At 40.1% G+C, this 72089-nt stretch overlaps 3 protein-coding genes and 2 pseudogenes across 6 annotated transcripts in view; 3 read left to right on the forward strand and 2 right to left on the reverse strand.

Annotated features, from left to right (window-relative positions):
• On the forward strand, nt 4333-5262 carry OR7E185P (olfactory receptor family 7 subfamily E member 185, pseudogene; annotated as a pseudogene).
• Nucleotides 15692-16775, forward strand: LOC514002 (olfactory receptor 7E178). Its single transcript, XM_059888561.1, is given in 2 exon segments — nt 15692-15793; nt 15795-16775. Coding segments are annotated over 2 exon segments (930 nt in total). The 5' UTR covers nt 15692-15778; the 3' UTR covers nt 16710-16775.
• On the reverse strand, nt 15996-21118 carry LOC514001 (60S ribosomal protein L7-like; annotated as a pseudogene).
• Nucleotides 21119-23921: 2803 nt separating this feature from the next.
• On the reverse strand, nt 23922-48560 carry ZNF699 (zinc finger protein 699). The gene is made up of 5 exons (XM_010806758.4): nt 48135-48560; nt 41874-41926; nt 40527-40653; nt 31686-31866; nt 23922-31331 (listed from the first exon to the last, which is right to left on the reverse strand). The coding sequence occupies exons 2-5, from the start codon at nt 41919-41921 to the stop codon at nt 29873-29875; spliced, it is 1815 nt and encodes a 604-aa protein (XP_010805060.2). The 5' UTR covers nt 41922-41926; nt 48135-48560; the 3' UTR covers nt 23922-29872.
• Nucleotides 48561-52372: 3812 nt separating this feature from the next.
• ZNF177 (zinc finger protein 177) overlaps nt 52373-72089 on the forward strand; it is a 22122-nt gene continuing 2405 nt past the window's right edge. Inside the window, exons 1-7 of one of the 4 annotated variants that reach the window (NM_001102550.2) lie at nt 52373-52787; nt 56784-56869; nt 58628-58711; nt 69193-69278; nt 70141-70267; nt 70689-70781; nt 71151-71338. In NM_001102550.2, coding sequence (NP_001096020.2) covers nt 69246-69278; nt 70141-70267; nt 70689-70781; nt 71151-71338 — 441 coding nt within the window. In that variant the 5' untranslated portion in view covers nt 52373-52787; nt 56784-56869; nt 58628-58711; nt 69193-69245. Of the gene's footprint in view, nt 52788-56783; nt 56870-58627; nt 58726-69190; nt 69279-69715; nt 70268-70688; nt 70782-71150; nt 71339-72089 lie in introns of those variants that run through there. The other 3 variants (XM_005208646.4, XM_005208645.5, XM_024993794.2) reach the window with 3 other exon arrangements.

Here is a 72089-nt window from a genome sequence, read left to right on the forward strand (position 1 = left end):
CTGGCTGATCAGCCTTTATCAAAAAAGGGTCATAAAATGTCCATAGGCCTCCAAGGCCAGAAGATATAATACACAACATTGTTTATGGGAAAGGTATGCAGAAAAAATCCTGGTTTCGATAAAGACAAAACAGATGTAATGTTTGGGCTGACTCTGTATGACTTTGCATCTTTCATTTCCCTCTATGTACAAGCCAAGGTATAAAAGTTCCTTTTGAAAATAAAGTTATGGACCTAGCTCACCAAAGCTTGGTCTCCCCGTGTCATTCTTTTTTTTTTCCCCTTTTCCCTCCTTTTCTCTCTCTGTTCTTCTTTCAGGATGACTCCTTGGAACACAGGAGCTTTATTGGCTTTCTGTGTTAATCAAGGAAGATCAAGCCTCTGATCTCTCCGCTTTGCTATCCTTATCGCCGAAGCCATCCTTAGGGTACCCCTGGATCCTGCTGGGGCTGGACCCCGGCAGTCACGAACCTCTGTTCATAGTTCATCAGGCACTCTATCAGATCTAGTCCCTTAAATCTATTTCTCACTTCTGCTGTATAATCATAAAGGGATTTGACTTAGATCATACCTGAATGGTCTAATGGTTTTCCCTACGTTCTTCTATTTTAGTCTGAATTTGGCAATAAGGAGTTCATGGTCTGAGCCACAGTCAGCTCCTGCTCTTCTTTTTGCTGACTGTATAGAGCTTCTCCATCTTTGGCTGCAAAGAATATAATCAATCTGATTTTGGTGTTGACAGTCTGGTGATGTCCTTGTGTAGCGTCTTCTCCTGTGTTGTTGGAAAAGGGTGTTTGTTATGACCAGTGTGTTCTCTTGGCAAAACTCTGTTAGCCTTTGCCCTGCTTCATTCTGTACTCCAAGGCCAATTTTGCCTGTTACACCAGGTGTTTCTTGACTTCCTACTTTAGCATTCCAGTCCCCTATAATGAAAAGGACATCTTTTTTGGGTGCTAGTTCTAAAAGGTCTTCTAGGTCTTCATGGAACAACAGATTGGTTCCAAATAGGAAAAGAAGTACATCAATGCTATATATTGTCACCCTGCTTTTTTAACTTATATGCAGAATACATCATGAGAAATGGTGGGCTGGATGAAGCACAAGCTGGAATCAAGATTGCCAGGAGAAATATCACTAACCTCAGATATGCAGATGACACCACTCTTATGGCAGAAAGTGAATAAGAACTAAAGAGCCTCTTGATGAAAGTGAAAGAGGAGAGTGAAAAAGTTGTCTTAAAGCTCAACATTCAGAAAACGAAGATCATGGCATCTGGTCCCATCACTTCATGGTAAATAGAGGGGGAAAGAGTGGAAACGGTGGCTGACTTTATTTTGGGGGGCTCCAAAATCACTGCAGATGGTGATTGCAGCCATGAAATTAAAAGACGCTTACTCCTTGGAAGGAAAGTTATGACCAACCTAGACAGCATATTAAAAGCAGAGACATTATTTCGGCAACAAAGGTCCTTCTAGTCAAGGCTATGGTTTTTTCAGTAGTCATGTATGGATGGGAGAGTTGGACCATAAAGAAGGCTGAGCACTGAAGAACTGATGATTTTGAACTGTGTTGTTGGAAAAGACTCTTGAGAGCCCCTTGGACTGCAAGGAGATCCAACCAGTCCATCCTAAAGGAGATCAGTCCTGAGTGTTCATTGGAAGGATTGATGTTGAAGCTGAAACTGCAATACTTTGGCCACCTGATGCGAAGACCTGACTCATTTGAAAAGACCCTGATGCTGGGAAAGATTGAGGGCAGGAGAAGAAGGGGACAACAGAGGATGAGATGGTTGGATGGCATCATCAACTCAATGGACATGAGTTTGGGTAAACTCCAGGGAGTTGGTGATGGACAGGGAGGCCTGGGGTGGAGGACGCATGGTGTGTGCATGGGGTCACAAAGAGTCGGACACGACTGAGCAATTGAACTGAACTGAACTGAGGTCTTCATAGAACTGTTCAACTTCTGCTTCTTCAGCATTACTGGTCATGGAATAGACTTGGATTACCCTGATGTTGAATGGTTTGCCTTGGAAATGAACAGAGATCATCTGTCATTTTTGAGAATGCATCCAAGTACTGCATTTCAGACTCTTTTGTAGACTATGATGGCTACTCCATTTCTTCTAAGGTATTCTTGCCCACAGTAGTAGATATAATGGTCATCTGAGTTAAATTCACCCATTCCAGTCCATATTTATTTCACTGATTCTTAGAATGTTGACGTTCACTCTTGCCATCTCCTGTTTGACCACATCCAATTTGCCTTGATTCATGGACCTGACATTCCAGGTTCCTGTACAATATTGCTCTTACAGCATCAGACCTTGCTTCCATCACCAGTCACATTCACAACTGTTTTTGTTTTTGCTTTGGCTCCATCTCTTCATTCTTTCGGAGTTATTTCTCCACTGATCTCCAGCAGCATGTTGGGCACCTACCGCTCTGGGGAGTTCATCTTTCAGTGTCCTATCTTTTTTCCTTTTCATACTGTTCATGGGGTTCTCAAGGCAAAAATACTGAAGTGGTTTGCCATTCCCTTCTCCAGCGGACCACATTCTGTCAGAACTCTCCACATGACCTGTCCGTCTTGGGTGGCCCTGCATGGCATGGCTCACAGTTTCATTGAGTTAGACAAGGCTATGATCCATGTGATTAGATTGGTTAGTTTTCTTTGATTGTGGTTTTCAGTCTGTCTGCCCTCTGATGGAGAAGGATAAGAGGCTTATGGAAGCTCCCTGATGGGAGAGACTGACTGAGAGGAAATCTGAGTCTTGTTCTAATGGGAGGGGCTATGCTTAGTAAATCCTTAATCCAAATTTTTGTTGATGGGTGGAGCTGTGTTCCCTCCCTGCTATTTAGCTGGGGCCAAACTATGGTAGAGGTAATGAAGATAATGATGACCTCCTTCAAAAGATCCCATGCAGGTACTGCTACACTCAGTGCCCCCAACCCTGCAGCAGGCCACCACTGACCCACACCTCTGCTGGAGACTCCTGGACACACACAGGCAAGTCTGAGTCAGTCTCTTGTAGGGTCACTGCTCCTTACTCCTGGGTCCTGGCGCACAAAGTTCTGTGGTGCCCTCTGAGAATCTATTTCCCAGTCCTGTGTAAGTTCTGGCAGCTCTATGGTGAGGTTAATGGCAACCTCCTCCAAGAGGTTTTGTGCCATACCCAAGTCTGCTGCATCCAGAGCCCTGTCCCTGTGGCAGTCCACTGATGACCCATACCTCCACAGAGATGCTCAAACACAGTTCTGTCTCAGTCTCTGTGGGGGTCTCTGGGTCCTGGTGTGCACAAGGTTTGTTTGAGCCCTCTTAGCATCTCTGGCGGAAATGGGGTTTGATTCCAAATGCAAATTCGCCCCTCCTACCATCTTGCTGGGACTTCTCCTTTGCCCTTGAACGTGGGGTATCTCCTCACAGCCATTCCAGAGCCTACCACCTTACTGGGGTTTCTCTGACCTTGGACGTGGGGTATCTCCTCTCAGGGGCTTGCTGCTCCAGCACACCACTCCAGCACCATATGCAATTAATTAAACAATATTGATTGAAATTTGAAGTCCACCAAAGATATGAAGTATATACTAAATGACTTCTAAAAGACAACTCTGATATTTGAGTAATCCCCATTTCATGAAGAGGGAAGACAGAAAATCAAAGATGATAAAACTCTGAATATCAAATAAACTGTGTTCTGATTATGAAAATTCATTTTTAATTTAGAATCCAGATGACATAGTTCTGCATTTCATAGATATTTGTAAATATTCTAAATTAAGGAAATATCTAGAATTGTATTTGAAGAAAATAAGATTTATATAAATGACATAATTTCTTTATATTTTAATAATTATATATTTTCTTAGAAGAAGAAGGGAATCTCTCGTTCTGTTATTTCTTTAAAAGTAGGCTGTATTTAACTGAGATCATGGATGTATTGTCTCTAATGTTCTTGTTTCCTTTCACTTTTCATGAAGTTTTATAATCTAAGAGTGTATAGACAACAATGAATAACATAGAAGCCAATGAGGAAACGATTCTAAGACAGAATTTCTCATACTGAGAAATATCGCTGAAGGTGCTGTCACCCAGTTGTGTCCAATTCTTAGTGGCCCCGTAAACTGTAAGCCGCCAGGCTCCCTCATCCATGGAATTCTCCAGGCAAGAACAATGGAGTGGGTTGCTCTTTCCTTTTCCAATTGCTGAAGGTACTCAGATGTATACTCTTAGAAATGAATTGCTTGAATCCAAAATATGATGCAGGACTGCATGACGATTTACATATTTCCTATTTTTCCAGCCTTTTTTTCTTTTTCCAAAGGTGTCTGAGCTACACAGAACTGGAAATCTAACCAGTGTCTCAGAATTCTTCCTCCTGGGCCTCTCAGACGATCCAGAACTGCAGCCTTTGCTCTGGGTCCTGTTCCTGGCCATGTACCTAGTCACCATGCTGGGGAACCTGCTCATCATCTTCACTGTAACCTCTGACTCCCACCTCCACAACCCCATGTATTTCTTCCTCTCCAACCTCTCCTTGGCTGACATCGGTTTTGCCTCCACCACGGTCCCCAAGATGATTGTGAACATCCTAACTCACAGCAGAGTCATCTCCTATGCAGGCTGCCTGACACAGATGTCTATTTTTATCCTTTTTGGATGTATGGATTGTCTGCTTCTTACTGTGATGGCCTATGACAGGTTTGTGGCCATCTGTCACCCACTACACTACATGGTCATCATGAACCCTCGCCTCTGCTGCTTCTTAGTTTTGGTGTCTTTTTTTCTTAGCCTTTTGGACTCCCAGGTGCACAATCTGATTGTGCTACAACTTACCTACTTTAAGAATGTTGACATTTCTAATTTCTTCTGTGAGCCTTCTCAGCTCCTCAAGCTTGCTTGTTCTGATACTTTCACCAATAACATAGTCACGTATTTTGATGGTGCCATTTTTGTTTTTCTACCTTTCTCAGGAATCTTTTTCTCTTACTACAAAATTCTTTCCTCCATTCTGAGAGTCCCATCAAGTAGGAGGTATAAAGCCTTCTCCACCTGTGCTTCTCATCTGGCAGTTGTTTGCTTATTTTATGGAACTGGCCTTGGTGTGTACCTCAGCCCAACCATCTCACAATCTCCCAGGCAGGGTGCAGTGGCCTCAGTGATGTACACTGTGGTCATCCCCATGCTGAACCCCTTCATCTACAGTCTGAGGAACAGACACATCAAAAGGACCATGTGGAGGTTTTCCAGAAAAATGTTCTAATCTCATTGCCTGTGCCACCCATTTAGAGTGTAGGTTGGAAAATGTAGCAACATTAACACCTGAAAATTCTACCTCTTTCATGATATCATTCTTGTAGCTCGTAGGACCTGTCTCTCCTTGTTTTACACCTGAATATTACTTCTTTTGGTATGTTTTTAATGGGGCTGGGAGAGTATCCTGGGATTCTGTAGACGTTAGAACTACTGCATGACTGAATCTTATTATACCTAACGAGGAGTATCTAGCTTATCATGGTGATCCACATTCTAGAAAGATGAAAAAACTCCCTTTTTACAGATTTAAATATATATTTTTCCCAAAGCTGTTGTTTGTTTTCCAGTTGATTACTATGTTTTAATTTTTTGCATGCAGTCTATGTATGAAGGTGCATGTCACTGCTTCTCAGCCTTGGCTTTTATCAAAATCATCTGGAAGGCTTAAAAATACTATTTCCCAACATTGTAAATCAACTATACTACAATAAAATAAATTTTAAAATATACTGACAACTGAGTCTCATTGCCAAAGATTCTGATTCAATTAGATTTGCATGTGTCCTGAGCTGAGGATATTTTTTTTTATTTTCCTTATTTTTATTTATTTATTTTTGGCCACGTGGTGTAAAATATGATGTCTTAATTCCTGCACTAGGGATTGTACTCATGCCCACTGCATTGGATGGCAGCCAAAAATAAATACATAAATCTTAAAAACACCCACATACAATATCACTTCACACTTGTCAGAATGGCTATTGTCTAAAGACAAGAGATATTTATTATCCACATAACATACACAGTGAAACAGCACAAATGAACTCAAATGACTGGCCAGTGTTGTATTTTTAGTATGTAGTGGAACTATGTCTTAATCCAGAACCCATGGTTTTTATGATTACACTATACTGCCTCCAGAGATCAGAGAATTCTGAAGTACCAGTTAGGAAAAGCAAGCTATGTGTGGTTGGTTAGGGAACTGCTAGGGTCAACTGGGGCTGAAACAGCATTGTGGGGTGACCTTCACTTGGCATCTACTAGGCAAGCAAAAGAAAGCTTTTCAACCATCCACAGAAATATTGAATGTGTTACAATATTACTTCTGTTTTATGTTTTGGTGAGGTATATGGGATCTTAGCTCCCCAACCAGGGATCAAACTCTCATCCCCTGCATTGGAAGGTGAGGTGTTAACCACTGGACTACCAGGGAAGTCCCTCATTAGCTATTATGGAAGAACATTTGCACATGTAAATGAGGAAACCTACAAGAATATTAATTATGCATTTTATGATAATGCAAAAAATTGGAAATGTATTTAACTCACAGATTCAAACTGAATACAATTCTGCATCTTAGTGATTAAGAATGTTGGAGCTGAGGCTAGACTGCCTAGTTTGAATCCAGATATCCAGATACTACATTCAGAAAACTAAGAACATGGCTTCCGGTCCCATCACTTCATGGCAAATAGATGGGGAAACGATGGAAATAGTGGCTGACTTTATTTTGGGGGGCTCCAAAATCACTGCAGATGGTGATTGCAGCCATGAAATTAAAAGACGCTTACTCCTTGGAAGGAAAGTTATGACCAACCTAGACAACATATTAAAAAGCAGAGACATTACTTTGTCAACAAAGGCCCATCTAGTCAAGGCTATGGCTTTTCCAGTAGTCATGTATGGATGTGAGAGTTGGGCTATAAAGAATAATTGATGCTTTTGAACTGTGGTGTTGGAGAAGACTCTTGAGAGTCCCTTGGACTGCAAGGGCATCCAACCAGTCCATCCTAAAGGAAATCAGTCCTGGGTGTTCATTGGAAGGACTGATGCTGAAGCTGAAACTCCAATACTTCGGCCATCTGATGCGAAGAGCTGACTCATTTGAAAAGATCCTGATGCTGGGAAAGATTGAGGGCAGGAGGAGACGGAGACAACAGAGGATAAGATGGTTGGATGGCATCACCGACTCAATGGACATGAATTTGGGTAAACTTCGGCAGTTGGTGATGGACAGGGAGGCCTGGTGTGCTGCAGTTCATGGGGTCACAAAGAGTCAGACACGACTGAGTGACTGGACTGAGCTGAACTGAACCCAGATACTAGTACAGTAAAGAATCTGCCTGCAATGCAGGAGACCAGGGTTTGATCCCTGGGTCGAGAAGATCCCCTGGAGAAGGGAATGGCAACCCACTTCAGTATTCTTGCCTAGAGAATCCCAGGGACAGACGAGCCTGGTGGGCTACAGCCCATGCAGTTGCAGAGTCAGACATGACTGAGTGTCTAACACTTTCACTAGACTATTAGCAATGGTGCCATGAGAGTCACTCAATCTTTTTCTCCTCAACCCAGTTTTATTGAGAGATAACTGACATACAGTATTGTATAAGTTTAAGATTTGACTTAACACATCAAAGGTTTGACTTAACACATGATTTGACTTCAACACATCATGAAACAATGACCATAATGGGTTTAGTGAATAACTTTCATCTCATATCGATAGAACATTAAAGAAACAGGGGGAAAAAAACACTTTTCTTTGTTGTGAGAACTCAGGATTTACTTTTATCAACTTTTATATATAATGTATAACAGTATTATCTTTGTACGTGTTGTACATTATACCCCTAGAACTTACTTTTTTAACTTTTTATTGTGTATTGGGTTATAGTTGATTAACAATGTTATGATAGTTTCAGGTGGACAGCAAAGGGACTGAGCCATATATATACATGTATCCATTCTCCCCCAAACTCCCAGCCCATCCAGGTTGCCACATATCATTGTGCAGAGTTTCCTGTGATGTACAGTAGAACCTTGTTGGTTATCCATTTTAAGTATAGCAGTGTGTTTAGTAGCTTTATATTATAGTAGCTAAATTTTATAACTAAGAGTTTGTACTTTTTGACTACCTTCATCCAATTCTCTCTTCTCCAACTCCCACCTCTGGTAGCCACAAATTGTATTTATTTTTCTAGAGCTTGTATGTTTGTTTTTTGATGTATAATTGACCTACAATACTATGTTAGTTCCTGGTACACAATATAATGATTTAATATTTCTATACATTTCAAAATGACCATCATGCTAAGTCTAGTTGCCATCTGTCACCATACAAAGATATAACATAGTTATCAACTACATTTCCTACATGGTACATTTTATATCAGTGACTTATTTATTTTGTAAACTAAAACTTTGTACCTCTTAATGTCTTCACCTATTTCTATTCCCCTCTCCCCCTGTCAACCACCCATTTGTTCTCTATGCCTATGAATGTTTCTATTTAATTATATTTACTTGTTTTTTATTTTTAGATTCCACATATAAGTGAAATCACACAGTACTTTCCTTTCTCTGTTGGACTTATTTTACTTAGCATAATACCCTCTAGGTCCATTCACATTGTTGCAAATTGCAAGATAGAATTCTTTTTCATGGCTGAGTAATATGCTATTGTGTGTATAAATATACCATGTCTCTTAATCCATTCATCTGTTGATGGGCAGTTAGGCTTCTTCCTTATCTTGGCTGCTGTAAATGATGCTACAATGAACATATGGGTGCAAATATCTTTTCATATTAGTGTTTTCATTTTCTTCCATATCCAGAAGTGGAATTGCTAGTGGTTCTATTTTTAATTTTTGAGGAGTCTCTATACTGTTTTCCATACTGGCTGCACCAATTTTATTCTCAAACAGAAGTGGAGGAGTGTTCCCTTTGCTCCATATCCTCATCACCATTTATCTCATCTTTTGTATAATAGCCATTCTGACAAGTCTGAAGTGATATCTCTCTGTGGTTTTGATTGGCATTTCCCTGATAATTAGTGGTGTTGAGCATTTTTCATGTGCCAGTTGATAATTTGTATATTGTATTTTGAAAATGTCTATTCACATTTTTTGCCCAGTTTTAAATTGCTTTTTTTTTCCTTTGTTTGTTTCCACTCTATCAATATTTTATTGTGTTATAAGGAGAGGTAGACTGTGAAAAGGGAAAAAACACAATGATAAATAATTTCAGATGATATACTTCCACTCTAGAAAAACGGGCTTCCCTGATGACTTAGCTGGCAAAGAATCCACCTGCAATGCGGAAGACCTGGATTTGATCCCTGGGTTGGGAAGATACCCTGGAGAAGGGAATGGCTACCCCCTCCAGTATTCTGGCCTGGAGAATTCCATGGACTGTCTAGCCCATGGGATCACAAAGAGTCAGACACAACTGAGCAACTTCGAATAGAGTGGTGGACAATGGAAATATACAATTCAATTATTTTCTACAAGGCAAGTATAAAACAATTTCAGCAATAAATAAAACAAGGTTATAACTTAAAATAGCAACAAAATATTACTAAGGACTAAACTCCACAATGAATTAGAAGGACTTAGATTAAGAAAAGTGTGAAGCTCTCCTTGGTCATATCAAAGTGTTCAAACATGGAAAGATTGTCAGATTTTAGCATGGTAAACATTAACAACAAAGATCCCAATATTCCTGATATTATTTCATCATTGAGGCAGTTTCAGTACTCAATATTGCAATTGAATTTTTAGCTGAGAAAATAACAAGTCTGAACTTTATAGCAAGGGCCTTCCTTTTGGATATGTGATGAGAGCAGGCCAAGTGAACTTCCCCCTTGGAAGGGGTAGGGCTCAGAGTAATTGAGTTGACAGACACTGATTTTCTTGTGGTTCTCCAAAGATTGTGAAGTCTTCAGGGAATGCAGTTCATGGATCAGTCTGGCTAATTAGGAGCTCTGTGTATCAAGCTTTCAAGGCCACAAAACTGTAAAGAGTCAGCCTGTGTCTCCAGCCCTTCAGGTTGTGGGTCCATGTCCAGCAGGCTCCATACCTATGTCTCCTCCCAGAGTAATCATCTCCAACAGGAGGCTCTGGCTGGAGTCTTTCTGCCAATTCTGAGGCTGGAGCTTCGGCCATCATTGCTCACCAGGCAGAGAGGAGTGGCAGACTCACTGCCCTTGGTCATGGACAAGCAGGGTCTTAGCACAGCCCAATGAGTGCGATGGAGACAGTGGATGGAGGAAAAATTTCAGGACTTTTGTTTCCTCATTGTCACAGCAAACAAAAGAATTGCAATTGACAGATGGTAATGAGAGGGTAACAGGCAGGAAAGCCAGGGGTCTCCAAATGAAGGAAATAGGCTGCAAATGTCAGACATTTTTTTTATCTCTCTCTTAAGCAGCAGGAGGAAACAAACTAGTGATATATTTTTTCCCCTTCTCCATACAAATCTAAAAAGAGGTTTCTCTTAAAATACTGTGTTGCCATAATGACACCTGTTTCCACCTGAACTTAACTATCCTCAAACCTTGAGCTAACAAATGCATTTTTCTTATGGAAATATTTGTCTGAAGCTATGTTAATGTACTACGCATTTACCCCAAACTCTGTCTTCAAGTTGGTTCTGCCTAAAGGCTCAGAACTGACTTGACAAACCAGTATGTTATACTCAGACATTGTTCTCCTAATCTATGTAAATGAAAGTATTTGTATGGTAATCTGCCTTTCTACAAGATTCAAATCAATCGTTTTATGGCCCAGGATGACTCATCTGGTGCCAAGATTATCCCAAAATACATCTTGTGGGTGAGGGGCCTGGTACCATTCTCTGAGTTTTAAGACATTCCTGTCTTTCATTAACAAACTGGTAGTAACTATATAACATCCAGCTAAAGACCAGCAGGTGGGTATTCTTTCTGCCCCCTTCTGATGTCTATGTCAGAAGCTTTCTCTATCTCCTTTATACTTTAATAAAACTTTGTTGCACAAAAGCTCTGAGCAATCAAGCCTCGTCTCTGGCCTCGGATTGAATTCTACTTCTCTGGAGGCCAAGAATCCCGGTGTCTTTCATGGTTGAGCAACAACCTTTCAGTAGTACACCAGTATGCAAAATTTCAGCTCCAGGCACTATGACATTTATGTCCTTGGTTCTGGTGGGGTTCTAAGAACTCTCATTCGGAGTTTTGCTATCTTCCCACGCTGGTTCTAGTTCCCGTAGGCATGACCCCCTTGATAGCAGGAATGGTCCCTCTAAACTGTCCCTAAGTACTCCAAAATCATAAAGTGAGGATGAGGATGAAAACAGCAAACATGGTATCATGATTCTTCATTGAGGATTTCCTAAGTGCCAGGCTCTGAGCTAAGTGTTCCACATATTTTGTTTCATTTCATCTGCATAATTATCACCAAGAAATAGGGATGAATATAATTGTCATTTTATGGGTGAACAAGGGAGCATATCATTTAAATATAACTTGTATTAGATCATGGGTAAAATAGGAGTGAATTCAGGTTTGAATCCAGGCATTTAGACTCCAGACATGGGACATTTAGCCAAAATTCTTTCCCTTTATTTTATTTACTGGTCACTTCCAGCAAAGATTTCATGTTCACCATCCTCTCTCCTTTGGAGGCTCCTGGTAGACCTCAGTGAAGGGTAAGTGGTGCTCTTGCTGCATTGGCTCTAGGAAGGATAGCTGAGATCAAGGTAGGGCTCTTAGAAGGATCACAATATTATAATTTAGCACAGATCTCTCTCTTGCTCTTGCTTCTAGATTTCGCTTCTTTCACTCCCTCCTTCATCTATATATATTTTAATAGATCTACAGGTAATTATAAGGATTACAATGCTCAATCCAGAGTGAGAGCCACTGGTCTAAGCACTTTATTATTTAATTTCTTACAACCACCCTGTAAAGTTGGTTCCATTTTAATCCCCATTTGTAGATGAAGAAAATGATACAGGTGTTTGTTATCTTTCACATTTTCTCAAATAAAATCATGTTGTTTACTGACAGGAGAAAGGAAGTCCTAAGTTGCCTGTAGGAAGCAGATTTAAGGACAATTGGAACCCCTTTAATCAGGAAGGATTGATTTGGAAAGTTCTTAAATATACTAAAGAACACTGGGTTTCAGATGTAACTTAGGGGCTTCCCTGATTGCAGAATGCTATGCTAAGTCACTTCAGTCATGTCCGACTCTGTGCGACCCCATAGACAGCAGCCCACCAGGTTCACCCATCCCTGGGATTCTCCAGGCAAGAACACTGGAGTGGGCTGCCATTTCCTTCTCCAATCCCTGGTTGTAGAAACTGAACATTAAATAAGAGGGTTGGTTTGATGAGGAAACAGTGCTCCACACATTTTAGAGTTAGAAGCATGTTTAAATGTCCAGATGAACAAGCTGGGCTTGGAAAAGGCAGAGGAACCAGAGATCAGATTACCAACATCTGTTGGATCATAGAAAAAGCAAAGGAATTCCAAAAAAAAACCAAACATGCTTCATTGACTACACAAAAGCCTTCTTGTGAATCACAACAAACTGTGGGAAAATCCTAAAGAGATAGGAATACCAAGCCAACTTACCTGTCTCCTGAAAAATCTTTATACAGGACAAGAAGCAACAGTTAGAACCAGATACGGAACAATGGACCAGTTCAAAATTGGGAAAGGATGAAACAAGGTTGTATACTGTTACTCTAACTTAAATGCAGAGTACATCATGCAGGCTGGAATGAAGATTGCCAGGAGAAATATCAACAACCTCAGATATGCAGATGATACCACTTTAATGGCAGGAAGTGAAGAGCAACTAAAGAGTCTCTTGATGAGGGTGAAAGAGAAGAGTGAAAAACCTGGCTTAAAACTCAATTCAAAGAACCAAGATCATGACATCTGGTCCCATCACTGCATGACAAATAGAAGGGGGGAAAGTGAAAGCAGTGACAGACTTTATTTTCTTGGGCTCCAAATCACTGTGGACGATGACTGCAGCCACAAAATTAAAACACGCTTGTTCCTTGAAAGGAAAGCTATGACAGGGTATCAAAAAACAAAGACATCACTTTGCCAACAAACTTGTGTATAGTCAAAGCTATGATTTTTCCAGTAGTCATGTACAGATGTGAGAGTTGGACCATAAAGAAAGCTGATCACCAAAGAATTGATGTTTTTGAATTCTGGTGTTGGAGGAGACTCTGAAGCATCCCTTGGACTGCAAGGAGATCCAACCAGTCAATCCTAAAGGAAATCAACCCTGAATATTCATTGGAAGGACTGATCCTGAAGTTGAAGTTCCAATACTTTGGCCATCTAATACGAAGAGCCAACTCATTGGAAAAGACTTTGATGCTGGGAAAGACTGAAGGCAAAGGAGAAGGGGACATCAGAGGATGAGATGGTTAGATAGCATCACTGACTCAATGGATATGAGTTTGAGTGAACTCTGAGAGATAGTGGAGGACAGGGAAGCCTGGCATGCTGCAGTCCATGGGGTGGCAAAAAGTTAGACACAGCCTAGTAACTGAACAGCAACAACAACCAGGCCACTACGTAATGGAAATAAGAAAAACAGAAAGCAATCTCAAACATAAGACTGTCCCTGGAGTTGTATAAAGTTTATACAAACAACTGCATAACAAGCTTAGTATTAGGATTAATATTTGAAAAGACTTTTAAAAGACAACTTACATACTGAAGTGAGCACTTATTTTCATGGAGGGTGGCTATTAGAAAACCAAATAATGATGAAAATCCATGGAGATGACTATGTTATCAAAATTCTGATGAAGTACATTTGACTTTAATTTAGAATATACATAAGGTTATAAGGTGTTTATATATATTCTAAATTAAGGGAATTTCTTGCACTACATTTGGATAAGCCATGTTTGACTACTTTCTAGTGTCTTTTAATTGGAGTGGGTTTTTTATTTTTTTTCTTGGCCATGTCACTCGAGGGATCTTATTTCCCCAGCCAGGGATTAATTCTGGCCCACAGCAGTGAAAATGTTGTGTCCTAACCAATGGACTATCAGAGAATTCCCAGAAGAGGTGTGTGTGTGTGAGTGAGTGTGTGTGTGTGTGTGTGTGTGTGTGTGTGGTGGGTTTTTTTAACAGAGAAAGATATTTCATTCTTTTTAACTTTTTATTTTTAATTGCAGAATAATTGCTTTACAATGTTGTGTTAGTTTCTGCTGTACAACAAAGTGAAGCAGCCATAAATATACATATATCCTCTCCTTCCGAAGCTCTCTCCCACTCCTCATCCCATCCCACCCCTTTAGGTCTTCACACAGCACCAAGCTGCACTCCCTGTGCTATACAGCAGCTTCCCACTAGCTAGCTATTTTCATAGGGTAATGTATATGTTTCAACGCTACTTTCTCAACTCGTTCCACCTTCTCCTTCCCCCTTTTCAATTTTTAAAAATTGAAGTATTATTGATTTACAGTGTTGTGTCATTCTCTGCTGTACAGCAAAGTGACTCAGTTATACACATATGCATATTTTTATATTCTTTTCCATTATGGCTTATCACAGGATATTGAATATAGTACCTGTGCTATGTATTAAACCTTGTTGTTTCAGTTCAGTTCAGTTGCTCAGTTGCGTCTGACTCTGTGACCGCATGGACTGCAGCATGCCAGGCCTCTCTGTCCATCAGCAACTCCCAGAGTTTACTCAAACTCATGTCCATTGAGTTGGTGATGCCATCCAACCAGCTCATCCTCTGTCGTCCCCTTCTCCTCCGACCTTCAATCTTTCCCAGCATCAAGGTCTTTTCAAATGAGTCAGTTCTTAGCATCAGGTGGCCAAATTATCGGAGTTTCAGCTTCAACATCAGTCCTTCCAATGAATATTCAGGACTGATTTCCTTTAGGATGGACTGGTTGGATCTCCTTGCAGTACAAGGGACTCTCAAGAGTCTCCTCCAACACCACAATTCAAAAGCATCATCCATTCTAAATGTACTAGTTTACATCTACCTACCCCAAACTCCCAGTCCATCCCTCTGCTTAGCCCCATCCCCTTTGGCCACCACGAGTCTGTTCTCTATGTCTGTGAATCTATTTTTGTTTTGTAGATAGGCTTATTTGTGCCAAATTTTATATTCCACACATAACTGATACCCTATGGTGTTTGTCTTTTTCTGACTTACTTCACTTGGTATGATAATCTCTAGTTGTACCCATGTTGCTGCAAATGGCAATATTTTAGTTTTTTATGGCTGAGTAGATTTCCACAGTATATATGTACCATATCTTCTTTATCCATACATTATTTATCTATTCATCTGTCAATAGACATTTATGTTGCTTCTATGTTTTGGCCACTGTGAATAGTGCTGCTATGGATATAGACATGCATATAAGAAACATATTTCTTATTCCATATATTTCATTCAAAGGTGGCGACTGATATTCTACTGTGTTCATGATTAATTCTAAATTGGCTCCTTCTTTATGAAAATTTGGCCTATTGTCTGTAAAATGACTGTACATAGAAACAGGTAAATAGCCAAGACATCAGTGAGAAAAGAGTTGTAAGAGAAAATAAGTTTGCCAGAACTAAGGAATGTCACTGAAGTTACTGGAATGTATGATCCTCAAGTGTGAATGCTTTGACTTGCTTGAATCTAACAAAAAGTGCTGACTCCTTGTTTGCTTGTCTCATTTATTTGAAACCTCTTTTCCTTTCTAGGAGATGTCTAAGCCACATGGGCCCAGAGAATGTTAACACTTGTCTCAGAATTCCTCCTCATGGACCTCTCAGATGATCCAGAACTGCAGCCCCTCCTCTTTAGCCTCTTCCTGTCCATGTACCTGATCACTGTGCTTGGGAACCTCATCATCATCCTGGCCTTCATCTCTGATTCTCACCTCCACACCCCCATGTACTTCTTCCTTTCCAGCCTGTCCATGACTGACATTGGCTGCACCTCTACCACTGTCCCCAAGATGATTGTGGACATTCAAACTCACAGCAGACTCATTTCTTACATGAGCTGCGTGACCCAGATGTCTATTTTTATCCTTTTTGGATGTTTGGATAATCTACTCCTGATTGCCATGGCCTATGACTGGTTTGTGTCCATCCATCACCCTCTGCACTGCACGGTCCTCATGAACCCACGCCTCTACAGCCTGCTGGTTTTGGTGTCATTTTTCATCAGCCTTTTGTCTTTCCTTCTTCATAGTTTGATGGTGTTAGAACTAACCTTCTTCCTGGATATGGAAATTCCTCGTTTCTTCTGTGACCCTTCTCAGCTCCTTAGCCTTGCCTGTTTTCAAATCCCCAGCAGTAATATATTAATCTATTTTATTGGTGCTATTTTTGGTGGTTTTCCATTCACAGGGATCCTCTTCTCTTATACTTGCATTGTTTCCTCTATTCTGAGAGTCCCTTCAACAGGTGGGAAGTATAAACCCTTCTCCACCTGTGGCTGTCACCTGGCAATCATGTGTTTATTTTATGGAAGAGGCATTGGGGTGCATCTCAGTTCTACTGTCTCATCTTCTCCCAGGGACAGTGCAGTGGCCTCAGTGATGTACACTGTGGTCACTCCCATGCTGAACCCCTTTGTTTACAGCCTGAGGAACAGGGACATCAAGAGGGTCATGTGGGGGCTCTTCAGCAAAACAACCTAATCTCAACATCTGTGCATCTTGTTTGCATAGGTTAGAAGAGCCAGTAAAAACAACCGTTGGAATTCAAAGTTGGTTCTATGATTTTGTAGCTCTTGTGCCTTTCAAAACTTAACAATGTTTCCAATCAGTTTGTTGCTTCATTTGGTATATTTTGATGGTAACTGCAGCCATGAAATTAAAAAACGCTTACTCCTTGGAAGAAAAGTTATGACCAACCTAGATAGCATATTCAAAAGCAGAGACATTACTTTGCCAACAAAGGTCCGTCTAGTCAAGACTATGGTTTTTCCAGTGGTCATGTATGGATGTGAGAGGTGGACTGTGAAGAAAGCTGAGCACCGAAGAATTGATGCTTTTGAACTGTGGTGTTGGAGAACACTCTTGAGAGTCCCTTGGACTGCAAGATCAACCAGTCCATTCTAAAGGAGATCAGCCCTGGGTGTTCTTTGGAAGGAATGATGCTGAAGCTGAAACTCCAGTACTTTGGCCACCTCATGCGAAGAGTTGACTCATTGGAAAAGACTCTGATGCTGGGAGGGATTGGGGGCAGGAGGAAAAGGGGACGACAGAGGATGAGATGGCTGGATGGCATCACTGACTCGATGGACGTGAGTCTCAGTGAACTCCAGGAGTTGGTGATGGACAGGGAGGCCTGGCGTGCTGCAATTCATGGGGTCGCAAAGAGTCGGATGTGACTGAGCGACTGAACTGAACTGAACTGAATGGGATTAAGGGATTATTGTGGGATCCTATCATTATAATCACTGCATGATTGAATCATGTTATACTATAGACTCTCTTTATTTCTTTTTTTTTAGTTAGTTTATTTTAATTGGAAGCTAATTACAATATTGCAGTGGCTTTCGCCATACATCGACATGAATCAGCCACAGGTGTACACGTGTCCCCCTTCCTGAACCCCGCTCCCAGCTTCCTCCCCATCCCATCCTTCAGGGTCATCCCAGTGCACCGGCCTTGAGTGCCCTGTCTCATGCATCAAACCTGGACTGGTGATCTATTTCATATATGGTAACATACACGTTTCAATGCTATTCTTTCAAATCATCCCACCCTCGCCTTCTCCCACAGAGGCCAAAAGCCTATTCTTTATCTCTGTGTCTGTTTTGCTATCTCGCATATAGGGTTATCGTTACCATCTTTCTAAATTCCATACATATGCGTTAGTATACTGTACTGATGTTTTTCTTTCCGGCTTACTTCTCTCTGTATAATAGGCTCCAGTTTCATCCACCTCATTAGAATTGATTCAAATGCACTCTTTTTAATAGCTGAGTAATATTCCATTGTGTATTTGTACCACAGCTTCCTTATCCATTCATCTGCTGATGGACATCTAGGTTGGTTCCATGTCCTAGCTATTTGTAAACAGTGCTGCAATGAACATTGGGGTACATGTGTCTCTTTCAATTCTGGTTTCCTCAGTGTGTATGCCCAGCAGTGGGATTGCTGGGTCATATTGCTGGACCCAGACATCCTGGAGACATGTAAAAATCCTTAACAATTAAAATCTTCAATCCTTAGGGAGGGGATATAGGTACATACATACCTGATTCACAATGTTGTACAGCAGAAACTCACACAAAATTGTAAAGCTACTATACTCCAATTAAAAAATAAATTTTAAAAATCTGCAATTCTTTCCAAAATTCATGTCTATTGTCCACAGAACTGTTTTATCTTTCATATCTGCTTATGCATGTTGTGTGTAACATCCATGTAACTGGTCCTCAACTTTGGTTTCATATTGGACTCACCTGGGAGTCTTTTAAAAATATTGGTGACAGCTTCTCAACATAGATTATGATTTAATTAGACTGAGTTGCATTCTTAGCATAGGATTTTAAAATTATCCCAGTTGATTTTCATGCTGAGTTTGGGAACTAATGATATAATCACATTTTGTTCAAAGACTGTTGTTGTCTTTGTTCAGTCACTCAATCATGTCCAACACTTTGTGACCCCATGGACTGCAGCACACCAGGCCTCCCTGTCCTTCACCATCACCCAGAGCTTGCTCAAACTCATATCCATTGAGTTGGTGATGTTATCCAATCGTCTCATCCTTTGTCATCCCCTTCTCCTCCTCCCTTCAATCTTTCCCAGAATCAGGGTCTTTTCCAATGAGTTGGCTCTTCAGAGCTTCAGCTTCAGCATCAGGCCTACCAATGGATATTCAGGGTTGATTTCTTTTAGGATTGATTGGTTTGATCTCCTTGCTGTCCAAGGGACTCTCAAGAGTCTTCTCCAACACCACAATTGAAAAGCATCAACTCCTGGGCGCTCAGCCTTCTTTATGGTCCAACTCTCACATCCATACAAGACTACTGGAAAAACCAGAGCTTGGACTATATAGACCTTTGTCAGCAAAGTAATGTCTCTGTTTTTTAATATAGCAGAGGTTTATCATAGCTTTTCTTCCAAGGAGCAAGCATTTTTCAATTTCACAGCTGCAGTCACCATCTGCAGTGATTTTGGAGCCCAAGAAAATAAAGTCTGACTGGTAGGTTTGGATCCTTTAGTGTTCATGAGCAGATGCTGAAGTTATTAAAGTCATACGAGCTCACAAGAAGGATGATCTGAGAAAGTTTACCTTAGAAACAGGCCATGTTATGTTCCCCGACATTCCTGATATTTCTTTACATATATTTGCTTTCCATACCATAAAACCTGTTGCTTGTGCTCATTAATAAGATATTGTCACCTTGCTCTGAATTCAGCCTTCTGTACTTTACTTAAGCAAAGGTTAACTCTTTTCTTTACTAGTAATAGGATCTTTGTGTTTTTATTGTTTAGTCACTAAGTCGTGTCTGACTTTTGTGACCCAAGAGTCTGCTAGGCCCCTCTGTCCATGGGATTTCCCAGGCAAGAATACTGGAGTGAGTTGCCATCTCCTCCTCCAGGGGATCTCCCCAATCCAGGGATCAAATCAACATCTCTTATGTCTCCCACAAATCCTCTTTTGAGTACAGTTGACTGTTGAATATGGGTATGAACTGTACAGGTCCAGTTATTCAGACTACAACACTACACATCTGGCTGGTTGAATCTGAGAATACAAAATCACTTATATGAAGGGTTGAATGCAATAATACATGGATTTTCTCCTGCTCAAGGTCAGTGCCCCTCCCTGCAGCATTGTTCAAGGGTCAACTGCAGTAACACACGTTAAAAGTGTGAATTCTGAATCCAGGCAGATTTTAGCTGCTAGTTGTGACTTTGGGAAAACTCAGTTTCTCTGCCTCAATCTCCCCATCTATGAAATGTGGATAATGACAGCATCTATCTCAAAGGTTTTTTTTTTTTTTTTTTAATTTGTTTCAATTGTTTATTAACTGAGGAGATTATAAAAATAATCCTGGTAGATACCTTAATTCATCCTTCTAATAAGCCTGTTGATCTGGTCTTCCCTGTCGCCAGCATCTCCACCTTCTACAAAATGACTGGTCTTATTCTTCATTCCACCTCGTGGAGAAGACAATTTAAAGGGCCACAGGAAATTGTTTGCTTCTTTGAAATGTTTTCTAATGGTATAGATCTCATGAATCAAATCCTCCATGCAGAAGATGCCATATTTCCCAAGAGATCGAGCAATCAACACGTTACCTGTCAGGGCAATTTGCTTCTTGCTGATTTTTCCATAACCATGTTTGTATTTCAATTCATTTACGGACTTCAGATTTGGGTACCCCCATGCAATGTATCAGAGAAGGCAATGGCATCCCACTCCAGGACTCTTGCCTGGAAAATCCCATGGACGGAGGTGCCTGGAAGGCTGCAGTCCATGGGTCGCTGAGGGTCGGACACGACTGAGCAACTTCACTTTCACTTTTCACTTTCATGCACTGGAGAAGGAAATGGCAACCCACTCCAGTGTTCTTGCCTGGAGAATCCCAGGGACGGGGCATCCTGGTGGGCTGCCGTCTATGGGGTCGCATAGAGTCAGACACAACTGAAGTGACTCAGCAGCAGCATGCAATGTATGACTCCACAATTCTCAGCATGTTAACTGAAGCCCTGTTGAGCTTCACAAAGGTGCCATTGAAGATCTGCCGGAGGCAAAGGAGCTGTAGCACCTTTCGAACATTTGGGCTCACGTCGTTGACACCTCTGATCCTGACGACAAATGCCAATTTGGGTTCTGCAGGTACATAGAAGTTGCCAGCTTTTTGTTCCATCCTAGCCATTCAAATTTCAGTTCTGTACATCTGTATGTATTCCTTGTGGTAATGCTTAGCTTTTTCATAGATAAGCTTCCTCCTTGCCTTTTGAAGCATCTCTTGGGCAAACTTCTGTCTCAGGTGCTTGATCTTAAGCTCTGTGAAATTCTTTTGCTTTTTCTTAAGGGTTTCAGGCACAGTAGGAACCTTCTTTTTTTTTTTTTTTTCTCTTCTGAACACTTCATGGTTCCAGCTGGAAAAGAGCTATCTCAAAACTTTTGTGTGTGAAGAGTTAAGTGCGTTAGAGCTATAAAGTGTTCAAAGAGTTCCCTGCACAGAGTAACAAACAGTTCAATAAACCATAACTATTTCAGTTGAATCAAACTATTAATATGCATATATTGCTAACAATGAGCTGTATGTATTGGTCTCATTTTTTTTTAATTGGAGTATAGTTGCTTTACAATGTTGTATTAGTTTTACTGTACAGAAAAATGAATCAGTTATACATGTACATACTTCCTTCCCATTCAGGTCATCACAGTGCATTAAGTAGAGTTCCCTGTGCCATACAGTAGATTATCTATTTTATACACAGTATAAGTAATATATATGTGTCAATATCAGTCTCCCAATTCCTCCCACTCCACCGTTTCCCCTTGGTACACATATATTTGTTCTCTATACCTGTGTCTCTATTTCTGCTTTCCAAATATCATCTGTACTATTTTTCTAGGTTTCACATATATGAATTAATATACAATATTTGCTTTTCTCTGACTTACTTCACTCTGTATGACATTCTCTAGGTCCATCAATGAATATTGGGGTGCATGTGTCTTTTTTAGTTAGGTCTTATACTTTTTTTTTAGTTGGAAAATATTTTTATTGTTTTTAATTTTTTTATTTTGTTTTTAAACTTTACAAAATTGTATTCGTTTTGCCAAATATCGAAATGAATCTGCCACAGATATACATGCGTTCCCCATCCTGAACCCTCCTCCCTCCTCCCTCCCCATACCATCCCTCTGGGTCGTCCCAGTGCACCAGCCCCAAGCATCCAGTATCGTGCATCGAACCTGGACTGGCAACTCGTTTCATACATGTATCATGTTTCAATGCCATTCTCCCAAATCTTCCCACCTTCTCCCTCTCCAACAGAGTCCATAAGACTGTTCTATATACATCAGTGTCTCTTTTGCTGTCTCGTACACAGGGTTATTGTTACCATCTTTCTAAATTCCATATATATGCGTTAGTATACTGTATTGGTATTTTTCTTTCTGGCTTACTTCACTCTGTATAATAGGCTCCAGTTTCATCTACCTCATTAGAACTGATTCAAATGTATTCTTTTTAATGGCTGAGTAATACTCCATTGTGTATATGTACCACAGCTTTCTTATCCATTCATCTGCTGATGGATATCTAGGTTGCTTCCATGTCCTGGCGGATTCTTTCCTTCCCTTGTAACCACACTCCTTCCATAAGATAAGGAATTCATATTCTGTGGAAAATTGAAAAGATATCTGGAGCTTGCCTAGAAGATGCCAAGTGAAGGTCACTCCAGAATGCTGTCTCAGCCTCAGCTGAACCTAGCAGTTCCTTGTCTAACCACAAATAAGCCTGCTTTCTCTAACTGGTTCCTCAAAATTCTTTGGTCACTGGAGGCAATATAGTGTAGATACAAAAATCATGCATTCTGAATTCAGACATAGTTTCACTATATGCATAACATTGGCCAATTATTTGAGTTCATGTGTGCTGTTTCACTATTTGTATCAAGTGGATAAGTATCTGCCTCATAACTTTTTGTGACAATCAAAAAGATTAATATATAGAAATATCTTGAGTATTAAGATAGTGAATGACAGAGTGAAATTCATGAAATATTAAGTATTATTTTTCTCTTACCTCTTACCTCTTATGATAAAACCAAATAAGCCCCTTCTCTTCAAAGCCTTCTCTGAAACAAATTTGTCTTCTAAACTTCTCCACTGGAGAAGGCAATGGCACCCTACTCCAGTACTCTTGCCTGGAAAATCCCATGGATGGCAGAGCCTGGTGGGCTGCAGTCCATGGGGTCGCGAAGAGTCGGACACGACTGAGCGACTTCACTTTCACTTTTCACTTTCATGCATTGGAGAAGGAAATGGCAACCCACTCCAGTGTTCTTGCCTGGAGAATCCTAGGGACGGGGGAGCCTGGTAAGCTGCTGTCTATGGGGTTGCACAGAGTTGGACACGACTGAAGTGACTTAGCAGCAGCAGCAGCAGCAGCAGCAAACTTCTCCACGGTATGGGACAGAGACTGTATGGCCCCATAGCATGTGACATCTTAGTTCCAATGGTCTTAGTTCCCTGACCAGGAATCAAACCTACACCCCCAGCATTGGAGGCACAATCTTAACCACTGGACCACCAGGGAAGTCCCTGAGAAGGAAGTGTTTCTGATAGCACAGAAAGGATGCAGTCCCACCCCAGCCCACTGCAGTAGCACTTCCTATGTGCCTTTCTGATACACTAAACTAAGGATCAGAAAGCTTAAATGACTTTTTTCTAAGGTCACAGAAGTAATAAGTTGAAAAGTGAAGACTAGAAATCAGGTGTCTTGGTTCCCAGACCAGTTTTCTTTCCATTCCAACAAGGAAACCCTGTGACCTTATGACAATGGGCACATAAAGGTGTTTCTCTGCATACATTTCAAATGCATCACAACTGATAATGTTAATAGTAGAATATTCTGATGGGATGGTTCTATAAGCAAACTACACAAAACAGAAGACAGGCACTGACATAAGCATCTATCACAACTAGCTAGGAAAATATGAGAAACTTAAACCCAAATCCAGTAGAAGGAATAAGACCAAAAATTAAAGAATTATAAGTAGAATAAAACTGATAGTTGGTTCTTCAAAAACAATTAAAATATCTAAATCCCTACCAAGATGAAGAAAAGGGGGACCACATAAATTACCAAGATCAGGAATGAAAAAGGAGATATTAGTATCATTACAGCTTTTAGACATTAAAAATAAATTATAGGATTTTATTAATAACTTTAGACCAACAAATTTGGAAAGTTATGGAATAGACAGATACAATATAGCAAAACAAATACAAATTTTAAATAATCTTTGTCTATTTATACATTCAATATAAATCACCACTGGAGTAGGAAATAGCAACCCACTCCAGTATTCTTCCTGGAAAATTCCATGAACAGTGGCACCTGGCAGGCTACAGTCCATGGGGTTGCAAAGAGTTGGACACAACTGAGCATTACACACACACACACAAATTCACAAGTAAAACTATTTTACAAGTTTCCTGTCAAGAAAACCCAAATATAGATTCCCTGGTGAATTTTTCCAAACATATAAGGAATAGATAACAGATAGTTCAGATTTCATATAAAGTCTTCAGAACAGTTTCCAACTTTTATGAGGCAGCATGAACCTGATACAAAGCATACTGACATAAAAGGAATTACAAGACAAACCTCATTAACACAGACACAGAAATAATTTTTTAATAGCATTTTGAATAGAGCAAAATGAATAGGTTAATAAGCTAATCTATAACATTCCCAAGTATGGTTTATTCCAGGAATACAGGTTGTCTTACCACTTGAAAAGCAAGGAATGTAGTAATTCTCCACATTAAGAGACCAAGGAATGATTTTTAAAGACCCTGACATAGACAGAAAAGGCACTAGATAAAATCCATTATCCATTAATGATTTTAAAAACTCTTCGTATATATATATATACATATATATATATATATATATATATACTTATGGCTGATTATGGATGATTTATGTTATTGTATAGCAGAAACCAGCACAATGTTGTAACGCAATTATCCTCCAGATTCATGTTGATGTATGGCAAAACCAATACAATATTGTAAAGTAACCTAACCTTCAATTAAAATAAATAAATTTATATTAAAAAAAGATTTTTTTAAGTTACAAGGTATTTTTTTCAAAAACATCTTCACAATTGAGGAATAGATAGTAGAACAGAATTCCTTTTATTTTTAAAAGTTATCTATGAAAAACTTATAACTATTATTATACTTAATGGCAAAATATGGAACATTTTCCCCTAAGATCAGGAAGAATGCAAAGATGTTCACTTTCATCATTTCTATTTATTACTATAAAGAAGAAAAAGAAAGGGTAAAATTTAGAAATCAAGTAAGACTTTCTTTTATTGGTGTTCACAAGATTGTATACAACGATAATCCAAAATAACTCATAAACCATTTGAATAAATAATTGAATTTATAAATGTCATGAATAAAAGATCAATGTACCAAAAAAAAAAAACTGCAATTCTATGTGCTAGCCTCCAAAATCAAAAATTAAATTAAAATATTTACAAAGGAAAACATACCACAAGCCTAGAAATAAAGTTATTCAAGACCTCTATAATAGAAACTACAAAAAAAAAAAAAAACTGTTAAGAGGAATTAAAGCTGACCTAGATAAATGAACAATTTTAGTAGGCTCATCAATTGGAAGACTTAGTGTTGTAAAACGTTAATTTTATTCACGTTGTTCTATAAAGTCAATGCAATTCCAAGCACAGTCCCAAAAGATTTGTGAAAATTGCTAAGGAGATCCTAAAATTAATATAGAATCAAGTGAGAAATAGAGAAGGCAAGACAATCTTGATGAATAAAAAGGTTGGAAGGTTCTTGCTACCAAGTATCTAAAAATATTGCAAAATTATGTAAAGACTGAGAAATCATATTTGGCAATCAAAAGAGATGGTAACATAATCAAACCTTTCTGAAAGATTTCTTGAACTATGGCTGGCTGAGAATCCCCAGACTTCATAGTTCCCTCCCACTGCTAAGATTAGAGTAAGCATATTGTGTTGGCTAATGTTATTATTACATCTATTACTATACCCTATCTGCCCCTGCTGCCTTCTCCCTTCACCATATACATCATGAATATTCATTGGAAGGACCATTACTGAAACTGAAGTTCCTTCTCCCTTCACCATATACATCATGAATATTCATTGGAAGGACCATTACTGAAACTGAAGTTCCAATACTTTGACCACCAGATGCAGAGAGCCAATTCATTGGAAAACACCCTGATGATGGGAAAGATTGAGGGCAGGAGAAGGGGGTGACAGAGAATGAGATGGTTAGACGACATCACCAACTTAATGGACATGAGTTTGAGCAAACTCCGGGAGATAGTAAAGGACAGGGAAGGCTGGTGTGCTTCAGTCCATTGGGTCACAAAGATTCTGACATGACTTATCAACTGAACAAGATTCAGTGAGAAGCCAGTCCTAAACCAACCAAAGAATCGTATTTCTCTGGCCACAATGAATTGATAACAGTTGGCAAGTAAGCCAATCAGATTGAACTGTAACAGGCATATTGGAATTGGTCATAATGATAATCACTCTCTTCTCCCTAACACATTAACCTGGAAAGAAAGCAGCTTGGATCTTCTGAGGGCCACTGTGGAGAGAAAGAGCCCACCAGGAAGAATAGTTAATGCAGAAAGATGCACAGTCAAGGAATGGAGACAGAATTCATCCAGATAACATCTTTTTAGCTCCAGGATCCAGCCATCTCTGCAATTAGTTATACCCAAAGATTTTTCTGTAGTCAAACTATTTAATTATCTTTATAGTTTACAAAAATGAAAAGAATGAAGACAAGCCAGAGACTGGGAAAAATTATCTGCAATACAGTTTATATATAGTATATACCTGCAAGACAGGTATATATAGTATACATAATTTACATATATATAATATACAACAGATGTTTTATGTATATGTATGTAACTAGACAGAGACATATACATACATTTAAAAAGGATAAGTAACCAGAGGAAGGGCTTCCCAGGTGGTGTAATGCAAAAGAATCCTCCTGCCAATGCAGGAGACACAGGAGACGTGGGTTCAACCCCTGGCTCAGAAGATCCCCTGGAGAAGGAAATGGCAACTCACTTCAGTATTCTTGCCTGGGAAATCCCATGGATAGAGGAGCTTGGTGGGCTACAGTCCATGGGGTCACAAAGAGCTGGACATGACTGAGTGACTGATCAGGCACAAAGGTGGCAATTTTAAGACATGGCTCCCAAATTCTTTTATAGTCTTCTCATGAAAGTGAAGTCCATATTTCCTCTTTTGAATCAACTTGTAACTCTAAGTATGAATTGTAGCTGAAACTATTAATACCTGTTTCTAAAAACTTTGCTACCCAGCCTATTGAAATGTCAGTTTCTTAGTTTTAAAATGGGGCCAATAAAAATTACGATTTTCTATAATATTTTTAGATCTCAGCTATGTATTCTCACATGCTCCTACATTCACTGCCACAGGTATAGATCTCTTTTCTTATCTCTGTGGACTCTACACAATTTAATCTTGATTTCATGCAACCAGTTTCTCCAGGGACTAGGGATGGAGAAAATGGGGAGATATTGATCAAAGTATGCAAACTGCCAGATAGAAGATGAATTCTCAAGATCTAACTATAGTCAGGGCTTACCTGACTTCCCTGGTAGCTCAGATAGAAAAGAATTCACCTGCATTGTAGGAGACCTGGGGTTTATCTCTGGTCAGTAAGATCCCCTGGAGAAGGAAACAGCTACTCACTCCAGTATTCTTGCCTGGAGAATTCCATGGACAGAGGGGACTAGAGGTTACAGTCCCTGGGGTTGCAAAGAACTGGACATGACTGATCAACTGAGCACACACACACACAACCATAGGAAACCTTTCAAACAGAAAAGGAACCAAAAATGGGTGAAGTGCTTTAACAGGTATCCCCCAGAAAGAAGATATCCAGGGAGTTGCCTGGTTGCCTAGTGGTTAGGATTCCAGGCTTTCACTATCATGGCCCAGGTTCAATCTCTGGTCAGGGAACTAAGAACCTGCAAGTCACACAGCCAAAAAAAAAACAAACAGATATCCAAATAATCAATAAGCATATAAAAAAGTATTCACCATTGTTACATATCAGATAAATGCAAATTAAAACCAGAAACAAGATAATAGTACATACTGTGTTGAACAGCTAAAATTAGAAAGTGCTAATCAGGCATGTGGAACAGTTAGGACCTTCATTCATTGCTTTTAGGATTATAAGTAGAATTGCTTTTGAAAAACTGGAATACCTACCTAAACATAAAGTCTATCCTATGATTCAGTAATTTCATTCTTATATTCAAAGCATGTAACAAGAGACATAAGTTCATAGTCTGCCAAAATAGCAATTAAGAGGCAAATTAGACATTGAAAAAAGAAGCCAAATATGTAACTGTACATAATGTATCTTAACATTTACATGAAGATCAAGAACAAGCAAACTTAATAAATTATAATCAAAGCCAAAATTGTGGAGCAACACATTTTATTTTTATTTTTTTTTTTTTTTTGGCTGCACTAAGTCTTAGTTGCAGTATGCAGGATCTTTAGTTGTGGCATGTGAGATCTAGTTCCCTGACCAGGGATCAAACCTCAGCCCCCTGCACTGGCAGGCAGATTCTTAGCCACTGGACCACCAGGAAAGTCCCCAGAGCAGTTATTGAGAAGGCAGATGAATGAACTTTCTGAAATCCTGGGAAAGTTCTGTTTGTCACAGTATGTAGTGTAAAATTTCATCAAGCTGTACACTTAAGATTAGCACACTTTGGACCATGTAGATGACAACAACCCTGATCCAAACTGGAGCCAACTCTATGCAGTCAACAGATGTGCCAGAGGAGCTGTAATATCAGCAAAATTACAATGCAAGAACTTGCCAGAAAAATCCAAGAAGCTGTGTATGGCCATGATGGAGAAATTTATGGAGGTGTCTATGGAATGGCTGCCTCTGAGATAATGAAAGTCAAGCATTTTGTGTTCTGCTTTGAGCCAGTATTGATCAGCGAGCCCAATAATTAGGGGAAAAGCTGGAAACTGAAGCTTGCCAGGCCCCCATGCATCTGTCTCCCTGTCTCATTGCCCCCACAAACTCAGAATAATGGTTTCTTCCCTCTGTCTTCCAATTTTCACACAAACTCTTATTTTAGACAACTCAAACCTGGAACTAGATAAAGAACTGACTCTGGGAAATGCAGTCCCAGCCACGTCCAAAGTACCACAACATAAGACAGCCCAACCAACTTTACTTGTAGCTTTCCTGTTGCAAGGTCTCTTTTGTAAACATTCAAAACATTGGGTCCAATTCCCAGTCATAAGCAAGGATAAAGAACAAAATACAAAAATACCATAACAGATGAGATTCTTCTATCAAGGCTTTTGCACTTATTGATTTCCACTGGATTAGTTATTAGACAGGGAAAGCTTTTAATGGTAAAAACTAATAATGTTTTTGTAAAAAAAAAAAAAAAGAGAGGTGGGGTTGGGGGGAATAGTGGGTAGGCAATTTCCAGTTTCCACCATACTAGATCAAAATGAAATTACCATTTACCAAAGAAACTACAAATACTAGAATGTCAATACCACAATGACTGCACACTTAGAGAACAAAGAGAATTAGTTAGTAACTAATAATAATAATAATAAAAGATCACTCATGCCTACATATAAAAAATATATACTTTAAATGCCTGATGGGTCAAGAAAACTCTGTAATAGAAATAACATTTACACCTGAACCAAAATAAAAGCACCTCATAATAAAACATATGGGGCTAGAGCTGAAATGTATTAGAGGAAATTTATGACCTTAAACATTCATATCAGAAAATTAAACTGGAAACCAATGAGCCAGCAGTAGCCCACTTTAAGGATGAGGCACTGATCTTTGTTTTGAGTATGAACTTTCTTACAACACAATAAGTGATGGTCATGGAGGTATTACCACATGATTTACATACACAGAGTTTCTCTCGGTTACGGGTTTTTCCAAAATAGGGTGTCTCCACAGTGTGAGATCTCACACGCTCCCTAAGCTTTGAAAAAGCATTAAAGACATTCCCTCATTCCTTACTTTATACATTTTCTCTAGTGTGAGTTTTCACATGTCTTCGAAAGTAAGCGGGACAAACAAAGGCTTTCCCACATTCCTTACATTCATAGGGCTTCTCACCAGTGTGGCTTCTTACATGTCTTCGAAAGGATGAAGGACAACTGAAAGCTTTCCCACATTCCAGACATTCAAAGGGTTTCTCTCCAGTGTGCATCCTTGTATGGACAGTCAGGTATGAAGAATGGCGAAAGGCTTTCCCACATTCCTTACATTCATAGGGTTTCTCCCCAGTGTGTGTTCTCATGTGGATCCTAAGAGCTGAGGGGTAAATGAAGGCTTTTCCACATTTCTTACATTCATAAGGTTTCTCTCCAGTGTGAGTTCTTATATGTACCGTCAGGTGGGATGAACTGATGAAGGCTTTCCCACATTCCTTACATTCATAAGGCTTTTCTCCACTATGAGTTCTTAAGTGTTCAGTGAGGGATGAGGAACGACTGAAGGCTTTCCCACATTCCTTACATTCATACTGCGCCTTTCCAGTGTGATCTCTCACGTGTGCTCGAAAGGACGAAGGGCAACTGAAGGCTTTTCCACATTCTTTACATTCATAGGGTTTCTCTCTACTCTGATTTTTCACATGTGTATTCAGGGAAGTGGGAAGATAGAAGGCTTTCCCACATTCTAGGCATTCATAGGGTTTTTCCCCTGTGTGTTTTCTCATGTGGATGCTCAAGGAGGATGGACAGTTGTAGGCTTTCCCACATTCCTTACATTTATAGGGTTTCTCACCTGTATGTGTTCTAACGTGTACAGTGAGCTTCGAGGACTCACTGAAGGCTTTCCCACACTCTTGACATTCATAAGGCTTTTCTCCAGTATGGATTCTTATATGTATGATAAGGTGAGAGGAGGAACTGAAGGCCTTCCCACACTCCTTACACTCATATGGCTTATCTCCACTGTGAATTCTTTTGTGTTTGGAGAGTGAGGAGGAACAGCTAAAGGCTTTCCCACACTCCTTACATTCATAAGGCTTATCTCCACTGTGAATTCTTTTGTGTTCTGTGAGGGATGAAGAACAGCTAAAGGTTTTCCCACATTCCCTGCATTCGCAACTTGTCTTTCCTGCATGAATCTTCATATGTGCCCGAAAGAAGGAAGAACAACTGAAGGCTTTGGTACATTCCTGACATTCGTAGGGTTTCTCTTCAGTGGGAGTTTTCATATGCTTTTTAAAACAAGCAAAAAAATGGAAAGCTTTCCCACATTCCTTACACTGATAGGGTTTGCTACCAGTGTGAGACCTAATGTGATTCTTCAGGGATAAATGATCTATGAAGGCCTTTTTACACACATGGCACTCATAGGCTCTTACTTCAGTAGTTCTCTTGGGTATATTAAGATGTGAAATTTGGCTGACGGTTTGGCCACACTGATTTTCTTCATTATGTTCATAGATGTTCTCAATCCCATGAATTCTTTCAAAAATAAAAAGCACATTATTAGTGGCAAGTAAATTTTTACCATTTTCAGTGACTATGTGTGTTTTTCTGCCCTGTCCAATGATAAGATGAAAGTACTCACATAGTGCTCTAAGACAGACAATATTATGACTGAGTTTTTGACTTATGAGATTTTTATGATGGTTGCTCAATGATTTATGTGTCAAACATGGAAGGGCTCAAGTCTCACTTGTGAAAAAAATATCTTATGAAAAGTCTTTATGAAATTACAATTTTTGACTAAGTTTTAGATTTTTCTTTTTTTAATTCTGTGATATTTTAAGATTCTTTCCTGAGACACTACTTTTCTCTTATATGAATGACACTTACCTCAAACTTCTCTTGTGGTTTTTGTTCTGATAATCAACATCATGGTATTCCCAGATTTTATGTAAAATGGACAATGAGGAATCACTCTTTTTGAATCCTGCTACATCCTGTTCATTGGATATTTTTCCATAAGCATCTTGTGGAGCAACTGATTCATTAATTTTAAGTTGAATCTCGAAACCTGAAACAAAGTAGCAAAGGTACCCTTGAGCAAAGGACTTTGGCAGTACAGCTGGTTCAGGACTTTGGTAATAAGCACAAGGTCGAAATAGTAAAGTGACCAGGAAATAATCCCATGAAGATGGAAACTGATGGTAGCATAAATGAGATATTACTAGGATAACAAAACAAAAAGAAATGGAATAAAACACACATGACCAAATAGTACATTACAAAGACAAAATGTGGTCTTTACCAAGAACAAGGAACAGGTGAGAGGACTGAAGAAAAGTCAAAATAGTAATCAAGGACTGGTGGCACAGTGGATAAGAATCCACTTGCCAATGTAGGGACACTGGTTCAATCCCTGGTCCAGGAAGATTCCACATGCCACAGAGCAACTAAGCCAGTGTGCTGTAACTACTAAGCCCACACCTTCAAGCCCACAAGCTGCAAATACTAAGCCCAAGCACTGCAACTAGAGGGCAGTTCCCCACTCTCTGCAACTAGAGAAAAGCCCATGCAAAGTAATGAAGATCCAGCACAGTAAAAAAATAAAAAATGTTTAAATAAATAAAATAGTAATCTAAGGTATCTGTGGAAGCTCAGCTTCCTCAGACAAAACAAAGCTTCATTTTGATTTTACATTATTTTTTCCAAATGTAATATCCCCCAACTACATCAAGTATTCTTGCTTTACTGATGCTCCCCTTGGAAAGAGTCTTCTCTCCACTGTCTCGAGGTCCTCCTCTTGTTTCCACTGTAAGATCAGATACGGTTTGTGTAGTGGATACCCTGTTCACATAAAAAGGTATATCATGCGGGAAAACAATGAGTTACCACAAATATTTCTATGAAACAGAACAAAAACTGCTCTTCTGATACTCTAAAGCAAGTGATAGGGATAGAATAGGATAGTCATACAGGATAGTTATGCAGAAGTCCCAGTAGTGGATTATAGATAAAGAGGGAAACCTAGGGAACTTTAAGAGACCAGTGGAAGTTCAGTTCAGTTCAGTTCAGTCGCTCAGTTGTGTCCAACTCTTTGCGACCCCTTGAATCACAAAACGCCAGGCCTCCCTGTCCATCACCAGCTCCCAGAGTTCACCCAGACTCATGTCCATCGAGTCGGTGATGCCATCCAGCCATCTCAGCCTCTGTCATCCCCTTCTCCTCCTGCCCCCAATCTCTCCCAGCATCAGGGTCTTTTCCAATGAGTCAACTCTTCGCATGAGGTGGCCAAAGTACTGGAGTTTCAGCTTTAGCATCATTCCTTCCAAAGAAATCCCAGGGCTGACCTCTTTTAGAATGGACTGGTTGGATCTCCTTGCAGTCCAAGGGACTCTCAAGAGGCTTCTCCAACACCACAGTTCAAAAGCATCAATTCTTTGGCGCTCAGCTTTCTTCACAGTCCAACACTCACATCCATACATGACCACTGGAAAAACCATAGCCTTGGCTAGACGGATCTTTGTTGGCAAAGTAATATCTCTGCTTTTCAATATACTATCTAGATTGGTCATAACTTTCCTTCCAAGGAGTAAGCGTCTTTTAATTTCATGGCTGTAATCACCATCTGCAGTGATTTTGGAGCCCAAAAAATTAAAGTCTGACACTGTTTCCCCATCTATTTCCCATGAAGTGACGGGACCAGATGCCATGATCTTAGTTTTCTGAATGTTGAGCTTTAAGCCAACTTTTTCATTCTCCTCTTTCACTTTCATCAAGAGGCTTTTTAGTTCCTCTTCACTTTCTGCCATAAGGGTGGTGTCATCTGCATATCTGAGGTTATTCATATTTCTCCCAGCAATCTTGATTTCAGCTTGTGCTTCTGCCAGCCCAGCGTTTCTCATGATGTACTCTGTGGAAGTTAATGATGCTCAAAAAGCTATTAGACCGTGGTGGAACAAAGCAGGCTTGTTTAACTATAATGCAATTTATAAACGCAAAAGATATGCCCCAGGTCATTAGGTGAAATAAGAATGTCACCACCCTTCTACTGATTTGAATAAGTGCTATGACAATGTGGCACCAGTGGTCAAAACTCTGCCTGCCAAAGCAGGATTCACAGGTTCAACACCTACATTGGGAAGATCCTCTGAAGTAGAAAATGGCAACCCACTCCACTATTCTTACTTGGAAAATTCCAGGGACAGGGGACTCTGGTGAGCTATAGTCTATGGGATCTCAAAGAGTCAGACAGGACTGAGCATGCATCCACACATGACAATTCTAGTTTGACCACACAGGGTCAGACATTCTTGTGCCTGATACAAAGGAGGAGCTAGTGATGTAAGCCTGAAATCAACTCAAAGAAGGCAGTCCTTTCCCCTCCCCCACTTTCCTTTGACAATAAAATTATAGCCCACTTAATCCTCCGTGCAGGGCTCCCTCACCTATCCACTTACATCTCTTACAAGCATCTTATACTAATAAATCTACTTTTTGCCTATCAGTTTGCTTCTTGCTGTTCCTTTCGCACTGAGATACAAAGAATCTGACCATCATTAAGTCCAGAAACCAGGTATGTGATCTCAGTTGGAAGACCATGAGTTTTGGCCAGGCTGAAGTTTCAGCCTCATGAGTTCAAGTTCCAAACTGGATTCTGGCCAAGTTCGAGTCCTGGCACATGAGTTCAAACTCTGGCACACGGGTTCAAGTCGCAATCTGAGGTGAACTGTTTCACAAGTGTGAATTTAACTGCAAAAAAATTATCTAATTTATCTTTAAGGGGACGGGGCAGTCTGATGAATAGAACTGATCTGATATTCACACATAGACCTCGATATTATTAAAAGCTGGTCCAATACTCACAGGTAGGATATGTTGTTCTCCTGTTGAAGATAAATAATCTCTGAATACCAATCTTAGACAAGGTTACTCTAATACGGTGATAAAATGAAACAAAATAAAGCTACTTCATGATTTAGCCTAGGGACAAAGTATTACTAGAATTTCCCCTGCTTTCTGTCAGCATCCAATCTAAAATGAACACCTGTGAACTGAGGTGACAGTGGCCCTCAAAAATTCATATCTAAATAGACCAACAGAACAGAATAGAGAGTCTAGAAATAGACCCACATAAATATAGTCAACTTATCTTTGACAAAGGCTCAAAGGCAATACAATAGAGAAAAAAATAAATCTTTCCAACAAACGGTGCTAAAACAACTACTAGACATTAAGGTACATTTTTTTAAAAAATCTTGACATAGGCTTGCAAAAAATTAACTCAAAATACACAGGGAGGCATACAGGGCTTTGGGATAATTGGGGTCCATCAATAGAGAGTAAAAGATTAGCTCAAAATGGATCACAAATCTAAATGTAAAACGTAAAACTATGGAATTCCTAAAAGATAACAGGGAAAAAAATGTAGATGCCCTAAGATCTAGTGATTTGTTAGATATGTGAAAATTAATCAAGGAAAACTTCACTAAAATGGAGTTGAGAGGCCAGAAGAGGAAGTTTTCATCTAATTCTTTACAACATTAATTACAGGGAGAATTGTTCATCAGAGACCCCAATAAGAATCACCAATTATAATCCTAACAGGAAAAGATGTACATCACATCTCCTATCAAAAATCACTACTCCAGCAACTCAGCCATCATCACCCTGAACTCTCATCTTTATCCAGTGGACTTTCATCCAAAACAACCTTTCCCAATTTCCTCATTTTTCTCTACAAAATTACATTCTTCTCCGTTGTTCTGTGGACTTGCCAATGGCTTTTGTTATAGCTATCTTATCTCAAATTGCAATTCCCCTACTATTCCCAAGTAAACTATTTTTTTGTTGGTAAAATAACTTTTTATTTTTAAAGCCAATAGGTAACCTGAAAAGGACAATTCATGAAAGAAAGAAGTGACAAGCTGGTCTTCATTAAAATTAAAAATTTTTGCTCTGAGTAAAACACTGTCAAGAAAATGAAAAGACATGCCACATACTTGGAGAAAATATTTGCAAAAGACATGTGTGATAAAGAACTATTATCCAAAATATACACAGAAGTCTTAAAACTCAACAATAAGAAAATAACTTGTTTTTTTTTAATAGGCCAAAGTAAGAATATACAATGGAGAAAAAGTCTCTTCAGCAAGTGATGTTGGGAACTCTAGACAGCTGCATGTGTATCAAGGAAACAACAACACACCCTCACATCATACACAAAACTATACTCAAAATGGCTTAAAAGACAAGACACCATAAAATTCCTATAAGAGAACACAGGCAAAATACTCTTTGACATAAATCATACCAATGTTTTCTTAGGTCAGTCTCCCAAGGCAAGAGAAAGAAAAGCAAAAATAAACAAATGGGACTGAGTCAAACTTACAAGCTTTTGCACAGCAAAGGAAACCATAAACAAAGCAAAAAGACAACCTACAGACTGAGAGAAAATATTTGCAAATGATGCGACTGACAAGAGCTTAATTTCCAAAATTAAGCTCCTTAACTCAAACAATTCAATAACAACAACAACAAAATTGAAAAACATGCAGAAGACCTAGACATTTCTCTCTTAAAGACATACAAATGGCCAACAGGCACATGAAAAGATGTTCATCATCACTAATTATTAGAGAAATGCAAATCAAAACAACAAGGTTCCACCTCACACCAGTCAGAATGGTGATTATTAAAAAGTCTACAAATATGTATGCCAAGAGTAACATGGAAACTTACATTACCATATGTAAAATAGACAGCCAACAGGAATTTGCTATATGGCTCAGGAAACTCAAACAGGGGCTCTGAATCAACCTACAGGGGTGGGATGGGGAGGGAGATGGGAGGGAGGTTCAAAAGGGAAGGGATACATGTATACCTATGGCTGATTCATGTTGAGGTTTGACAGAAAACAACAAAATTCTGTAAAGCAATTATCCTTCAATAAAAGATTAATTAATTTTAAAAAGTCTACAAATAACAAACATTGGAGAGGGTATGGAGAAAAGGAAACCCTCCTACACTATCCAGGAGATAGTGAAGGTAGTGAAGCCTGGTGTGCTGCTGTCCATGGGATCACAAAGAGTGAAATATGACTTAGCAACTGAATAACCACCTACATTGTTGGTGGGAATGTAAACTTCTGCAGTTACTATGGAAAACTGTATGGAGGTTCCTCAAGAAACAAAAAGTACAGTTGCCATATGATTCAGCAATCCCACTCCTGTGCATATACCCAGACAAAACTATAATTCTAAAAGATACATACACCCCAACGTTCAAACCAGCACTATTTATTACAATAACCAAGATATGGAAACAACCCAAATGTCCATCAACATATGAATGGATAAAGAAGATGCAGTATACATATACAGTGGAATATTACTCAGCCATTAAAAAGAATTAAATAATGCCATTTGCAGCAACATGGATTGACCTAGAGATTATCATACTAAGCAAAGTAAGTCAAAAAGAGAAAGACAAATACCGTATGCTCTCACTTAACATGTGGAATCTAAAATACGACACAAATGGAACATATCTACAAAACAAAAACAGACTGGCAGACACAGAGAACAGACTCGTGGTTGTCAAGGGCAAGGGATGGATTGGGAGTGTGGGATTAGCAGATGCAAACTATTATATATAGAATAAATAAACAACAAGGTCCTACTGTATAGCACAGGGAAATATAGTTAATATCCTGTGATAAATCATAATGGAAAAGAAAATGAAAAGTGTTAGTTGTTCAGTCGTGTCTGACTCTTTGCGATCCCATGGATTATATCCTGCCAGGTTCCTCTGTTCATGGAATTCTTCAGGCAAGAATACTAGAGTGGGTTCCCATTTCCTTCTCCAAAAGAATATGAAGAAGAATATATATATATATATATACACATATATATATGTGTATATGTATATATATGTATAACTGAGTCATTTTGCTATACAGCAGACATTAAATACAACAATGTAAACCAACTATACTTCAATAAAAATTTTTTTAAGTTTTTTTTTTTAATGGGCCTAATACTTTAACAGATGCCTTACCAAGAAGATACATAGATGCCAAATAAGCATATGAAAAAAAAAGATGTTCCACATTACATGTCATCAGGAAAATGCAAATCAAAACAATGAGACACCACTACATACCTAAAAGAATGGCCAAGTCCTGGTGAGGATATGGAGCTGGTGCGAATGCAAAATGGTACAGCTGCTTTGGAATACAAAGCAGTTTCTTACCAAATTAAACATACTCTTAGCCATATAAGCAAGCAATCATGCTCTCTGGAAGTTACAAAAAGGAGTTAAAAACACATCTACACAAAAACCTTCATGTGGATGTTTATAGCAGTTTTACTCATAATTGCCAAAACTTGGAAGCAATCAAGGTCTTCTTCAGTGACTGAATGGATAAACAGACTGGTATTGCATATCCAGACAACAAAATATTACTCAGCACTAAAAAGAAATCAGCCATCAAGCCATGATCTGAAAAGGCTATATACTGTGTGATCCCAACTACATGACATTCTGGAAAAGGCAAAACTATGAGAACAGTAAAAAGATCAGTGGCTGCCAGGAGTTGGGAGGGAAGGAAAGATAAATTGGGGTGGAGGGGGATAAAAGATTTTTAGGAGTAGTGAAATTACTCTCTGATACTATAATGGTGGATGCTTGTTGTTTAGTTGATCAGTTGTGTCCTACTCTTTCATGACCCCATGGACTACAGCCCACCAGACTCCTTTGTCTATGGGATTTCCCAGGCAAGAACCCTGGAGTGGATTGCCATTTCTTACTCCAGAGGATCTTCCCAACCCAGGGATCCAAACTGCACATCTGCTGCATTGTCAGGAGGGTTCTTTACTACTGAGCCACCAGGGAAGCCCATAATGGTGGAAATGTCATCACATATTTATCTAAACTGTAACAAAGTACAACAACAAAAGTGAACACTAATATAAACTTGAGATTTACCGTAATAATGATGTGTCAATATAGGTTCATCCACTGTAATAAATATACTACTCTGGCAGAAGGCAGTGCATTTATGAGAAATCTTTGTACTTGCCGGTTAATTTTGCTGTGAGCCTATAAACTGCTCTAAGAAAAAATAGAGTGTACTGGAAAAAAGAAAATCCATGTCCACCCAGAATTCAGAACATTACTTTATTTGGAAACAGATATTTGCAGATGTAATCAAGTTAACATAAAGTTATACTCGACTAGGGTAAGCCCTAAATGCAATGACTGGTGTCCTTACAAGGACAGAAAGATGTAGAGACAAAGGACAAAGGCCCTATGAAGATGGAGGCAGAGATTGGAGTGATGTGGCTACCAACCAACGACTGCCAGCAACAACCAAAAGCTAGGAAGAGACAAGGAGGGATTTTTCCTGAGCCTTCAGAAGGATCATGACACCTTGATTTCAGACTTCCAATCTCTTTAATTTAGAAGAGTAAATTTCACACTTCCCTGGTAGTACAGGTGGTACAGAAGAAGCCTGCCAAGGCAGGAGACACAGGTTCGATCCCTGGGGCAGGAAGATTCCACATGCCATGGAGCAACTAAGCCCATGCACCACAACTACTGAAGCCCTCGCACCCTACAGCTAACTACCAAAGCCCTCGCACCTAAAGCCTGGGCTCCCCGACAACAGAAGCCACCACTGTGGGAAGCCCATGCACCCCAACAAAGAGTAGCCCCACTCACTGCAACTAGAGAAAGTCCAAGTGCAGCAAAGACCTAGCACAACCTAAATAAATAAAATAGTTGCCTAGCTACAGAATAAGAGTGGGGAGTAGAGGTAGAGGAAGTTTTTTTTTTAAGTAAAAGAGTAAGTTTCTGTTGTTCCTAGCTACCCAGTTTGTGGCACTTTGTTATGAAAGGCCTAGGAAAACAGAACAGCCTGTTGTCATGGACCTACCCCCAAATCATTCGACCTAAGTATATAAATCCTATATTTACTTTCTAACACACTGCATTGTTCCCCATGACATGTGTTTCTCCCTCACTGCTCCAAGGAATAAACCCAATTTGTTAAACTGGTGGTCTTTGGGTACAGGGAATTAATAGCAGTAAAATTCTCAAAAGGTTCCAAACCACCAATTTTCTCCCTGTCCCCCAAAGTGACCCCTGAAGCCTGTGCCCACACCACATACACTTGATAATCCTCCTTGAGGATTCTGACCACAAGAAAAAGGAAAAGCAGGTTCAATATATATGTTTATTTTCTTTCTTTTCGTCGTGTTAATTTCATATTTATCTTCTCCATTACTGAAGCATTTTGAATACAATGACATCTTATTGTCTATAGTATATATTCAAAAGGGTTTGATACAAATTCACCCTCAAAAAAAACGCTTAAAGAATGAAAGAATGACTGAATGAAGAAAAATAATGCTTTCAGTACTCTGAGAGAAAATGAAAACTTTACAACCCTGCGAAAATGCAAACTCTGCATTCAGTGCCAGTGGCAAAATGGGTAAGGAAATTTTCACTAATTGTTTTGTTTGTTTTATATTGGTGAAATACTTTAACAATACACGTGTTTATTTTCATGGTGAAGCCACTAGACTATAAGCTCCTTGGGGTCAGTGACCATGTCTGTCTTATTTAATAATTTGTTCCAGTTTCTCAACCCAAATCCTAGAACAAGGGCAATTTATAAGATAAAGCTGTTTTCTAAATTACAGAACGTTGGAGGAATGTTACCATCCTTACCTAATGAGGCCAGGTTCCGGAAGTTTTCCAGCATCACATCTCTGTAGAGGTTTCTCTGAGCGAGATTCAGCAGAGCCCACTCCTCTTGGGTAAAGTCCACAGCCACATCCTCGAAGACCACTGTGTCCTAAAACATTCCACATACTTTGTTCAGAAAGGTACCAACTCCCCCAGCATGTGCAGGAGGCTGAATGAGGCTGACACTACGGGGAACTGAGAATCAACTCACAGGAAGTTCAGAAGATTCTTTTCTCCCAAATATCTACCCTAGGATTCAGTCATCAGATCTTTCTCATTCTATCTAAGCATCCTGACTGATCAAATTCTGTCTCATAAATTTAACAACATTTTTGAAACACTAAATTTATCTTTCCACTGTTTGATGGTGACCAGTTCCACTCTTACAATAATCAAGAACATCCAGAACATATTGCAGAAATGAGAGAAATGCTCTAAAAATGAAATGACAATTTCCACATTGAAAGAAGCAAAAATCCCTTGTTAGAGGGACTTCCCTGGAGGTTCAGGGCTTAAGACTGTGCCTTCCAATGCAGGGGATGTGGGTTCAATCCTTGGTTGAGGGGCTAAGATCCCACATGCCTTAGGGCCAAAAAACCAAAACAGAAAACAGAAAAAACAAGTGTAACAAAACATTCTACTGCAAAATAGAAAAACTATTGTAACAAAAAAAAACTATTAAAAAAAACATCCTTGTTACAGAAACAAGTTCACCTGTTTCCTTATTCCCCACCATAGCAATCAGCACAACACAAAACACTAGATAAAATTTGGATGAGGTTTAAATCCCCAAGGGACAAGGACCTTTTCTTTTTCTTTTTCCCCCCATACACCTGGAGCCCAGAAGTCAGCAAGAAACACAACATTCAACCCAGGCCCACAGTCAGTCATATTTTCTTACACTCTAGGCCCAGGAGCTGTAAATTATAGAACATGAACTAAAACCAGCCTATCACCTGTTTGTATAAGTAAAGTTTTACTGGAACACAATAAAACGTTTATTTATACACTGTATATAGATGCTTTCACACTAAAATAGCAGAATTGATGGGAAATCCCTGGCAGTCCAATGGTTAGGACTCCATGCTTTCACTGCTGAGGGCACAGGTTCAATCCCTGGTCAGGGAAATAAGATCCCACAAGCTGCCCAAAACAAACAAACAAAAAACAATAAAATACCAGAACTGAGTAAAATAGAAACTATGGCCTAAAATGCTTACTATGTGACCCAATGTAGGAATAGGTTCTTGATCTCTGCTCTAAATTTAGGACATAGATAAGCTGATGGAATTGAAATATTGTTTTGGAGAATTATTAGCTCTTACTTACCTGTATCACATTTTTCTGTAACTCCGCAGCTGTTCTCTCTTCCTCCATGTTCCCTTCATGAAGAAAGACAGAGTAGTGAGATGTTACAGCTGAGACAGGAGAAAGAAGACATGAGAATCTGGGTGTCCCCACAGTCTCCACAATCAAGACTGTGGATTTGGCAGCACATCTGTTATGAGTGATCATTCTCCTCAAAACACACACACACACATGCAAAGACCCTGCACACCCAAGCAGATACACATTGATCTTGTGAGAAAATGGAGCAAGAAAAAAAAATACTAATAGTAACTTACAAAACAGAACGAGACTCACAGACATAGAGAAGGAGCTTATGGTTGCCAGGGGGAAGGATAGGGGAAAGGGATAGTTAGGGAGTTTAGAATGGACATGTACACACTCCTATATTTAAAGTGGATAACAAACAAGGGCCTACTGTGTAGCACATGGAACTCTGTTCAATGTTATGTGGAGGCCTGGATGGGAGGAGAGTTTAGGGAAGAATGGATACATGTATATGTATGGCTGAGTGTCTTAGTTGCTCACCTGAAACTATCACAACATTGTTAATTAGCTACACCCCAATACAAAATAAAAAGGTGTGGTTTTTTTTTTTAAGTTGGAGCAATTTTATCTCCTCCAGAGCTAGAAACAGTCCTCTCATTCTTGTAGATCATTAAAAAAAAAAAGGTTTAAGAGTCCATTTTGTAAGTAAGTCAGCCAGAGTCTAAAAAAATTTGGCTGTCAATCTGCCCATGATAATGAAAACATTAAAAACATAAGAGAATGCCTTCAGTAGTAAGAATATACATTCCATCTCAAAGGAAAGTGTGACTTGTATGCCAGATCTCCAGGGGTTCCAGACCCAATATTTATTTCTGCACTGCCTGGCAGGCCTACATGTATTACTACTCAATCTCTGACTATGAGATCTTCTCCCTCTGAGGGCTGCAGGGTCTCCAAAACCTGGTTTTTGAGAAACAGCACAACCGACTGAATTTTACATGCAGGTGGCAGAGAAGACATCTCATGTTAAATCTTGCCTGTACAGGAGATACAGTCACAGCATAACAAGAACACCTGAAGTGAAGCTGGCATATGTGTCATCTCTGACAGTGGCATCCACAGCACTAGTGCATGAATTTCAAATAATGAAAACACAGCAGTCTCTCTCACTTCAGTGGACCAAATACGTATTGTAGAGCCAGTAGAAACTTAAGTCACTTAGACATGTGCTCAATGTTATCCAATTAGAAAGCTAAGGGAGGGTGTGTATCCAGGTGTGTTTACCTTCAAAGCTAAATGCCCAAAGAGTGTGTTTCTGAACATATACCTTACAATTTAGTTGTCAGTGAGGCCCCTATGCCCTAACATTACTGGGGTCTAGCCTAGAATGCTGTCGGGCACACCATGGAGAGTAAACAAATAAAGTATTCCCTTCAACTGTTTTATCTTTGAGCTCCTTCTCTTTTTTTATTTATTTTTAATTGGAGGGAAGACTTTTCAGAGTCCCTTGGACAGGAAGGAGATCAAACCAGTCAATCCTAAAGGAAATCAACCCTGAATACTCATTGGAAGGATTGATGCTGAACCTTCGATACTTTGGGCTTCTTGATGCAAAGAACCAACTCATTGGAAAAGACTCTGAGGCTGAGAAAGATTGAGGGCAAGAGGAGAAGGGGATGACAGAAGATGGATGTCAGCTGGATGGCATCACTGACTCAATGGACATGAGTTTGAGCAAACTCCGGGAGATGATGAGGGACAGGGAAGCCTGGCATGCTGCAGTTCATGGGGTTGCAAAGAGTTGGACACAACTTAGAGACTGAATGCTTCCCTGGTAGCTCAGCTGGTAAAGATCTGCCTGCAATGCAGGGGAGACCTGGGTTCGATCCCTGGGATGGGAAGATGCCCTGGAGAAGGAAACGGCTACCTACTCCAGTATTCCAGCCTGGAGAATTCCACGGACTGTATAGTCCATGGGGTTGCAAAGAGTTGGACACGACTGAGTGACTTTCACTTTCACTAGTGACTTAACAACAAATGCTTTACAATATTATGTTGGTTTCTTCTATACAACAATGTGAATCAGCTACAAATTACATATTTTCCCTCCCTCTTGAGTCTCCCTCTCACCCACGTCCATCCCACCCCTCTAGGTTGTAACCCAGCAGCAAGCTGAGCTCCCTGTGCTATACAGCAGCTTTCTACTATCCGTTGTACACATGGTAGCATACATATGTCAATGCTACTCTCGCAATTCATCCCACCATCTCCTTCCTCCACTGTATCCACAAGTCCATTCTCTACATTTGCATCTCTATTCCTGCCATTGAGCTCCTTCTCTTGACTAAGCCCTATGTCTTCAACAAGGATGCTCCCCTTAAGGTACCTACCTCCTGCTCCTTCCTCTCATATTTATTTAGGTAATATTTGCCCTGTCCAACTATGTGCAATCATAGGAGACACAGCACTGAACAAAATAGAAAAATCCTAAAGTGCTTGGGTCTTATAATTGTTTTAAGGAGGACCAGTACATTAACAAAATATTATCAGGTGATGGTATATGCTATATAAAAATATATCACATTATAGGGATAAGGAGATACACACACATTTACCTTTAGCAAGTCAGGACCACTTATGTGACAGGGTAGAAGCAGGAAATTAAAACAACTGTTTTAGGACTTCCCTGGTGGCCCAGTGGTTAAGAATCTCCAGGGGACAGGGGTTTGATCCCTAGTCCAGAAAGATTGTAAATGCCACAGGGCAACTAAGCTGTGCACCACAACTACTGAGCCAGCACTCTAGGGCCCTCACACTGCAACTACTAAGCTCACATGCTGCAACTACCAAAGCCTGCACACCTAGAGTCTGTGCTCTGCAATGAGAAGCCAACACCATGAGAAGCCCACGCACTGCAAAGAAGAGTAGCCCCTACTCACTACAACCAAAGAAAACCCATGCTTGGCAATGGAGACCCAGTGCAGCCAAAAATAATTTTTTAAGAATAAATAAATAGAACTGTTTCAAATAACACAAAAAATCAATGGCTGGTGTGGCACATATATTTATGCACAACTGACCCTCAAACAATTGCATGGGTTGGGGTACCAACCCTCCAGCAGTGGAAAATCTGAGTTTAACTCATAGTCAGCCCTCAGTATCCAAGGAGTCAACCAATGGCCCATCCTGTAGTATCTGCAGTATTTAATAGTGGGGAAAAAAAAAAAAAATCTGCATATAAGTGAACACATGCATTTCAAACCTATGTTGTTCAAGGGTTAATTGTATTTATAAATATCAATTCCTATAGAAGAAAAATTAGTAATGATAGGTTAACCATTGACGTATAATAGCAGAAAAAGAACCTCATAAAGGTGTAAAAATATATATATATATGACAAAATTAATGATATCTTTTGGAGAAGGAAATGGAAACCCACTCCAGTACTCTTGCCTGGAGAATCCCATGGACAGAAGAGCCTGGCAGGCTACAGTCCATGGGGTCACAAGAGTCAGACAGTACTTAGTGACTAAACCACCACAACTAACCCTAATCCTTGAACAACATAGGTTTGAAATGCATGTGTTCACTTAAATACTGCAGATACTACAGGATGGGCCATTGGTTGAATCCTTGGATACTGAGGGCTGACTATGAGTTAAACTCAGATTTTCCACTGCTGGAGGGTTGGTACCCCAACCCATGCAACTGTTTGAGGGTCAGTTGTGCATAAATTATTTGATATTTTGATATTTGATATTTTTAAAAACTTAAAACAGAATCAGAAAAGCTAAAATGGCAATACTACCCAAAACAACCTACAGATTTATTGCCATCCCTATCAAATTACCTGGAGAAGGCAATGGCAAGCCACTCCAATACTCTTGCCTGAAGAGTCCCATGGATGGAGGAGCCTGGTAGGCTGCAGTCCATGGGGTCGCTAAGAGTCGGACACGACTGAGCGACTTCATTTTCACTTTTCACTTTCATGCATTGGAGGAGGAAATGGCAACCCACTCCGGTGTTCTTGCCTGGAGAATCCCAGGGACGGGGGAGCCTGGTGGGCTGCCACCTATGGGGTCGCACAGAGTTGGACACGACTGAAGTGACTTAGCAATCAAATTACCCATGACATTTTTCACAGAACTAGAACAAATAATACTAAAATTTATATGAAATCATAAAAGACCCAGAATTGCCAACGCAATCCTGAGGAAAAAGAATGAAGCAAAAGCCATAACTGTCCCAGGCTTCAGACAACACTACAAAACTATAGTAATCAAAACAGTGTGGTATTTACACACACACACACAAAACAGGCATACAGATCAATGAAACAGAATAGAGAGCCCAGAAACAAACCCATACTCCTACGGTGAATTAATCATCAACAAAGGAGGCAAGAATATACAATGGGTAAAAGACAATCTCTTCAGCAAGTGGTGCTGGGAAAGCTGGAAAGCTGCATGTAAATCAAAGAAATTAGAACACACTCTCTCCCATGGAAAAAAGGGAACCCTACTACCTGTTGGTAGGAATGTAAACTGGTACAACCATTGTGGAGAACAGTATGTAAGGTTCCTTAAAAAACTAAACACAAAACTACCGTATGATGCAAAAACCCCATTCCCGGGCATATATCTGGAGTAAAGCAATTCAAAAAGATACATGCATCCCTATGTTCAAAGCAGCACTATTCACAACAGTGAAGTCAGGTAAACAACCTAAATATCTATCAGTGGAGGAATGAATAAAGAAGATGTGGTACATATATAAAATGGAACATTACTCAGCCATTAAAAAAAGAAAGGAATAATACTATTTGCAGCAAATGGGTACAGCCAGAAATTATCACACTAAGTGAAGTAAGTCAGAAAGTGAAAGACAAATACCATATGATATCACTTATATGCAGAATCTAAAATGTAGCACAAACAAGCCGATCTACAAAATGGAAAAAGACTCAACAGATATAGAGAACAGACTTGTGGTTACCAAAGGGGAGAGGAGATAGGACAAGGATGGACTAGAAGTCTGGAATTAGTAGATGCAAACTATAGAATGGATAAACAACAAAGTCCTATTGCATAGCAAAGGGAATTATATTCCATATCCTGGGATAGACTATAATGAAAAAGAATATACTATATAAAAAAAGAATGTGTATACATGTATAAGTCATTTTGCTGCAGAGCAGAAATTAACACAACATTGTAAATCAACCATACTTCAATTTAAAAAAAAAAATAAAGTGAAAAAAGTTAACAAAACTATAAACACAAAACCTGTTTACATACAGTCATTAAAGAAAAAAAAAAAAATAGCAGTTTAGAACATACCTACAAAGGAAACAGAAGCTATAGACTTTTACAGACAGGTTCACCAAACAAGCAAAGGATTCATAATTCCATTTTTTTGTTGTTGAGTTGGTGTTTTCCGTGTATTTACAAGACCAGAAAGGGACTCGAAACTCAAATATATGTGTGTTTATGTACATGTACACACATACACACACATATATATATGAAAGATCTCATTCGTATACACAAGGGCAAAATATTAAAATATTAAGTACAGTCCAGGAAGTAATAATGAAGATAGTAATCACAAACTAAGTTCATTTCCTCCTAGGAATGATGCGTGGTTTAAATGATTTACATAGTTAAAACGTTAAATATAATTCACATCAATAGAAAAAGATCATAGGACTTATCCCCTTCAATACAAAATAGTGACTGATCTCCATCAATACCCATTGATGATAATAATTTAACCCACTAGGACTAGAAGGAAATAGGCTTTAATTAGAAAATATATATATTATCTACAAACACCTATAGCAAACATCCTATTTAATAATGAAATGACAGAATTCCCTCTGGGATCAGGAACAAGGCAAGGATGCAATTTATATGCTTTTCTACATTGAACTGAAAGTCCTGGCAAATGCACTAAATAAACAAAAATATAAGATACAAGGAATAAAAAAGAAAACGCTAAAAGTGGCATATGATCACACTTCGGGTGTGAAATTTTTAAAAAATCTATGGATAATTGACCAACGTTCAGAGCGGCAACCGGCAAACAGGGGTTAAAAAGATACTAAGTAATCAGTTCACTAGTATGTAGCTGAATACAATGTAGCAAACTAACTCCCACAATCCGAGAAAAAGAAATCACAGGTTAAAATGTATCTCTTGCACCTGGAAGGGAGCGATGCGGACGGAGTTAAGCAAACGTCACCCCGCACTCACCGAACAAACCGAAATCCACAGACCCGCACAGAGACGAGGTTGAGGCTCAAGTCCCCGTGACCCGAATGGCAAGGATGCTTTTCCTTTCCGGAAAGAGAGCAGAGGATGCTTTTGGAGGCCGATTAAGTACGAGAATAGCTCCTCAACTCTTGCCTGCAGCTGATTCACCCCGACTGCTGGACTCTCACAGAGTTCCTGATTCAGTAAGTTTGGGACCGGCCGCGGCTGCTACAGACCCCGGGAGCGGCGGGGAGCCCAAGCGGCAGCCTTTTGACCACAGATCCCAAGGCCGAGTTCTCCACCTCCCGAGCACCAGACTTGGGGCCGGCTGGGTCGAACTGGATGGGAAAATTTCTATCAGATTTAGACAGAGATGCAAGAAGACAAGGCCGCCCGCTCGCGCACGCGCAGAAGCATGCTGCTGCTTCCGGTTTCTGAGCCACGTACAGCGTAAGGCGGGGGGGTCTCGGGAGCTGGGATATTGGGGAGGGCGGTGGCAGCTTCCCGCGGCAAGCGGAGAAGTGTTAGTTTCCTCCAGGGAGAGACCCGAGTGGGTCTTGGAGCCGGGTCAGCCGAGGACTTGGCGTTGGATGACGCTGGAGCAGGACCAGGCCCGTAGCGGGGCTTCGTTGACTAGGCCTGTGGGGCGGAGCTGGGACGCGACCAGGCCTAGGGGCGTGGCTTAGTTGAATATTCCCATGTGGGATCTTAGTTCCCCGATCAGGGATTGAACTTCTGTTGCCTGCATTGCAAGACAGAATCTTAACCACATGCTTAACCACTGGACCACTAGAGAAGTCCCGAGGTAGTAGGTTTTTGCTGAGCCCGTGCATAACTTTCATCCCTGCCACCGTGGCTACTTTGTTCTGGAGCCCACTGGGAAGACAAGAGCAACTGGAAAAGGAGGCTTACTAGTATCCACAGAACCCGTTATCCTATTGTCATAGTCACTCTGCAGATGTAGAATGGAACCCCCACCCCAAACTTTATTTGCATGTCAAGATATTATGCCACACACACATACACCAAGAGGGTATGAAAATGTTTAAAACTTAAATTACAGATGACCCTTGGGTCAGCAAGGTAAAATAACTCTACTTGTGAGTTGCCATCAAACATCCAGTTTTTTAAGACACTTGAGACATATTCTCCACCATTAATTTCTCTCAGTCTTCCATGAACCTTTCTTGGAGCAATAAAAAGTTCTCAATGGTGGGATTTACCAACGATATGTTTCCACGTTCTCTCCCACTCCCTCTTTTTCTCCCAACCTTGCCTGTCTCTCTGGGACCCTTAATACTCAACACATCTTTCTCAGTTCTTCATCCCCACTAACCTATTTAGATGGGAACTTTTGACTCAATGAAGAGCCACTATTAGGCTCACACCTGAAAGATTTTTTTTTCCCTTCTTTAATCTCTCAGGCTCTGATGTCCTAATATACTAATTTATGTTGGCTTCCCTTAAAGACCCTCCACTCATGTTTCTCCAACTCACTAATTAGTTCAGTTTTCTGATTTACTTTTCTCAATAACTGACTTCTCATCTACAGATGTGGGGGAAAGAAAGATTATAGACCCATATGAATCAATATAAACCCCACAATGCCTCTGCAATTGCACAGTTCTGGCACTGTGCACTTGCCACTCCAGAATTCTTGCCTGGGAAATCACATGGTCAGAAGGGCCTAGTGGGCTATAGTCCATGGGATCGAAAAAGAGTCAGACCTGACTTATCAACTAAACAACAACAATCTCAAAGAACTAGAGGCACTATGACCTATTGTTGCAGATTTCATAGTCAAGAGCTTACTCATTCCTTGTACTAATCTCTGAAACACTCCTATCCTCTTAAAAAAAATGATAAGGGGAATTATTTTGTAAAAAAAAAAAAAAATTAAGGGTTATAAATTGTATCATGTGCCTGCATTTCCTGTGGCCCCCCAACCCAACTGCCATTCTGGCTTCTTTACTTCTGAAATCATATTACTTCACAGTAGTAGGTCTCTGTTCAGCTTTCTCTAGTATTCCTTTATATCCTGACTCCAAATACCTTTTCACTTTAGTATGACAAAACAATACACCTGGAAGTGTGATGTCACAAGGCTTCACTAACATACTTCTTCCAGTTTCTCAACCATAATCTCTAAGCCTTTCAACCTCCCTATTCTTCTACTTTGATTCTAGGTGGTGGTGGTGGTATTCAGTCGCTCAGCCCTGTCCAACTCTTTTCGACCCCATGGACTGCAGTATGCCAGGCTTCCCTGTCCTTCACCATCTCCCAGAGCTTGCTCAACCTCATGTCCATTGAGTTGCTAATGCCATCCAACCATCTCATCCTCTGCTGAACTTTTATATTCACCTAATCTAACCTCCCCTCAAGAGAAACGTTTTTGTCTCTGGAAAACTTTGTTATCTAAAGACATACAGTTTCTGGGAATTCCCTGGTGATCCAGTGGTTAGGGATAAGTGCTTTCATTGCAGGGGGCCTGGATTCAATTCCTGGTCATGGAACTAAGATCCTGCAAGCCTCCAAACCAAAAATAAAGAAATAAGACACAAAGTTTTTGAGGATAAATTATAATTAAATCAGATTTAGTAGGTTAATTGTATAGTTCATGATGTAACACTGAGAAACAAGTCCTGACATCAAACTGAATCAGATCAGATCAGTCACTCAGTTGTGTCTGACTCTTTGTGACCCCATGAATCGCAGCACACCAGGCCTCCCTGTCCATCACCAACTCCTGGAGTTCACTGAGACTCATTGTCCATCGAGTCAGTGATGCCATCCAGCCATCTCATCCTCTGTCGTCCCCTTCTCCTCCTGCCCCCAATCCCTCCCAGCATCAGAGTCTTTTCCAATGAGTCAACTGTTCCCATGAGGAGGCCAAAGTACTGGACTTTCAGCTTTAGCATCGTTCCTTCCAAAGAACACCCAGGACTGATTTCCTTCAGAATGGACTGGTTGGATCTCCTTGCAGTAAAAGGGACTCTCAAGAGTCTTCTCCAACGCCACAGTTCAAAACCATCAATTCTTCGGCGCTCAGCCTTCTTCACAGTCCAACTCTCACATCCATACATAACCACAGGAAAAACCATAGCCTTGACTAGACGGACCTTTGTTGGCAAAGTAATGTCTCTGCTTTTGAATATGCTATCTAGGTTGGTCATAACTTTCCTTCCAAGGAGTAAGCATCTTTTAATTTCATGGCTGCAGTCACCATCTGTAGTGATTTTGGAGCCCATAAAAATAAAGTCTGACACTGTTTCCACTGTTTCCCCATCTATTTCCCATGAAGTGATGGGACCGGATGCCATGATCTTCATTTTCTGAATGTTGAGCTTTAAGCCAACTTTTTCACTCTCCACTTTCACTTTCATCAAGAGGCTTTTGAGTTCCTCTTCACTTTCTGCCATAAGGGTGGTGTCATCTGCATATCTGAGCTTATTGATATTTCTCCCAGCAATCTTGATTCCAGCTTGTGCTTCCTCCAGCCCAGCGTTTCTCATGATATACTCTGCATAGAAGTTAATATACTTCTATATTGGTGACAATATACACCCTTGACGTACTCCTGTTCCTGTTTGGAATCAGTCTGTTGTTCCATGTCCAGTTCTAACTGTTGCTTCCTGACCTGTATACAGGTCTCTCAAGAGGCAGGTCAGGTGGTCTGGTATTCCCATCTCTTTCAGAATTTTCCACAGTTTATTGTGATCCACACAGTCAAAGGCTTTGGCATAGTCAATAAAGCAGAAATAGATGTTTTTCTGGAACTCTCTTGCTTTTTCCATGATCCAGCGGATGTTGGCAATTTGATCTCTGGTTCCTCTGCCTTTTCTAAAACCAGCTTGAACATCTGGAAGTTCACGGTTCACGTATTTAGGATTCCTAAAACTTATTGTGAACTGTGCACTGTCACCTTAATTATCTGCCTCCTTCTATGAAATGACTATTCAATTGTGCACCCAAATTTGAAAGCATTTGTCATTCATGTAAGATGCATGGACTACTGAGGAAAGCAAACCACCTAGCCAATCTTGGGCCACAGCCCCACCATGCGGGTCCGGAAACTGTGCCTCAGTGCCTCTCAGCGGAAGGAAAAGGGAATAACTCCCCTAAGCTCCCAGACTTTAGAAGCAGTGGCCTCTAGGGCCCGCCCAACCTCCGAGGCCCCACCCCTTAGGCTGCACGCGGACAATGAAAGTGCGCGTGCGCGTTTGTATTTGCGCGTGCGCAGTGAAGAAGTTCTGTTACTGGTGTGCCCCGGCTCAGGTGTGAGGTGAAATTTTTGTTTCATATCGTCCGGTCTCTGTGTGGTCAAGCAGGAGGGGAACAGACCCAAGAGGAGGCTTGAAGTCAAAGGACACTAGCCTCGAGGGCTGCCGGGCGGCGGCCCCTCCTCCGAGAGCTAGGACCCACTCGGCCTGGCGGCAGTTCCGGGAGGAGGCGGGTCCGCCCGGCCTACTCTCCATCCGCTTTGCTCCCGATTTCACAAGCCACCGGAGCAGCCTTTGGGTCCTTACTCCACAAGGAAAAGAAATAGCATCTCCGTCCTTCTCGACACTCCGGCACCTATGGCCCCCTGTCCCCGTGTCCCGGTGAGCTCTCGGTGGCTTTACTCCGGCCGTGGTTGTCGGTTACTGAAGTTTGGTAAGTCCTATTCCGTTGGAAACAGAAGAAACCTTTGTAGGTTATTAGGGAGCACGTGTGTTTGATCTAAATAAGAGCAGGAGGGAAGGGATTCATATAAATAATAAATTTACCATATGAGAGCCCCGTAAAGCCCCAAACCTTCAAAATATAGAAGCCTCTGGGAAGGAAGTCGATCGAAGCTGTTTGCCGTTAGTAGCCGCCGTTGGAATTGAATTTATGTAAGATGAGTTTTGACGGGTAGATTTTTCTTCCAGGTATGCATCTAGAATTTCTCTTTTTTTTTTTTTTTTCTTTTTTCGCCCATGCTGCACGGCTGGAGGGATCTTAGTTCCCCCACCAGGAAGGAGATGAACCATGGCCCACGGGATTGACAGTGCGGAGTCCTAACCACTGGACCACCAAGAAATTCCCTCATCTTGAAATTTTTATCTTAAGAAAATTTGTGGTCAATAAAAGGAATATCCATGAATCTAAGTTCACTAAGATTTTGTCTGTCATTTTATATGTATATAAAATGATGAACCATTTAATGGTAAATTGCAGACACTGACTTCTAAGAATGAGGACAGTTTCCTACTAAGAACAAAACTCCATTGTCCATCCAAGAAAATCAAAATTTCTCCAGTTTTCCAAAAGTATATTTTATAGTTGTCGGGTTTTGGACGGAGCTGGGATTCAAATAAGCTGGATTCAAATTGCACATTGCATTTAGGTTTTACATCTGTTTTACCTAAAACATTTGCCAATATTTGTGGTTCCTGCAGTCCAGGAGATTTATATTGAAAAATGTTGGCATTCCCATATGGTAATGTTTTCCTATAATTTCATGTAATTGTGTATCTCATGGACTGTAGACCACCAGGCTCCTCTGTCCGTAGGACTTCCCAGGCAAGTGGGAGTGGGTTGCCATTCCCTCCTCCAGGGGATCTTCTTGACCCAGGGGTCAAACCCAGGTCACCTGCCTTTGCAGGCAGGTTCTTTACCACTGAGTCACCTGATACAGCCAGTAGTATCTAACAAATGTAATGTGATTTTAAAATGTTTAGTAGTCAAATTAGGAGGAAATACACATGTGAAGTTATTTTTAATAATATGTCATAGCTAACCTAATTTACCCAGTTATTAATATATAACTATTGGTGAAATTAATGACCAATGTAGCTAATACAAAGTTATTAGTGAGAAATTGTACATTTCTTTTGTACCAAGTTGTTGGACTCTGATATGTATTTTACACCTAAGCTCACCTCATTTAGTATGGATGCTAAATTTTTATTAGAAATTCTTGATCTGTATTTAGCTTTCAGAAAATTGACTGTTGAAAAAATATTTGGGGAAACCCAGATTGCTCCAAACATACTGAAAGATTTTTTTTAGTAACTGAACAGTTTTATTTCTAAAATTTAATTAAAAGTGAGTAAAATGACAAATTTCAGGCCCTCAGTCTCACTAGCCACATTTCATATTCACGATAGCCACATAGAGCAAGACAATGACTACTGCATTAGACTGCAGGTTTAGAGACTTGAAAATGTCCTAGGTCATGTGTACTTCATGTCATGTCACATCAGGAGGCACATAAATGCAAGTCGTCCACTGTGTATTAGGAGTGCAAAGTGTTTAGTTAAGGTACCCATCTCTGTCTTGCACGGTCACATTTTTCTTTGTGATAATCTGTAGGTGATAAGCTTCCCAGGTGGCTCGGTGGTAAAGAATCTGTCCACAGTGCAGGAATGCTGGTTTGATCCCTTTGTCAGGAAGATCCCCTGGAGAAGGAAATGACAACCCACTCCAGGATTCTTGTCTGGGAAATCCCATGAACAGAAGAGCCTGGTGGGCTAATCTGTGGGGTCACAAAAGAGTTGGACATGACTCAGCAACTAAACAACAACAACAACAATCTGAGGGTGATACTTGGCAACAGGGGAATAATCTGTTGCCCAGCCCTTTGACCCAGTGGTTTTAGCATCACTTGTTGATCTTCACTTCTACCTATTTTTTACATTGAGGTCTTGAAAAGTGCTTTTGGTTGTTGTTGTTTTTCCTAATTCTTTTTCTTTTTCCAAATTTTTCCATTCTCTTGCTGTCAGTCTTTTGTGAACAAGAGCTTTCTCCCCCCACTTACCCTCCCTTCTCTATTTTTTTTCCCCCTTTCAGGGTTTCACAACATATTCCCCTATTTTTCTTTCATTTATCATATTATAAACAGTTGCTGTTATTTGATGCTCAGGCTCTCCCAAACTTGGCCAAGAGTAGGCCTTTTAATTTGATTCATTTGTCCTTTCAACACATCCCTATAAATCTTTGAGCATAAATTCCCAATTCACTTTGAATTTGACTGTTGCTGCTTAGTCACTTCAGTCATATCCAACTCTGTGTGACCCTATGGACTGTAGCCTGCCAGGCTCCTCTGTCCATGGAATTCTCCAGGCAAGAGTACTGGAGTGGGTTGCCATGCCCTCTTTCAGGGTATCTTCCCAAAGCAGGGATCAAACCCAGGTCTCCTGCATTGCAGGCAGATTCTTTACTGCTGAGGCACCAGAGAAGCCCCAAATTTGACTGTTAACAGACCATAATCAATGATTTCTCCAAGAAGCCTGTTTCCTTGTAGACACCAAGGTCTGTATGATACATGGACTCAGTGCTCCTGGGGTTTAATTGTGTCTAGGCCTTTCAGTGGATATCTAAAATAGATATTTTCAGGACTTTTCTGGTGGTCCAGTGCTTAAGACTCCATGCTGCCACTGCAGGGGGCACAAGTTCGATCCCTGGTTGGGGAACTCAGATCCTACATGCCACACAAAGTGGCCAAAAATATAAATAAATAAATAAGGTTTTTTTTTAATGTATAATTTTATATCCTCCTTTCCATATAAATTATATTGTGAACATACTCTCATATTATTCTTCAAAAACCCAGTTAAAATATATCTTCTTACATCATAGGTTCATACTCATATTCCTAGTAAAAATTTTGGGCAACCCAGACCTGCTAAGTTAGTCATTTCCTGCGCACTGTTTCATGATCACTGTCCAGTCATATTGGAGAATTAACAATAATCTTAGGAGTTCAGGCTTTTGAGACACAGTAACCTGGATTCAGGCTCTGGCTCACCACTTCCTAAGTGGTGAATCTTGGACCAATTACTACTGCTGTTTGCACATGAATTGCCTCAACTATTGAATGACAGTAATAATAACTTGATAATCATATGAGCTTTGAATGTTTCCAGTACATAATGGGTACTCAGGAAATGGCAATTATTTATATTCATGCCATCTACAGTTTCTAATGACTTTCACATAATACATAACTGCCGTCTTCCACAGAACGATGGCTAATGAATGATGCTTGATGACAAATCAGTAATGCCTACTGCTTAAAGATTGATGGCATGAGGCAAGACTCCCACTACTGCTTAATCAAGAGGAATTCAACTGTCTTGAAGAGACTTCGGGAATAACATGTATAAGGCAGATTTCACTGTCAGATTCACAGATGCCAGCCTTTGATTTTTTCCCTTGTGGCAAGTACTTGCTGATGCTCCTTTCAGAGACAGTACTTTACTGGCCTGTGAACATAATGTCTTTGTGGCCTGGGTCTACACAGTCCTGCTTCTGGGCTGTCTAGGAGGGTGCTTAAGTATATAACAATATCCTTTTGTGTAAATCCTGGGACGTGGGGAGAAAGGGGTAAGTCTGCCCATTTTTGTGGGAGAAGTTCTGCTTAACTGATGAGACATCACTGTTAGCCAAAAAAATAACCCCAACAATTCTACCTGTCTAGACTTTTATCTGTAAAATGAAATTAGATTATTAAACATTTTTTCCTTTTTACCAAAATCCATTTCTAATTTCAGGTGAAGCGGACTGTAGGGCATTTTATGGCAGCAGTGTGTATGTGTTTACTTAGAATTAGTGTGGGTTGTTTCCAGGCTTGTGAGTATGGGAACTGTGGGCAGCCTGAATTCTCAGTTTTTGTTTCTTCTTAAGGCTGTCTTAGGACTTTTTCTGTCTTTATGAAGAGACATCAGAAGGGGAAAGGACTGTGACTGGATGTCTTGACAAATTATTTTCAAGTGAGTAGGAAATTTATTCTTTTATAAAAGCACATGCTTCTTCCTTCCAGGCAGATGTGTTTCTTTCTAGTGAAACAGTTTTTTATTCCAACAGAACCTGCTTAGGGACTGAGTCCAAGTTAAATTTCCTCAGATCTTAGGGCCTTTCATTTACATAAGAGAATGATACATCATCCCAGTATTTACTAATTCAGTCTGACCATCCATGCTGATTGTGTGCCCTCATTTTGCTATAATAGACAGGGAGCTGACATGTGATTCTGAGAATTTGTGCTGTCACTGGAGGAGTGATGCATTTCCAGCATTTATTGTCTGTAATGTGCTCAGAACTATTGCTAATCCTATCACAAGAGAAAATTAAGACCAGAAGAGGTCACAATCTAGTTGTGGTGAGATACATCGTTAGAGAGAGAGGTGCTCTTAAGCTACATAATTGGATGAGGTCACTATGAATATGTCCAGGTAGAGAGGAGAAGGGGCTTGAGGACCATCAAGCCCTGGGGTTGATGGTGGGAGAACATGAAACCTGTCTAGGCTTTGGGTCTCCCTTCCTCTTTTTCAAGTGCACACTGATAGAGACGGCAACTGCCTGATGCCAGGATGTTTGTGATGGTGTAGGTTCCAGTGACCTTTGAGGTCACAGACTTTACAGTACAATGGCTTCCTCTTGAAAAATGAAGATCTGTCCATTGTACTGACTTTATTTTTTCTAGGATAAAAGGCTTAGGACTTCAAAATTCTGTATATAAGCTTGAGATTGGGTTTTAGGCAAAAGATTGGGAGTCTGTTTTGTGATAAATGAGAGAGAATGTGAATATGGTTGCGTTTTAGTTTTATTTTAAAGTTTACTGGTTTGATAAAGTTGACATGAACATTTTGTTGTTTCTCAAGTTATACCTGAGAGTATTTGGTATCCCTGAAGAGCAGACTCTCGGCCCCATATTTATGGAAGTATTTGTCATCCCTTACATGTTAGTATTATATCAGGCATCTTCCTCTCAGAGCAGGGCACCAGCTATGCAGACCTCGTCTGATCTTTCAGGTAGAACTAAGAGGAAAGCTGAAGAAAATGGAAAGTTTTCCAAGAAAGAGAAAAGGCTAATTATTTATGTATTTGGCTGTGCTGGGTCTTCGTTGCAGTTCGCAGCTTTCTCTAGTTGTGACAATTGAGGACTACTCCTTGCTGTGGTGCACGGGCTTCTCATTTTGGTAGCCTCTCTTGTTGTGGAGCACAGGCGCTAGGCTTTCGGGCCCAGCAGTGTGGCACACCGGCTAAGTTGCTCCACAGCAAGTGAGATCTCGGACCAGGGACCGAACCCACGTCCCCTGCATTGGCAGGTGGATTCGAATCTACTCTACCACCAGGGAAGTCCAACTTTTCTTCTCTTTAACTTTTCCCTCACTTTTGGAAACTCTCTTTTGGCCTGATGGTAGAATCTGTCCCATTTTTTAATTTAAATTTTGCATTTGCCTTAAGCTCTTTATCCATTTCCTTTCACCTTTGTTTTCCTCCATGGTGCTTTCTGTTCATAGTCAGTTTCAACACTAGAATCATTTCTTAGTAAATCACCTACCAGTTTGACCACAGCACCTTATCACGCCAAACTCCTAATCCAGCCAAACTTAATTTATTCTTTCTTTCTGTTCTAAAATATATTTTAAGTCAATGTTTGAAAGTAAACACACATTGGCCTTCATTTTTAACACCTTCCTTCCATTTATTTTCCAATAACATAATTTTTTGTAATCTTATTTCAGATTGGGAGATTTGTCTCAATACCAGAAGGTCAGCACCTCAGTGGGATATTTTGAATGGGAAAAAAGTCCAGCGTGGTAGACATGGTAAGATTCATAAGGTATAGTTCCTTCCCTTCCACTAGTGGAAGATTAACAGTTCCATAAAATAGAAAAACAGCACAATAACCATGACAGATATTTAAAGCTTGTATCATTCACCTGTTTTTCAGTCTCTGAGCATTGTGAATTTGGCAGACACTTGAAATACCCCTCACAATATATTTTTTTACATAGAATTCACTTGGCTAAGTATTCCCATATATGTCATTCTGATGAAGTTTTATTTCATTTTGGTCAACTATCAGCTCAACTCTATAAGAATCCTTATGAAAGTAAAGAATACAACAGAGCTTTGTTGCAGAATGATCACTTCATTTTGCTTGAAAGCAGTGAGGCCTGGAACCATGCATTGCAGTGAAAATGAAAGAAAAAAACAAAAAACTTCAATCATACCAATGTGTTTCTTGTATATACTCTTATTTTTAAAGACTTTATTTTTAAAGACTACTGATGTTAAGCATAAATATGGTCAGCTGATCTTTGACAAAGGAGCGAAGGAAATGAAATATAGAAATATAATTCTTTTCAATAGATGATGCTGGAACAGCCAGACATCCACATGCAAAAGAATAAATCTAGACACTGGCCTTAACACTCTCAACATAAGTTAATTCAAAATGCATTGCAGCCCTAGGTATTAAATACAAAATTGTAAAACTCCTTGAAGATAACATAGGAGAAAACTTAGAAGCCCTTGGGGTATGGCAATACTTTTTTAAATATAACATAGAAGATATGATCCATAAAAGAAATAATTGATAAACTGACATTGTTAAAACTAAAAATTTCTGCTCTGCTGAAGGCATTGTCCAGAGAGTGAGAAGGCAAGCACAGATTTAGAGAAAATATTTGCAAAAGACAACTGATAAAAGACTCTTAAGACTCAACAATAAGAAAACAAATAGCTGGTTAAAAATGGACTGAGACCTTAATAGACACAGCAGCAAAGAAGACATACAAATAGCAAATAAGCATGTGAAAAGATGGTCCACATCATATATCACCAGAAGAAAGAGTGAGAGGGCCTTCCTGAGCTCTACTGTAAATATAAGCACACACACGCTTTGCCAGTAACTCTGCCCTGGCCATCCATACTCATGCACCTCACTAGAAACCCAGAGCCTCTTGTTCCTAGAGGAAGTGACAAGGCTGCACCCAACAGAAACACAGAGGGCAGGCTGCTTATTCATTGGGATACAGCCTAGAAAGGAGAATCCACTGAAGAGGTTTATTCCATTGTTTTAATTTGGGAGAGAGGAGGTAGAAGGAAGTTCCAGAGGGGGTCAGACAGCCCAGAAATTCAGACAAGTGGCATGTCTTTTCTCACCAAACTTTGCTCTGCTCCCTGCTATAAATTAACAACCTTTGGCCCTGACCTCAAGGTTCTTCCACTTCAGGACCACCAAACACTGCTCCTACTTCTGATGGATAAAAATATTTAGGACAGGGGTGGGGGGCACTAATTTGATATAACAGTAAGTCCTGAGGGTACCCACATAGATGGCTTCCAGGTGCCAAGCAGAACCTGAGGCCAGGAATGATGAAGCTGGCATAAAACTATTGAACCAGATGTGAATTTCTCATTTGAATGAATCTCATTTGAGAACTGCAGTTGAATGCTGAACACATGAGGTCTAAGGACCCTGACCCTCTTCAAAGTCAAAAACCCCAGTACAACTCACCAGTCAGCCTTCTGGGTTCTGCACCTGTGAATACAACCATCCATGAACTGTGTAGTACTCTAGTATGTACTCATTGAAAAAAAAAAAATCTACATGTAAGTGGACCTGTTCAGATCAATCCTTGTTGTTCAAGTGTCAACTGTAACGATATATATTCATTATAGTATCATACAGGGTATTTTCACTGCCCTAAAAATTCTCTGTGCCCTGCTTATATATTCTACCAATCACTCTCACTAATCCCTGGCAATCACTGATCTCCAATTTTGTCTTTTCCAAAGTGTCTTATAGTTGGAATCATACAGTATTTAATCTTTCCAGAATGGCTTCTTTCACTTAATATATATGCATTTAAGGTCTTTTCATGGCCTGATAGTTCATTCACTTTAGCTCTGGTAATATGTTGTTTTCTTATCTGTTCACCTTCTGAAGGACATCTTGACTGCTTCCAAGTTTTGGCAGTTATAAATAAAATTGCTATAAACATTCATGTGCAAAGAAACAACCCCCACCCCCACCCCAGTCCCCAATCCAGAGCATGCATGTGCTGGTTTTTGTGTGGACATACGTTTTCAGCTTACTTGGGTAAATATCAAAGAGTGTGACTACTGTATTACTTGGTAGGATTATGTTTAGTTTTGTAAGCGATCACCAAATTGTATCCCAAAGTGGCTGTACAGTTTTGTATTTCTACCAGCACTGAATGAGCTTTCCTGTTCTACATCTTCACCAATGTTTGTCATTATTAGTATCAGATTTTGGCTCTTCTCAGATTTGTAGTGGCCTGTCTGTCTCTGTCTCTGTCTATCTGTCTGTCTGTCTCAGCAGGTAGCTTAAAGTCTGATCTAGACTCTCTGGTTATTTGTTTTTAATACCAGGATAATCATTGTTGACATCGGAATTGGGACAGAAAGGTCTCTGACTTCTGGGGGCTTATTTTGGTTAGGAAGAAGGGAGAGGCAGTGACTACACAAGAGAATCCATAATGGCTGAGGAAGTGAAGTTTGGACTCCTTGTGACTGCTGAGTCTTCTTTTCAAAATCTTGGGACCTCTACGTTTTCCCTTGGGGAGAGCAAATGGAGTCAAAAGACTTGGGCTCATGTACCTGGGGATCATTTTATATTTTAATGTGACATCAAGAGTAAGTTACTTTACTTGATAAGCCTCTTTTGCTTAAAATAAGATGTCCTGCGTGGGTTCTCGGGCTGTCCAACTTCTGAGACCCCATGGACTTAAGGCCGCGAGGCTGCTCTGCCCATGGCATTTTCCAGGCAAGAATACTGGAGTAGGTTGCCATTTCCTACTCCAGGGGATCTTCCCGATCCAGGGATGAAACCTGCCGTCTCCTGCATTACCAGGTGGATTCTTTACCACGAGACACCTGGCAAGCCCCCAAACTTTACTGGGCTTGTCCTCAGCTTGTGGCCCAGCAGCCTCACTGGGCCTTAGCCACTCTCTGCTTTGCCGCATCCTAGCCCCGCCCACTCGTCGGAATTAAGGTCGAAACCGGAAGCAGAAGTGCGCCTCTGGGAACGGCGTGGTCTCTAGAGCCCCCCTTCCTCAGCTTACCTTATCCGTTGGCATCCGATCCGGCTAGACCCAAGCCCAGGTTCTGACTGAGAGTCTGGAGTGGCGATTGGAGAACGGGGAAGGATCATGGATATGATAGAAGGCGCAAGCAGTTCGGAACCGCAGCGCCTATTGCCAAGCTTCTCGCTCGACGCCCAGCCCTAGCTGCGCGCATAGGGCTCCAAGACCCACCGCTTTTACTCCCAGCAGCGACCGACTCCATCCCCGCCTGTTGGGGCCACGCTTTTCCCGCCTCCAGAAAGACTGCTTGATTGGTCTGTACACAGGAAGAGATGCGGACAGGGCACATGCTCAGGGTCTTTTCTCCGTCTCCTGTCCACCCTTTCTTTAAAAAGCCTCTCTCAAATCAGACTGCATTTCCGTAAGAAGATGTCCATTCTTGTATCTCATTTTCTTCCGTTAATGACGTGTCTTGAAGTACTCATTAGTTCACAGAGATCTGCCTTTTTTTTTTTTTTTTAACCTCTTTTACAGCTCTGTTGTGTGGAATCATCCTGTTGGTGGACGATTGAGTTGTTCCCATCTGAATGAGTTTGTCCATGTTTCTTCATTTTTATGGACTTAGGATTTTAAATTTTAAGGTCGATTTTTAGAACTTGAGTTGTTGGGTCATAGGTGCTGTTCCTGTATACTGCAAACTGCCCCCTTGTTCTGTTTTGAGCCCTCAGAGCTATATTCTGTATCCAGCAAGCTGCATACCTCTTAGTTTTCAATTAATCTTACCTGTAGATGCTTTTGGTTGTTTACACACTGTCATATCATCCAGGAATGGCAGGATGATATTCTTCCTTTATTATCTTCTAACCTATCATGTCTCCCTATCCTTGTCCACTCTCCCCAGTTTACTGTGCTGTCTGTAACATGCTTAGTAGAAGGAGCCACTCTTTTTCTGTGTCTCAAAGGCCTTCAGCTTTTATCTAGTAAATTGAAACACTTGCTGTATATTTTTGGCATGTTTTCAGGTTTAAAGACATTTCCCTTTATGCTTCTTTTTTTTGTTTACTAACATTTTTTGTAATAGTTTTCATTGTTGTTATTGTTCACTTGCCAAGTCATGCCTGACTCTTTGTGACCCCATGGACTGTAGCTCTCCAGGCTTCTCTGTCCTCCATTATCTCCCAGAGTTTGCTCAGATTCATGTCCACTGAGTCAGTGATGCTATCTAACCATTTCATCCTCTGCTGCCCTCTTCTCCTTTTGCCTTCAGTCTTTACCAACATCACAGTCTTTTCCAGTGAGTCAGCTCTTCCCATCAGGTAGCCAAAGTATTGGAGCTTCAGCTTTAGCATCAGTCCTTCCAGTGAATGTTCAGGGTTGATATCCATTAGGATTGACTGGTTTGATCTCCCTAGTCCAGGGAACTCTCAAGAGTCTTCTCCAGCACCACAGTTCGAAAGCATCAATTCTTCAGTGCTCAGCCTTCTTTATGGTCCAACTCTCACATCCCTGCATGACTACTGGAAAAACCATTGCTTTGACTATATAGACCTTTGTCAGCAAAGTGATGTCTCTGCTTTTTAATAGGCTATCAAGGTTTCTCATAGCTTTCCTTCCAAGGAGCATCTTTTAATTGTAATAGCTTTATTGAGATATAATCACATGTAACTAAAGTGTATAAACCAGTGTATTTTCGTGTATTCCCAGAGATGTGCCACCCTCACCGCAATCTAATTTTAGAAGATTTTCGTCATCCCAGAAAGAAATCCCATACTCATTAGCACTCACTCCCCATGCCTCACTACCCACCAGGCCCATGTTAGCACTGGCCTGTTTCTTGTCTTTATAGACTTGTCCATTCTGGACATTTCGTGTACATGTAATCATATAATATTTTGTCTTTTGTGAATGGTTTCTTTCACTTAGTATAATATTTTCAAGGTTCATCCACATTGTAGGAAGTATCAGTACTTAATTCCTGTTAGTGGCCAAGTAATTCTTTTGTATGGATACATCACATGTATCCACTCACAATTTAATGGGCATTTGGGTTATTTTCCACATTTTGGCTATTATAAGTAATGCTGCTGTGAGCTCTCCTGCTAAAGTTTTTGTGTGGACTTATTTTCATTTCTCTTGGGTTTATACCTAGGAGTGGAATGCTGATTCTTATGATAATCGTATATGTAACCTTTTGATAAACTGCAAATATTTCTAAAGGGGCTGTACCATTATTCTTTCCCATCAGCAAATAAGAGTTCTGATTTCTCCAGATCCTCACCAGTTGTTAGTCTTTTTGAGAATAATTATCAAAATGAGTGTCAAGTAGTATCTTGTGGTTTTAATTTGCATGTCCCTGGTAGTTAATAATAAGCATATTTTCATATGCTTAATGGCCATTGTATTTTTCTTTAGAAAAACATATTTTGCCCATTTTAAAAGTTGAGGGTTTTTTTTTTTTTTATGGAGTTGGCTGAAAATATTTTTAAATCATTAGGCAATGTTGAGTATTATCAGACTTTTTTAGTGTGTTATTGAGATGATCATACTATTTTCTACTTTGATCTATTGTGCTATGTTCAGTTGCTCAGTCATGTCCAACTCTTTGTGACCCTATGGACGATAGCCTGCCAGGCTCCTCTGTTCATGGAATTTTCCAGGCCAGAATACTGGAGTGGGCTGCCATTTCTTCTCCAGGGGATCTTCCCAGCCTAGAGATAAAACCTTCATCTCCTGCACTGGCAGGTGGATTCTTTACCATGGAGCCACAAAGGAAGCCCATATATGTATATGTATATATATGTATAAACGTGTGTGTGTGTGTGTATATATATACACACACATACACATAGATATATGTATACAATGGATATAAATAAATCACTTTGCTGTACACCTGAAACTAACATGACATATATATCAATATACTTCAATTAAAAATTTTTAAACAAACTTTTAACAGAAGTTTTTAGCATTATCACAACACCATTACGACACACCCCCAAGTTAATAGTTTTTCTTGATATTATCAGTGGTCTTTAGCCAAAGGTTACCAGGAACACACAGAATTAAGCAAGTTGGATTTATTACTTATTGCAGCAAGGCAGAATGCACACTATAGTGAACTGTGGGATGTCTTAATAAAGGAGTGTTAGAAAAGACATTTGGTTTTGTACACATGAAGCTTACATAGTTTTGTAAATCATTATTACCTCAATAAAAATAAACTTAAAAATTACTTTTAAAAAGGAAAGGGAGGGACTTCCCTGATAGTCCCATGGCTAAGACTCCCAGTTTCCAGTGCAGGGAATCCACGTTCAATCCCTGGTCAGAGACCTAGATGTCACGTGCCCAACAAAGACCTGGTGCAGGAAATAAATAATAAATATTTTTTAAAAAAAGAAAGGGAAACATTGCTCTTGATAAACATATTAGCAAATTTGCTCATAAGTTTAATGAAAAAATCATAGATCATTTTAACATTCAGGAAGATTGCTTTAAAGGGCATCCAGTATAAAACTACTGACTCAGAAGCATACTGCATGGAGAAGGGAATTGGAGCCCACTCCAGTATTCTTGTTTGGAGAATTCCACGGACAGAGGAGCCTGGTGGGCTACAGTCCATGGGGCCGCAAAGAGTTAGACACGACTGAGTGACTAACACTTGACTAGAATGCTTAAAAGGATGGAGCTGCATTGCTGAACTAACTCAGCATTGAGAGGGAGCAAGCTTTTTTATAATAAGTCACTTTGGGGGAAAAAAAGCACACTGCATTTTGGAATTAAAAAATGTCATTCCAAGGATCAAAAGTGTGAGTTGTAAGTCAATGTGATTTTTCAAGCTATAGTGATATTTTCCAAGGGACGTTGATATTTAAAATTGTAGTTTAATCCAACAATAATACCTTTTTTTCTCACTTTGGTAGAAATAGCTATTTTTGAAGGCAAATTCTCTAGTTTTCGAACTAATTTGTCAATGTTGAGCATTTTCTAGACTTTCTCCATGTCTGTTGACCTTTGTTAATTGAGAACCTAAAATCATGTAACTTAAAAGGAATATATCTTTGAGGTGCCAGCTGAAACCAGAAACTTTGTAAATGCCGTTACAAAGCCTTAACGTTCAAAAATTTTACCGTATTTCTCTAATCTATAAAAAAAAGAATTGGGCGCTTCCCTGGTGGCTCAGTTGGTCATAACTTTCCTTCCAAGGAGTAAGCGTCTTTTGATTTCATGGCTGCAAATCACCATCTGCAGTGATTTTGGAGCCCCAAATAATAAAGTCTGACACTGTTTCTACTGTTGCCCCATCTATTTCCCATTAAGTGATGGAACCAGATGCCATGATCTTCGTTTTCTGAATGTTGAGCTTTAAGCCAACTTTTTCACTCTCCTCTTTCACTTTCATCAAGTGGCTTTTTAGTTCCTCTTCACTTTCTGCCGTTAAGGGTGGTATCATCTGCATATCTGAGGTTATTGATATTTCTCCCAGCAATCTTGATTCCAGCTTGTGCTTCTTCCAGCCCAGCATTTCTTATGATGTACTCTGCATATAAGTTAAATAAATACCAACTTAGATAGCATATTAAAAAGCAGAGACATTACTTTGCCAACAAAGGTCCGCCTAGTCAAGGCTATGGTTTTTCCAGTGGTCATGTATGGATGTGAGAGTTGGACTATAAAGAAAGCTGAGTGCCGAAAAATGGATGCTTTTGAACTGTGGTGTTGGAGAAGACTCTTGAGAGTTCCTTGGACTGCAAGGAGATCCAACCAGTCCATTCTAAAGGAGATCAGTCCTGGGTGTTCTTTGGAAGGAATGATGCTAAAGCTGAAACTCCAGTACTTTGGCCACCTCATGCGAAGAGTTGACTCTGACTCGTTGGTAAAGACCCTGATGCTGGGAGGGATTGGGGGCAGGAGGAGAAGGGGACAACAGAGGATGAGATGGCTGGATGGCATCACCGACTCGATGGACATGAGTTTGGGTAAACTCCGGGAGCTGGTGATGGACAGGGAGGCGTGGCGTGCTGCAATTCATGGGGTCGCAAGGAGTCGGACATGACTGAGCAACTGAACTGAACTGAAGTGGTGGCTCAGTAGTAAAGAATCCACCCACCCGTGCAGGAGACACGAGTTCAATCCCTGGTCTGGGCAGGTCCCACATGCTGCAGAGCAACTAAGCCCAAGCACCACAACTACTGAACCCATGTTCCACAGCTACTGAAGCCTGTGTACCACAACTAGAGAGTAGCCCCCACTCACTGCAACTAGAGAAAAGCCCACACAACAACACAGACCCAGCACAGCCTAAAGTAAATAACATTATTTTTTTTTTAAGCTGTAAGGGCCACACATTGCAGTGAATTGTTACACCTCTTAAGTCTCTTAATCAGGAAGAGTTTTCCTTTCCTCTTTCTCCTCCAAACTGGATATTTCTGATTATGTCCCCTATATATCATTAAGCGTGTCCTCTGTCCCCTCCTCTTACCCTTCTTCTATAAACTGCTAATTATATGAAAGGATTTGTTAGGATTTTTTTTTATTAAAAAATATTTTATAATTGGTATCGTCTCTTATTGCATCATATCAGAACTCATGGTGTCCAGGTGTCTCTTAAGATGTTAAGATTTATCAGCCTGATCTTCCTTTATAAAGTTGCCCAGCACATCTATTTAGTCTTAAAATTATCCCCTTCAGGTTTCTTCTTAGTTACAAAAAAAAAAGGGCGGGGGGTCACTTAATGGGGAAACCTGCTGCATACCACCTTAACCAAGTGATTGAAATTAGCATCAGTAATCAGACACACTGTTCCCAATGCCTCCTTAAGTGATTCACTGAGGACAAGCATCAGTTATAAAATACATCATCCAAAAATAAACATTGTGACTCTAACCATGAGAAAACAGACAAACTAAAACTGAGATGTAATCTGTAAAACATTTGACCTGGGACTTTTCAAACCTGAAAAGATGAAGAAAGGCCAAGGGACTGGTCCAGATTAAAGAAGATGAAAGAAACATAGTCTGAGGGCATAATCCTGGATAGGAAATTTTAAAGTGGCTGCTGTAAAGGATATTACTGGACTAGTTGGTAAAATTCTGCATATGAATTATATGTTAGATAATAAATATTAAATCCTGGTTTTGATTTTGTTAGGGAAAGTCCCCAGTTCCTATGACACTCTGAAGTATATAGGAAAAAAGGGTCTGACACCTGCAATTTCCTCTCAAGTAGTTTCCTCTCAATATTCTTGATGAAACACACACACACCCCTACAGAGAGGAGAAGGAAAGCAAATGTGACAAAACTTTAACAATTAGTAAAGAGTATAGGGAAGCTCATCACTTTTACACTAATTCTTACAACTTTTGAGTTTGAAATTTTTTCAAAGCTAGAAGTTGAAAATAAATATTCCCATTCACTTTTCACGTAATATTTTAGTAACCATTGATTGTCATTGCCTAAGTGCATTAATTTACTAGTGGTTTCAGAATGATGACTTTCTGATTTTAGCATTTTCTTCATAATAAATGGAACTTAGAATAAAGTTTGTATGATTATTCTGGAAAGAACTTTCCTGTATCATAACTATTTAGTAATAATAAAATGTTGTTCATAAAGGAGGGGACAGGATGATACAGGCTTGATTTTTTTTTTTTTTTACGAATTTTCAGAATAACAAAATTATATCCTGGTCACCTCTGGTAGTGACCATTGACCATTTTTTAGTAACATTATGGACTCATGGCTTTGTTTTATATTTGGTGTATTTCAACTGATTGTAATTACTGTTTATTAAATTGTTCCATCATAAGCCAGTGGGAACCTTTTTAAGTTTTCTCCTGTGTGGTAGATTCCTTCCTTTCTGGTATAAGCTGTTCCAGGCTTATGCTGAACATTTCTTGTTCCACACTGAACATAGTTCCCAAAGGAGTCCTGGTTTCTTATACAGAGGAATTTTAATACTAGAGGACTCATTGCTCCTGAATTGTTAGTGACTCTAGGCAATTTTGGTGGCTCAGTCTAGGGAAAAGTTTAAAATATAAGAACATACTGTATTCCCAATTCCTAATTGTTCTTGGATAAGGAGATAAATTCTTTACTGTATTATGTGTGTGTGTATATATATATATATATATATATATGTGCATTTAGGTGCGTGTGGCTACTCTGAAGCTAGTATGAGAACTCTTACAAGGCCTCTAAGTGTTGAATATCTGTCAGGCCCAGAATCTCATGGCTTCTTTCTTCGTTTCTAGGTCTTCATGGTCAGAACCCTGCCAAGCCAGAAGGGAGACACACAAAAGAAAGAATGGCTGCAGGATTGCTGACAACCTGGTCACAGGTATGTGGGAAGTTACTCTATCCAAAAAAAATCACTGTTCCCAAAGGCTACATCTCTTGTCCGTGACCCAGAGCTTCACAGCCCAACCAGACTAGCCTCAGTTCAGTTCAGTTCAGTTCAGTCACTCAGTCGTGTCCAACTCTTTGCGAGCCCATGAATCACAGCACGCCAGGCCTCCCTCCATCACCAACTCCCAGAGTTCACTCAGACTCATGTCCATCAAGTCGGTGATGCCATCCAGCCATCTCATCCTCTGTTGTCCCCTTCTCCTCCTGCCCCCAATCCCTCCCAACATCAGAGTCTTTTCCAATGAGTCAACTCTTCACATGAGGTGGCCAAAGTACTGGAGCCTCAGGCTCCCTCAGTTCTTTGGGCTTCTTAGAATGGGAGAGAGAGAATGTTTAAGGAAAAGCTTCAACATTTGTTTTGTGTTTCAGATAATCCCTGAGGGTGAGTGTTAGTTCCATATTCTGCTGGCTGCCATGAAGGAAAACAAAGACTTTTTTTCACTAGGAAAAACATTGATTTTCCAAGTATTTTCTCATTCTATAATATGCTAAATCTGTACTAGATCTTGAATAAGATTAGAAGACTCCTTGCAACCTAGTTGTGGCAATATCAGCTCAGCTGTGTTAGAAAAGCTTCTAAAAACCATGATCCTGAAAGAGATGGTCCAGTGAGTGAGAACAGAAGTGGAAGATTCCAAGAACTTGGGTGAAATGATAAGAGGCCTCTGAAGAATGTCTGAGCTTACTGCACATTGGGTCTTCTCCCCAATTCCTCTCAGCCTCACCCATCATCTTTCTGGTTCAAAGTTAGAGATAGTTCTTGGCTGAACCTGAATGTATACATGGTGTTTTAGGAGTTGGTGACCTTCGAGGAAGTGTCAGTGGACTTCTCACAGGAGGAGTGGGCCCTGCTGGCCCCCACTCAGAAAATCCTGTACAGAGATGTGATGTTGGAGAACTTTAGGAACCTGGCCTCAGTGGGTAAAGTTGGCCTCATTCCTTCATATTCACTTGTTTGTGCATGTACTAGTTCATCACTTGTCTCTCCCAGGAACTGAAAAGAACAGCTATACACGGTAAACACAGAATGGACTGTTCCTGCCCTTGTTGGGAAGTCTTATCACTTCCCAAGAAAATTCACTGATTGTATTTTCTCAGTTCTTAAAAAATTTAGGTAATTTACAGATCTTGGGCTTAGAATTCAAGAGTCAGATCATGTGGGAAAAGGTGTGTGGGTGTTTGTCTTATGGTGCTCTGTGAAAAGGCTATGTAATCTGATTCTTTTGCTGCTCTTGCCTATCTTTAGAATCCTTGAAAACCAAAGTATTGGAATCAGTTTTGTGGAAAGACTCCTTGTCTCCTTCACAGTCTCCCCACATCATATGTCTTTTCCCATGAGCAGGGTATCATCTCTGCAAACACAGTCCAATCACTGAGGTGGCGCAGGAAGAACTGAGGCCAGAGGGGAGAGGAATTCTCCAAAGTGCTTGTACAGGTGAGCCCCGGGCAGGAAGGGGTCATTGTATGGAATAGCCACAGCCTGTGAGTGGTGGTACAGTTGTCAGTCATTGTGAGCTAAGAAGGCTGAGACCATTACATGAGCTTTATGTCCCAAGCCTCCAGAATTCTATGTAAAATACCTCTCATTTCCGTTGCTTATTCCTATCATTGGCATCTTTTCCCAGAGAAAGCCAAGTTCCTAAATTAATTTCTCTGATCACTGGTTACATCTTCTCTCTCACATTTTCCTCCTATATTTAGGGTTATTAATTGAAAACAAATCAATAGCATGCCTGCCTCCTTTTTTCTTTCACCCCTACTTTTTCTCCCAATAATTATAAAAAATTTCCCCATTCACTTTCAGATGGGGCTACTCAACTTAAATCAAAAGATGTAATTCTCATGCAGAATGTCCCTGGAGAAAAAACTGCCAATGGCATAAAAATGGTGAGATTCACTAGAAATGATTCCTGTTTTTTAAGACTGGGAGATCTCTGTGAATTTCAAGAAATTAAAACAGCAGCAGCACCCAAGCAAGAGGAGACACTTGAGGCAAGTAGAATCATTCATCAGAAAGCTGCATCAGGAAATCCTTTATTAATCCTATAAAATTGGAGAAATCTCCAAACCTACCTCAACACTTGCAGCCTTGCAGAGAATATCAAAAAGTAAACATTTACTTGAGCTTCCCCGGTAGTGCAATGGTAAAGAATCTGCCTGCCAAGGCAGGAGATGCAGGTTCAATCCCTGAGTTGGAAAGATCCCCTGGAAAAGGAAATGGCTACTCACTCCAGTATTCTTACCTAGGAAATCCCATGGACAGAGGAGCCTGGTGAGCTACAATCCATGAGGTCACAAAAGAAACACAACATAGCGACTAAACAACAGCAACAAACATTTACTTAAATGTCATTCCACTATTAAGTATTTAATAAATCATTCATTCTTCACCCATGATTAGAAAAACTCTATAATTAGGATGCCCTTTGATAGAATAAATTCCATGGGGCCTTGGGAAGAGTATTCAGCTATTTCAACTTGAAAGAATAAGGCAAAAAATATACACACATCCTGAAAATGGCAAAAATGTTAGTCATAATAATATACTTCCTATATATGGCAGGATCCACATGGAAATGAGTTCCTGTGTAATAAAAGTGAGAAAGCCTTTGTGCATGTTAAGTCACTTCAGGCATGTCAGACTCTGTGCAGACCCTATGGACTGTAGCCTGCCAGGCTCCTCTGTCCATGGGATTCTCCAGGCAAGAATACTGGAGTGGGTTGCCATGCTCTTCTCCACGGG

Source organism: Bos taurus, chromosome 7 (assembly GCF_002263795.3).
Source record: "Bos taurus isolate L1 Dominette 01449 registration number 42190680 breed Hereford chromosome 7, ARS-UCD2.0, whole genome shotgun sequence".
Classification (NCBI taxonomy): domain Eukaryota; kingdom Metazoa; phylum Chordata; class Mammalia; order Artiodactyla; family Bovidae; genus Bos; species Bos taurus.

What these genes read in the sequence shown, in the direction of transcription:
- ZNF699 (XM_010806758.4), bottom strand. Translation starts at nt 41,921, where the DNA reads ATGGAGGAAGAGAGAACAGCTGCGGAGTTACAGAAAAATGTGATACAG. An exon ending in CCGGAACCTGGCCTCATTAG is followed by an intron (nt 31,867 to 40,526) that starts GTAAGGATGGTA and finishes ACTTTGTTTCAG; the next exon opens with GTTTCGAGATTCAACTTAAA. An exon ending in AACCACAAGAGAAGTTTGAG is followed by an intron (nt 31,332 to 31,685) that starts GTAAGTGTCATT and finishes TATTTTTGAAAG; the next exon opens with AATTCATGGGATTGAGAACA.